Source organism: Pteronotus mesoamericanus, unplaced genomic scaffold (genome assembly GCF_021234165.1).
Source record: "Pteronotus mesoamericanus isolate MK-2021 breed Mesoamerican mustached bat unplaced genomic scaffold, CSHL_Meso_final contig_35, whole genome shotgun sequence".
Lineage (NCBI taxonomy): Eukaryota > Metazoa > Chordata > Mammalia > Chiroptera > Mormoopidae > Pteronotus > Pteronotus mesoamericanus.
The window spans coordinates 161,176-233,264 of NW_026555139.1; the positions used below are offsets into that span (position 1 = coordinate 161,176).

The 72,089-nt window shown below is 38.5% G+C and overlaps 1 protein-coding gene across 5 annotated transcripts; it reads left to right on the forward strand.

The window, feature by feature from the left end:
- Positions 1 to 4,235: 4,235 nt before the first annotated feature.
- Positions 4,236 to 53,621, forward strand: ZNF248 (zinc finger protein 248). Of its 5 annotated transcripts, none has more exons than XM_054576852.1 (7): positions 4,988 to 5,067; positions 5,777 to 5,875; positions 5,971 to 6,009; positions 26,353 to 26,468; positions 26,962 to 27,088; positions 27,375 to 27,470; positions 49,346 to 53,621. In XM_054576852.1, exons 5-7 carry the CDS (start codon positions 27,052 to 27,054, stop codon positions 50,833 to 50,835), a joined length of 1,623 nt encoding a protein of 540 aa, XP_054432827.1. In that variant the 5' UTR covers positions 4,988 to 5,067; positions 5,777 to 5,875; positions 5,971 to 6,009; positions 26,353 to 26,468; positions 26,962 to 27,051; the 3' UTR covers positions 50,836 to 53,621. The 5 variants fall into 5 exon arrangements, with proteins under 5 accessions (XP_054432825.1, XP_054432824.1, XP_054432827.1 ...); XM_054576853.1 differs by having other exon boundaries at positions 27,004 to 27,088; XM_054576850.1 differs by lacking the exons at positions 5,777 to 5,875; positions 26,353 to 26,468 and adding an exon at positions 4,236 to 4,318 and having other exon boundaries at positions 5,005 to 5,067.
- Positions 53,622 to 72,089: the final 18,468 nt, after the last annotated feature.

The following is a 72,089-nucleotide window of genomic DNA, read 5'->3' on the forward strand; positions in this document are numbered from 1 at the left end:
ACTTGGTGGTTCCCTACCCACACCTTGCTCAGGCTTGCAGCAGTGCAGGAGTCATCTGTGAATCAGGTCTGATGGTTGCCCAGGAAATCAGGCCTAAAAGTAATTTCTTTAAAATGTGCTTTGTTCTTTCCTCAGATCTCTGGCCAACTCATGCTGCAAAGAACATTCACATTATTTACACCCCTTACCTGGTATCGTTAAGACATTCACTCTACACCTTTTACCCTATATCTTTTAGGCGCCTTTAAGTCTACTTTCCCCTTACCTATAGTCTCTATTGTTGATTCTAGTCTCCTCTTGGACCCATGTAAATCAGTGTACTCCTGTCACTTGTCTTGTTAAAAGCATCATATATTCACTGTGAAACTTACCATACCGATATAAGGAGATAACGTATGCATTCCTGTTACATACCCCACTGATAAGATTTTCAGTAAAAGCCTTGGAAAAAAGGGCAACGGGGCCCTCCCGACTAGAGTGATGTGCCACAGCCTTCTCCGGTAAGAGGGGAGTGCCCCGTTTGTTCTGCTGGCAAACAGAGAAGTGTTTGCGACGTTTTGTGTTTGTCCCCCTTATCCGTGACAACCCCGGCTCTGTCTGTGGGTTTCAGAGACCTTGCTCCCACCTCAGTTGGCCCCAGCTGGTTTCCCTCAGGTTCAGGGGGCACTGCGCTCTCTGCGGCGCTCTCCTGCAGCAGCATGCCTCCTATAGCTCCTGTGCAGTGCCACATTACCTTATTTCTGTAAGATTAGTTTTCAAACTAAAACAACATAAGACACAAAATATAATATTTGGAAGAATAGCAGACTTCTGCCTCAGAGCCTATCCGCTCTAGAACACTCAAAGAAAAATAACCCTTCCAACCTCTCCCAGGCCAGACCAATCCTACGCTGTGCCCAGAGTTCCTTCCCCCTTTGAAAATACTGTCTTTGTGGTAATGCAGGTGGCTACAGCACAATCAGCCAGCCAACATCGAGGAAGAGAAAAAGCCAGTCTCTGCCTGCCTTCTGTTTTAAATCATCCAGCCTACAACTCTTTGCATACGTGAGGTGTTCAGCTTCTCAGCCAGTCCTATCCCAAACTATTTACCATTGCCTTGGACAACCTCCTCTTATGGCCCCTATTCCCCCCCAGTAATCTGATCAGATCTCTTCGTATAAGTATGTGTCTATCCATTTTATTTTTCATTCCCTCTCAGAGATTCCCTGACTTTGCTTTCTCCTACCTCCCTAATCACCAGTGAATTTCACTCCCTATGTCTTCCCCTTTGATTCTGATGTATAAAATAAATGGTAAAATTGCCACTTTTTTTTTAGCACTTTCCCAATTTGTTGAGATTTTGCTTCCAGGCAATTGCCATCAGTTTGGCTAAAATAAAGTCATAGAAATTCTCTGCTGGTTTGGGTATTTCTTACATGGACACAGGCAAGATCCACTAATAAATACTAAAATTAGTGGTCTAGTGTCTTGGCTGGTGTGGCTCAGGTGCATCATTTTACAAAGTGAAATGTTGCCATTTGATTCCTGGTCAGGGAACATGCCTGAGCCTCAGGTTCAGTTCCCAGTCAGGGTATGTACCAGAGGCAATGTTTCTCTGCCTCACTTTCTACCCCCCGCCTTCCCTCCTCTCTAAAAATAAATAATGAAATAAAATCTTAAAAAATAATAAAATTAGCAGCAATAATTTTAAATATACAGTACATTTGCATAGTCTCAAAATTTCTCTCCCAGTTTCTCTGTAATTTACTAATACACAGTGGTTTTAAAATATGACCACAAATTTAAGATGGAACTTATTTCCTCTTCCCCTGAATGCGCACTTGACTTAGTAATCAACTTTGAGATGTAGACTGGAAAGGAAAAATCCTAACTGTATAGTGGTGAAACTTTTCAGACACCACCTTATGCAAGTAACCAAGATTGATAACTCATGTTGATATCATATGTTCCCATGTTATCATAGGAGGGAGAGCAAGAGAACATTCTCTCTGAGGTATTCTTCCTAAAATTTATAATTTCAGAACAATCAGGAGAAAACATCAGACAAATTCAGATTCAGGGACATTTTCAAAATATCTGATCACTATTCTTCAAACATCAAAAGGTCATTAAAGACAAGGAAAGAACAAACAGTTACAGGTTGTGATATTCTGCACTGAATCTTGAATCAGTAAAAGGATATTGGTGAAAAAAAATGATGAAATCTCAATAAACTCTGAAATTTAATTATGTCAGTAGGAATGGGCACCAGACCTTACCAGACCTCACCTCAGTGGTCTTGGTAATTGGGTTCTCGCTAAGAAAGAATTCAGAGTCAAGACTCAAATACAAGCAGTCATTTATTTAGAAAGTCATTGAGGTATGAGAAGTGAGCTGTGGAAGAAGTGAGCCATCTGGGCTGCATGGGCTCAGAAAACAAGTTACAGAGGCAAAAACCAAAACCCAAACACCCCTTGGAGCTTAGGAAAAAGAAAGTCAGGGAGAACATGCCTGGAGGAGGGAGAGTGGAAAGGTGCAGAAATGTTCCAGAGAGAGAAGAGTGCTGAGTCCTTCGTCTTGAGGGTTTTTATCTGCTTCCAAAGGCAGGTACATACGGGTAGTTCCAGAGAAAGGGCACAACAGAATGTTCATCAGCATTCCAGGTATGTCCTTTCAGGGTTGTAGTCTCCACTGATTGGTTGGTGCCAGGGCAGGGGGGTATTAGTCATTGCACTAGTCCTGATGTCAGCCATGGAGTTACCCAACCTGGCCTTGCCCCACCTGACCATGCTGCTTTTCTAGTACTGGAGCTAAACCACAGCTGAGGCCTGGATGTTGTCTCAATGGCTTAGTGTTTAAGGGATTGGTCATGCAAGACTCATATGGGAGTCACACGAGGCTATTCTTCAGCCCCTTGTTCCTCCCTTAAGGGGAACCTACCACATGTCTAGCACTGCCAAGGGAGGGAAGGTGAGGAGAAGGTCCAAACCACTTGACCCATGATATGCTAGGGAAGGAAAGCTTACCCTAGGGGTGAGGTCCTTGCTTCCCAGTTTTGCCTGTTGTTATGCACTTTCTGCCCTAGTGACCTCTTCCTGACCTATCCTCTTTGCTCTGTTCATGCCTAACTGCCTTCTACAGTTATAATAATTGTACCTGGATTACTTTCTTAGTTTTGATAAATGTGCCATGGTTAGGTAAAATGTTAACATTAGGAGAAGCTGGGTAAAGAGTATGTGGAAATTAGCTTTGTAACTTTTCTGTAAATCTCAAGTTATTAAAAAATAAAAAGTAAAAAAAAAAAAAAAAAGACATTGACCAGAAACAGTTCACTACATTTTGTTTCATAGAAAGCTCATCATAAAATGTGCCCCCCACCACAGAAAAATAAAACCCTCATAGACACACACACACACACACACACACACACACATACACACACTATAGTGATTACCAGAATGAAAAGGGGGGTGGGGGAAGTAGAAGAGGGTAGAAGTAGAAGATTAATGTCACCTCAATAAATTCAATAAAAATTAAATAATAAATATAGTAGTAATATGCTCTTATGATCATACTGTGCTAAAAATGTCAGGAGGATGTGCACATAAAAGAATGTATATTTGGTGTCAGGTAAATTTTGGTTGGTTTCAGGAAACGGTGTGTGTCCTCTTTATACGAAGTTTCTTACATATGGGCAATTTTTATTAATTGTAAGATACCAAACTGTTAGTTTGCTTTTCCCTCATTTCAGAGAGTAAGGATGGTCACAAATATTAGTTTAGATAAATTTATTTTCTAACTGCTAAAAATCTTATCTAAAGTATAACGACAACTGTTCACGTTCAGACACAAAATTCTCGCACACGTTTCCCTTCTCTTTGAGAATCCTGCATCCCGACAACAGGAGTCTCTCATACAACCATCACTCAACTCAGTAAACAAGGCAGAAAACTTGGTGATTTCTAAAAGAGCAGGCGTGGTGTACACACCGAAAAAGGTAATCTTGAAAACGTATTTAACAATTTACGTGCCAGACACTGTTCTAAGTGCTTTCATAATGTAAACACCTTTAGTAGTCATAAAAACCTTGTTAGCTAGATACCACTATTAGCGTGCTTTCACAACTTAGGAGCAAGGTATCACTTCACAAGGTACAGCCACTTTTCCAGTCCAAAATGTCAGGAGAGAGGCTCCCCCCGCTCCTCCACCCTTTGCGCCCTGTCCTCCCTCTGCGCATGTGCAACCCCGCCTCCTCCGGCCAGTTCGTCCTTCCGAGCCTCCAGCCCTCGGAGGGGAAACAATCCCAGGCCTCCAGCTCCTTGCGGCAAGGGAGCTGCGGGTGAGCCTCGGAGGGTGGAAACGGTTCAAGGGTGAGGCGGTGCCCAGTTATAGGGAGGTGTCCCACGAACCCCAGCGGGAATCCAGGCGTCTGTGACACCGCTGAAGGGACGGCGGTCGGGGGCTTCCCTATCCAAAGAGGCCTGCGTCTTGGGACGCGGGCTCTCGGGCTGGCGGGGTCCGCGAGTATCTAGCCCCTGTGCTAAACGGGCAGCGCCCTCGTGTGGCCGCCGACGGGGAGTGCGCGTGCGTGACGTGTGCGCTGCGGAAGTATGCGTGCGCGACTTCTGCGCACGCTTGACTTTGCGGCGTGCGTCCGTGCGTGCGTGCGTGCCCGCCCGCGTACCCGCGTGCCCGCGTGCGCGAGCGCGCGGACCCAGTAGCCCGCGAGAGGCTCGGGTTTTTTATCTGTAAAATTCGGGTATTAGGAATACTTGCTGCGTTATGTTCTGAGCCCCTATATTTTGTTAGCCGCTTTATATTTTTTTGGTATATTATACGTGCAACTGGAGCTTGAACAAGTCTTTAGGGCCTCCATCTTTCAGTGAACTCATTAGGGAAATGGAATAGGGAAAGGGCTGGACTAGCTAGCCACAAGGCCCCTTCTTGGCTCTAACATTCTCCGGATCCCAAATTATTATTTATTTTGTTTTCATTTGTTATTTGTTATGTATAATCATGACACAGTATCCTGAAGCCATGGAAGGCTGTGTGGAGCGGAAGGTCTGGGACAAATTTCAGAAGACAGAGGTGAGGTGGAGTTGAGGGGTGGGCGCATAAGCTGTATTGTAACTGTCACCCCTTTGGAGAGTTTGTGACCTTATAGTCAGGGAAGAAACTATGGAAATTCTGTCATAATTCTTCCCTAGATACCTCCTGCTCCCCTCATGCTTGGTTTACTCCGTTAATTCTTTCCAGAGGTGAGGTGCCCTCGGTGTCCCATTGATTGTTAATGGTATCTGGAGAGATGCTTGAGGTTCCCTCTCTCCTGGTCTTACATACACACACAGGGTGGTAGTGCAGGCAGGTTCTTTTTGGATTATCTGGTTTGACCTTATTTGAAAAATTTTTGAAAAATGAGTATGCTCGGATCATGCAATTTGTTAAGTGGTGGAACCAAGATTGAAAGCTAGGTCTGCGGATTCCTGAGCTACTGCCCGTTTTTCTCAGGTCAAAGTTAGTTTCTTATTAAAGGATCCTTTTGAAATTTTAAGCAGCTTAGAACAAATATAAAAAAATTTTCCGTGTCTTAAACATCCCCATCCCTTTTTTCAGAGGTTTCTTGGATTATTTGACCTCAAGGGATCAATGGTGTTAGCAGGTAAATAGATAAACAGTATGGCTTGAGGCCTTTTTTTTCTCTACAACACCAGTTTTAACAAATCCATAGTGCTTCCTTCATTAGATTACTGTTCTATGTTAAACTCATCTTTTTATGTTTTTAATTTTTGTGTCACAGAACCTAAATTGATAATAAATCAATAAGAAACAAATGTTTACATTCACTCAGTGAAAAATATGTCTAAGCTCAACATATATCGGAGCTACACATGGACATGTAAGTATCTTATGTGTGGAACTCTGTAGGCAGGTGAATGCAGGAACTGCAAAGCAGGGCAACTTCTCCTGACTTACTTCTTCCTTTTCCCTCAGCACTGCTTCCTCCATGAACAGAAAATGAACAAATCCCAGGTGAGGTTTTTTTGTTGGTTTATTTGTTTATTAATACCCACTTGTTTAAAATGTGTTTCCTAAAATTTGTAAGTTTTAATGTTTTTCTAATGAAAAAGTAGAAACAGGCATAATTTTACATTAAGGGAAATGTGGGAAGAGTAGAAAATCCAAAGTGGAACAGTTGGTAAAATTAGATGCAGGATATTTAATTTTACAGTTATCCAAGTTATTGTTAAATTTCTTTGATCTTTCTAAATACAGCACTGGAAAAAATGCATTATGTTGCCTGTAGTCATTGCTTGGTGGAAACAGCAACAGTGATAAGGCAGAACTCAGAGCATGTAGTTTTCAGATTTGAGTTGACCTCTCTCTCCTGGTCCTGCCTGATCCAGGAATAAAATCATGTAGATTTGGTTGAACGGAGGTACTTTATGTCCCCAAAATAATGTCCCATAAATGTTGTCAGCTCGTTTGTATTTCTAGCTTGAGTAGTAGACACCTCTTACTTTCATTTCCGCATTTGTCATTTACATTTCAACCTAATGAATGCAGTCTTGGTCCTTCACCATTGCTAACTTGAATCAGTTCTGGAAAAGGTCACCAAATTGTAGTAAAATCCAATTTTTGTCTTTGCCCTACTTGACCCCTCTGCAGTATTTGACACTCTTAGCTATAGTCTGTTTTGAAAGTCTCCTCTGTGTTGTCTATAACACTTTTCTCATAGCTGTCTTTTCCTAACTCTGATGGAATTTCTTTCTACACCCCCACCCCTCCCCATGAAGTGTCTTTTCCTTTTGCTCCAGACATTCTTTATCCTTGGGTTATTCCTTATCCATTGCTTATCTATTCTTGGTCCATTACTCTCCTCGGTTATCTTCTTTTAAATGAAAATTTTTAATTGGTAATATATTAACATGGTTTAAAAAGTGATATAGAAGATGGTAAGTAAAAACTCATACTTCATTCACTCTGTACCTCATGTTCCCTCTAAGTACAGTGACATTTATCATAAAAACTGAAACATTTTTCACTAAGAATGAAAGAGATTCTACAAACAATTTTGCTGGGACAACTGGTATATATTGGAACAGTCCCAGAAAACTGGAGTATATGGCCACCTTACTATTAGTATCCATTATTAATAGTTTCTTGTTTACCTTCCCAGTGTTTCTTTATTCAATTAATAGAAAATATGTTTGCATATTCTTGTATGCCCTCTCTCCACTTAAACAGAAATCCATTATCTTTAAATGCTTCTCAAATTTTGATGCAGCTGCACATCACTGGCATTTTGTTAAAATGCTGATTTTAATGTAGTAGAGCTTGGTGGGGCCATGGATTCTCTATCTCTAATAAACTTCCAAATGAAGATGATTCTGCTGTTAAAGGAACCACGCTTTGGATAGCAAGTCCGTACACTGTTTTCCTTTTCTGTTAGTGGTTGTGGTGTTTTTTTCCACTTCGTTTTTCATCCTGTCTCAGAGATCTCTTTGTAGCAGAACATGGATTGCTGCTTCATTTTATGTTATAACTGTATAGTAATTCAGTTATGGATGTTCCATAGTTTATTCAACTAGTTACTAACTTACTTCCAACCTTTTTCTATTACAAGCCATGTTTTAATGAATAACCTTGTGCATATAGATTTATTCTGTCAGATAAATTACCAGAAGTAGAATTGCCAGATCAAAGGGTGAATACCTTTTGTTTATCAAGTTGATAAACTTGATCAGTTTGGTGGGATTGTAATATCATTTTGTATTCCCTTTACACTACATGAGAGTGCTTATTTCTCCATAGCTATTCGTTATATATCATGTGGCTCAACTTTTGGCCACTGATAGGTAAAAAAGTGATATTTTATGTACTTTGCATCTGCAATATCCTAACTATGAGTGAGGCTGAATATTTTTTGTATCTAAAAGTTGTCTTGTATTTATGTTTCAGTGAACTATATCTGTTCATACCTTTTGCCTATTTTGCTCCTAGGTTTTGGCTTTTATCTATTGATTTTTCAGTGTTTAGTTAGCTCTTTATATACACATATTAGGGATACTAATGCTTGTTTATTATATGAGTTATAATTTTCTGGTATATCATTTGCCTTTTGATAATTGCTCATGGTATTTTCCCTCCGTGCAGATACTCTGTTTCAGAAGACCACGTTTCACTTAACTCATCAGGTTTCCCTAGACTCCAGTTGGTGTGACAGTTTCTCAGACTATCCTTGTTTTTGATGACCTTGACAGTTTTAAGGAGTACAAGTCAGGTGTTTTGTAGAATGTCCCTCAGTTAGGAGTTGTCTGCTCTTTTTCTCATGGTAGACTGGGATTATGGGTTTCTTAAAGGGAGACCACACAGGTAAAGTGTCATTTGGTCATGTCCAGTCAACGGTAAAAGCTCTAACATGACTTCCAAGTTGATGTATCATTGCTGATCACCCGGCTGAGGTCTTGTGGTCAAGTTTCTCCACTGTAAATTTACTCTTATTTCCTTTATTTCCATACTGTATTCTTTGGTAGGAATTTGGGAGTGTTAAAAATAAAAGGGCCTTTTCTTATTGATTTTAGAGAAAAAGAGAATCACTGATTTGTTGTTCCACTTATTTATGCATTGATTGGTTTGATTTTTGTGTATGCTCTGACATGGGATTGAACCTGAAACCTTGGGGTATTGGGATGACACTCTAACCACCTGAGCTACCCAGTCAGGGCAAAAAGGCCTTTTAAAGTGAGAGGCAGAAGGTATTTATTGAGATCAGTAAGAATAACTACTTTGAGAATCATTATTTCAGGCCAAAGTCCAAATAATGTTCCAATTAGGAGACAAAGGCAATGGGTATTTATTTATAAGAAAGGGAAGGGAACGATTACATCAATAGAAGGAGGGCATTTCTGTTGGTGCAGATTAACATAATAATGCTAATTCTACATAATGTTTTTAATTTTTCAGTCCAGTAGTCATAGTACTTTCTTGTAATCTTTGCAGACAATTCTTTGGGAAACAAGATTGCTTAGACCCAGTCTAAAGGTTATTTTGCCCTGTTTTAACAGTCTAAAGGTTTGAGACGTAAGCCATGCTAGCCATTTTCTCTTAGGTGATGGCTCTAGCTCCGTTTCAAAGTGGCTCTATTTATATTATTGTTTACGTGTCCCCCCTTTTGATCAAGATCTTTTGAAAGCATCACTGATTGGTTATTAAAAGCACCATTGGCCCTTCATTTGTCAGGTGGCTCATTTTGAGTATGACATGCCATTTTTGGTCCCGCACCTCAAGGAACGCTCAGTTCCAGTGTGTCTTATACCGCATAGGAAAGTTGTTTGTTTGTTTTTTTTTACTTCGGAGACTTAGTCCACATTTGAGCAACAAAAATGACAGAGCAGAAAAAGGCTTTATGTATGTAGTTACTTGAAGTTTCTCATGTGAATTCTCCACTGGCCTTAGTGGTCATCTCAAAACATTGAGCAACCATTGTCAGCATGGCGTCTTTATAACATTGAGCTATGTAAAACAAAGTTCTGTAACAGCAAAAATTTCTGTAATAACAAACAAGATGTTAATTTCAGTTTGAAGAATAGTTCTGAACCAGGAGGTGCAATCAGCTGAAGATAATTAAAGAACTGTGTGGAGTTAGTGGTTGCTGTATTTAATTACTTGTTTTGTGGCCAGATTTTGTCCTAGTTTTATTCTTTATTTTGCCAGAAGTGTCTTATCCAAGTACAAGATATGGTCAAGAGCAATTCTGTTGTGTGATATAACTTATGTAAGGGCATTTAAAGATTTTTCTGGTAGGCTGTTGCTGTGGTAGTTACTGCAGTATCTGCCCAAGGAAAAAGTTTTTTTTTTTTTTTAATTTGGTAACTTTATTGGGCATGACATCCCCAGGCATTAATCATCCTTAATTATGTGTGTAATCAATTGTACATTTTGCCCTGTAGAGTACGTTCAAAGATGATGCCCAATGTTGAGTTGTCTTCACATACAGAAATTAAAGGGAAAAAGGAAACGATAACTATAGTAGTGCTTGGCTGTTCATATTTTCTTGCAGGATAGGAAGTAATTAAAGTATGAAAAAATGAAAAAAGGTAAATAATGAAGGCATAGATTATATAGGCTTGGTCCAGAATTTTGGGTTAGTTTTCCGTAACAGATGTCATCTGCTTCATGTCCTAGTAATTTAAAAATTTCACATCCTCCATTGGTTGAGATGTCCAGTTAGGTGTAAGAGGTTTTTGTAAATTGGGAAACAAATCCAAGAGTCAGTGCCTTTAAGTTTTATCATACACGGATTAGTTAGGAGTACCTGAAACTTTGTATTATAGAGTGTCAGTCTTCTCCGTGAATTTCTCTGAAGATGAAAGATCTTTGTAAAAATATTTTTTGTAAAAGCATCAGAGTAAAAAAATAGTTATTTGTAAATGACAAAAGACTAAAAATGGGCATGGTTAAAGATCTGGTAAGAGTTCTCTCTCTCTCTCTCTCTCTCTCTCTGGTTAAAGATCTGGTAAGAGTTCTCTCTCTCTCTCTCTCTCTCTCTCTCTCTCTCTCTCTCACACACACACACACACGCGCGCGCGCGCAGTCATGTAAATAATGCAGTTGACTTAGTTATGCATTCCAACCTTAGTTTGACCATATATGAAACTCTTTTCTCAAGATTCTTCCTTCAGGAACCTTCTGCAACATACATAAAAATCTTCTACAACTTATATTTTTCAGTTTTTGTCCTATCTTTTCTTCATTTGAAACAGTAATTTTACTTTGCAGCAAAATTACTTTCTTTTTTCCCCACCCCTAGAAACCAAAAACCATGTCCTTTACATATATCCTTTTCCAAAAAGCTCATTCTGTTTTCCTTTTCCTGAAAAGAAGTGCTTTATGTCATATATCTTTCTCCACCAAAAATACACATGCTATTTTTTATATACAGGAATTTAGTCTCATCCTTATTATTTCCTAGTAATGTTGTAAAAATGTTAGCTCTTTCACAAATTAATATGAGCAAGGGAACTTATACAGCAGTTTGTATTTTTAAAATGCCACTTTTGACTTTTTTTTTTTTTTTTTTGCTTTAGTCTCTGTGGGCAATGTTTTGGGTCCTGAGTGCTTACATTTATTTCAAAGACATTGTGAGAATCACAACTTTAAGAGACAGGGAAATACTGTAAGATTTTTTTGGCATTATTATTTGGCAGTGTTTTCCATGTAATTTAACATACCAAGTAGGCCTAATTATTTTAATGTCGTCCTTTTGTAAAGAGGGAAAAAAATCTTAGAGGTGTTTCAGGGATACTTCTGAAAAGTTTCAAAACATTTGGTCAAATAGAATCACAGGCCATTGTGATTCTACTTAAGATATTTACTTAATCATGGTGCCAAAGACTTTTCAGGCAAATACAGAAAATTAAATAGTTGTAAGCAAAATTTTAGCTTTTCCAATATTAAGAAGACTCAGTGTACTTCCACAATAAAAGATCTGATGATATAAAGCACAGAAAATTATATAAATAAAATCTTTGTTTTCCTTTTGTAATCTTATTAAAAGCTTACCAGTAATACATGAAAATTTTGGTTTTTTTATCAGAGGAATAAAATTTAAGTTGTCACTTTACACAAGTATATCATTGATAGTAAAACTTAATTTTTAAAACACCTTTAGCCAGCTTAATATGTAAGGTAAAATTATTTTTTCTCTTCCTATTCTGAAATAACCAGGAAATAATTATTTTTGTTTTTTGTAATGAAAACATATCTCCATACCTTATACCATTTTTTATTGAAAATACATATCAGTTTTTTTCATATTAGAATTTTTAACCCTTAGAAACCTTAATTTATTGACAAGGAGAAGTAAACATTTAGTATTTTTTAGATTGGCAAATTTACAAACATTTCATATTCTCTGGTGTGTTGTGAGCTTTCAAGGCCTGACAGGTTTACAAGATTCAGGCAAACAGAAGAATATTTATGGAGCCATTGGGATGTTTGACATGCCTTTATTCAAGGGTAGAGGATCCACGCACACTGCCAGCTGCATGTCACATTACATGTCATCTGTTCCCCCGTCGTGGCACCCAGTGGGGATTACCTATCCCCTTAAATACAAGAAACAAGCAAAGCTGGCAGGGTGCCAACAGATTTTACACAACAGAGCTTCATACTACACATGCAGGCCCACTCAAGGCTATGGGAACAGTTTATCCGACCCAGGCTCAAGGCTATGAGAACACTACTTTTTCAGCCCTGTTCCAGATTGTGAGAAACTGCTTCCCTTAGTTACCCAGACACCTTGGTGAGGAAAGCAGACTGCCTCTGTTTACCTTACATCTAGAATATTTTATAATTTCCAGAAACAATTTCATACTATAGCATAGGCATTTTTATTGAGACCCAAGCGTCTTCAGTTTCCCTGTATTAAGAAGCCAATAGTAGATACACCATTCATTTAGAAATTAGTATTTCAGGGATACTGGGGGAAAGAAGGGGGAGTTTCTTCAAGGAACATGTGCAAAGAACACCGATAAAGGGATGAGTGGGAAGGGGGAGTTGGGTGGGGGTGGGGTGGGGAATGGAGACAAGTGTAGCTAAACACAAGTAAAAAAATGCATGTACAGGGGAAAAAAAATAACTTTTTAGAATTTCATTTCATTGTAACAGATAACATGAACTTAGGTTTTTTACACCCAGCTAAAATAATAATTATAGTAAATGTTAAGAAATTTAAAGAAATATCTTTTAATTAAACCAAAAAACTTACATCAGTATTAATATTAAATAATTTCTCAGATCATGTGATAGTAGAAAGCATTTGGGTTAGTTTCTGTTATATTTCTTAATTTATATAAGTAATAAATTTCTTTAAGCTAATTACAAAGAGCTCTTTTTATAAACCAATTTTAATAATTTCCTCCAGAGGTAGGCAAACATATACATACATGGACAGATACAACTAGAGACCTAAAAGTTTTATTTTAAAATTTTAGCTGTGAGACAGGTACTCACACACATACAACCTAAACATTAACTTGTAGCAGTTGGAATAAGTTAAGTGCATTGATTTAGGTGGCTGAGATTTCTATTATTTTTATTTGGCCTTGATAAACATTTTTTTATGGAGACCCGGCCCAGAATATGCTTAAGCAAAGGAAACTTTTCAGCCACCTGTGCCTTTCAAAAAGGGTTTTTCCATTTTTTCCCCTTTGGTTTAGTCTTAGGCAGTGTGGGCAGTGTTTACATTTCTGATAATCTGTAGGAATCCTAGGAAGTTACTGAGTTAGAAAACTGCTATTACACTTCTAATTTTCCAAATTTCTGAAATAGTTAATAGATTCTTTGAAATAAACTCTCAGGTTTTAGCTAGGACAAACAGAAATTTTAAAGCACCTAGCTGTATGGCCATTTTAGGATTCATTTAGAAATTATTTCATCCTTTAGAAACTTCTGTTTACCAATTATGCATTCTGTAGGAGGCAATTAAATGAGTATTTACCCATCTGGAAACAGCCTTCCATGGCTCCTGTGGGTGCATGCAGGGAAAAACCCCTCCCAATCTCAAATGCATTTTGACCTCTACCAGACAAGAACGGAGGTCTGTGAACCTAAGAGAGCTTTACAGTGAAGGAGACTTCAGCCCATGGAAGACATGAACATGAAAGAGGCTCTTTTTGGTACCATACCTAGTTCCAGGGTACACTGAACAATGAGGGTGAGGCCACGTTAGTTCTCTTAGTAGTCTCCAGTATGTTAACCCAGAAATAATATGGGCTTCCAGAGTGAGAAGTAGTCAAGCCTCTCATTTTGATATTAATAAGTTGAGATCAGTAAGAATAGCTCTTTAGGTATCATTAATTCAGGCAGAAGCCTAAATGTTCCAGTTAGGAGACAAATTCAGTGTGTATTAGTGAGAAAGGGAAGGGGGATAATTAACATCAATAGAAGGAAGGCATTTCTATTGTGCAGATACCATAGTGATACTTATTCTAAACAGGTTTTAAAAATTTTCATTCTGGTAGTCATCGGCCTAGTAGTCATACCTGCTTTTGTTGCTGTTGTTTCTGCAACCAGTTCTTTGGGGAAAAAAGTTGCTTAGATTCAGTCCAAAGATTATTTTGTTCTGTTTTAAACATTCCAAAGATTTTGCAGCATTGATGTGGAAGGCAGTTCCTTTGGCGTGGTTCTGGCCTCATTTTAAAGTGATTCTGTGTATAATGCTGTTTACAGGACTTACGCTACACCTCCCTCATGATTGAGTGTCCACATAAATTATTAGAAATTTTATACATAAGTGTTGTCTATTTTCTCTCGTTCATTTATTTATTTAGTTTGTACTCACAACTAGATATTTACTCTTTAGTTTTATACTACTACCTTGTTAATTTTGTTGCTCACATCATTAAGACCACTTTCAATTAGTTTCTTTGCCTTTTTAATATACCTCATTATTGTGTTTTTATATTGTACTTTCTTACTTACAATATTAGAAGATATTCCAGTGTCATTTTACATACTCCTTGCTCTAGAATTAGCCTTTTCTTCCCTGAGGAGCTCTGGTTTCTTTTATTGGAACATGATACTAGAAACCAAGATTGGGCAGCTAGGTGTGCTTATTGCTACTGGTGTGTCATTGCTCGTAGACTCTCAGATGACTGAACAAGGAAGTAGATGTGTATACTAACTCATGTACATATACGCAATCTGTAAATATTTTAGTATACTATCATCTGTATCTATATTATTAATTCATACTGATGTTTCCTGCTATAATCATTGCTACATGCAACATTCAATCTAGTTTTTTCCTCTCGCTTGTGTGTAATCTCCCACTCTAACGATGAGAATCTGGCTATTACCACACACATTTCATTTACGTAACTGTTCAGTTTCAGCATACATGTATAAGTGATTTCAGAGTAGTTAACCCATGAGCTTTTGCTTCTTTTCGGTTTTTGGCCATGGGTGAATTAAGCTTCTAGAAATATACACATGTGGATTTTGGCATGTATGTAAATTTTCAAACACCTAGGGTTTAAAGTGCTGGATCATGCGTTAATACTGTTTATGAGAAACTGCCCAACTGTTTTACAAAGGTGCCAAATCCCTTGGCATTTCTACCAACTATGAATCAGAATTCCTGTTGTTCTGCATTTGGAACTGAAATTGATAATTGTCATTGTTTTGGATTTAACCATTCTAACAAATGTGTCATGGTATCTCATTTTTGCATTTCCCTAATGACAGATCATGTTGAGCATCTGTTCATATATTTATTTGCTATCCATATATCTTTGGTGACATGATTGTTTAGATCTTTTGCCCATTTTTCAATTAGGTCAATTGTTTTTCTTATTGAGTCTTAAGATTTCTTTTGTATATTTTGGATGCAACTCCTTTATTAGACATATGTGTTGCAAGTATTTTCTCCTATTCTGTGGCTTGATTTCTTTTTTTCAGTTTCTTAGAAGTATCTTTTGCAGAGCAGATTTTTTTTTTTAATAAAATCCAACCCATGTGTTTTTTTTCATGTGAGGTGTTTTTTCTGTTGTATCTAAAAACTCAGCACCAAATCCAAGATCACATAGATTTTTTTTGTCCTGTTATGTTTTATGTTATATATTTTCTTCTAAAAGTTTTATAGGTTTCCATTTTATATTTAGGTCTGTGATTCACTTTTTATATTTGTGTAAGTTATAAGGTCTTTGTCTAGGTTCATTTTTTTGTTTCCAGTTGATCAGATACCGTTTGTTGACAGGCTTATTTTTTTCTTCATTTAATTGCCTTTGTGCCTTTGTCAAAAATCAGTTGGCTCTATTTTGATGTATCTGTTCCTGAACCCACTATTCTGTTTCATTGATCTATGTGCTTTTTTCACTAGGAGCACACTGTCTTGGTTACTTGTAGCTTTATATAGTAAGTCTTGAAATCAGGTAATGTGAATCCTCTTTTTTCCTCCTTCCACAATGTGTTGGCTATTCTAGGTCTTTTACCTTTCTGTACGAACTTTAGAATCGTTTTGTGAATATCTACAAAATACTGTTTTATTTTTTATTTCAACAGCATTGAAGTTACAGATTAAGCTGGAAAGAGTTGACATCATAGCAATATTGAGTCTTCCAATTGATGAATATGGAATATCTCTACATTTATTTACATCTTTGATTTCTTCCATTAGTTTTGTTTTCCTTCAAATTCATGAATATATATTGTTAGATTTATACTTGAGTACTTTCTGTTTGTGTGATACTATAATTTTTTTTTCATTTGAAAACTTGAAGTTCCGATTCTTTATGCTGATAAACCAAGGCATGTCCAGAAAAAGTATAATTTTTCAGCCATTGTTAATGTAACAAGAAAGGTTTGCATGAGATTGATGTAACCTGGCAGCCAAGGAGAGTGGACTGGAATGTGCATGAGTGAATGGTGATGACTTCACTGTACTAGTCAGTGGGGCAGTAGACACCGTTGAAATAGCATGTGTACTCTGTGACCATCACATTCAAAATGATTGAGTAGAGCAATGAATCTGCATCAATTATTGCATTAAGCCTGAATAATCCTCCACAATAACTATTCGAATAATTCAGAAGGCCGCAGCTATGGGCAACTGGTGATTGGCAGTTTCATCACAACAATACACCTGCTCATGCATCACATCTCGTGCAGTGTTTTGGTGAAACATCAAATCACTCAGGTGACTCAGCCCCCCTCCAGCCCAGATTTGGTGGCCTGAGACTCCCGGCTTTTCCCAAAACTAAAATCAGATTTGAAAGGGAAGAGATTTCAGACCAGCAGTGAGATTCAGGAAAACATGACAGGGCAGCTGATGGCGATTGTGAGAACTATGTGAGGTCCTACTCTGAAGGGGACTGAGACGATATTGTCCTAGATACAGTGTTTCTTGTATTTGTATGTTTTTCTTTAATTTTTTTTTTATTTATTTTAGAGAGAGGGGAAGGGAGGGAAAAAGAGAGGGAAAGAAAAATCAATGTGTGGTTGCTTCTCACATGCCCCATACTGAGGACCTGACCTGCAACCCAGGCATGTGCCCTGGCAATCAAACCGGCAACTCTTTAATTCGCAGGCCAGCACTCAAACCACTGAGCCACACCGGCCAGGGTAATCTTCAATAAATGTCTCCGTTTTTCATATTACATGGTTGGATACGTTCTAGACAGATCTCATAGGTAAATAGTTGACTTTTTTTATTGTACATTGACATTTTACCCTATAAAATGTTGCTATATATGCTTATAACTTCTTGGGGGGTTTTTGTGTTTAGTTTAGTGTGTTGTTTTGGGTTTTTTTTTTTTTTTTTTTTGAGTCTTTGGGATTTTCTATATAGGTGATCTGTTGACTTCAGATCAAGAGAGTTTTATCTTTCCTTTCGACGTGTATACATTTTATCTGTTTGTTTTTTATCTTATTGTAGCCAGGATTTTCAGTACAAAGTTGAATAGGAGTACTGAGACAGACATCCTTGCCCTGTTCCTTTGCTTAGGGGAAAAGTGTCCAGTCCATTAACATTAAATGTAATATTTTTGTAAGATGGTGTTTATCAAGCTGAAAATGTTCCTCTTTTTTCATAGTTTGCTGAGAGTTTTTATTATGAGTGGATGTAGGATTTTGCCAAATGCTTTTTCTTCATCAGTTGATGTGATTGTGTGATTTTTCTTCTTTGGCCTGCTGATATGCTGGATTATATTGATTGATTTTTTTTTTTTTTAGAAAATATTGACCCAGCTTTCCATAAATGGAATAAATTCCACTTGGTGGTGGTTTCTAATCTTTTTATACATTGTGAAGTTTGATACGCCAGTACTTGAATATTTTTGCAGCTATGTTAATGAGAGATATTGGTCTTTAGTTTTCTTATAATGTCTTTATCTGGTTTTCTTATCAAGGTAATGTTGGTCTCATATAATGAGTACAGAAGTGTTATTTACTAGAGGAGATTGTGGGTACTTGGTAATATTTTTTCCTTAAATAGTAGAATTTAATAGTGATACCATCTGGACTGGTGCTTTCTACTTTGGAAGTATTTTAATTATTGATTCAATTTTTTAACAGGTATAGTTCTATTTAGGTTTTCTATTTCTTCTTTGTTAGCTGTGTCTTTTAAGGAATATGTCCATTTCATCTAAGTTATCAATTTTTCAGAAATAGAATTGTTTGCAGTATTCTCCTACTATTCTTTTAATGCCCTTTAGGGTCAGTAATGTCTTCCTATTTTTCTGAGATTTGTAATTTGTTTTCTCTTTTTCTTGGTGAGATTGTATGGATGTTTATTAATTTTTGACCTTTTCAATGACGCTGCTTTGGTTTCATTGATTTTTATGTATTTTTTTCATGTTTTTAATTTCATAGAGAAGCTGATATTTATTATTTCCTTTATTTTGCTTCCTTTAGGCTTAATTTGAATTTTTCTCTGATTTATTGAGATGGAAGTTTAAGTTACCATTTTTTTAAATTTATTTTAAAATTATAGTTGACATACAATACATTAGTTGTAGGTGGACAACAGAATTCTTACACATTTATATATCTTACAAAGTGATTACCACAATACTCTTGTACCCATCTAGCACCATACATAATTATTACAGTATTATTGACTATATTCCCTATCATGTTCATTACAACTTGTGGCTAATTTTATAACTGGTAGTTAGTACTTTTTATTTTATTCTATTTTATTTTACTTTATTTTTTAAATTAATGGGGGTGTCATTGGTTAATAAGCTAATACAAGTTTCAAGTGTACATTTCTGTGATACATGATCATGTGGTACTGCATTGTGTGCCCACTGCTTAAAGTCAAATCATCTTATGTCACCATATATCAATATTTGGCCCCCTTTACCCTTTAGCTCACCCACCTCCCTTCCCGCTGACAACCACCAAACTGTTGTCTGTGTGTGTGACATTTGGTTTTATTTCTCACATATGAGTGAAATCATATGGTTCTTAACTTATTCTGACTGACTTACTTTGCTTAGCATAGTATTCTCAAGGTCCATCCATGTTGTCGCAAATGGTAGTAATTCATGTTTTCTTATGGCTGAGTAGTATTACATTGTATGTATGGTACTACATCTTCTTTCTCCAATCCTCTATCAAAAGACACTCCAGTCGTTTCCATGGTCAGGCCACTGTGAATGATACAGCGAACATAGGGGTACATATATTTTATAAATAAACTTAAAAATTTTGGGGATAGTTATCCAGAAGAGGGATTGCTGGATCATATTGTAACTTTATTATTAATATTTTGAGGAAGCTCCATACTGTTTTCCGTAGTGGCTTTTCCAGTGTACATGTCCTACACAATCTCTTCAACACTTGTTATTACCTGTCTTTATGATAAAAGCCATTCTAACGGGTGTGAGGTGGTAATCATTGTAGTTTTGATTTGCATTTCTTTAAAAGCTAGTGAAGTTGAGCATTTCTTCATGTGTCTTTTGGCCATTTGTATGTCTTCTTGGGAAAAGTGTTGAGTCCTCTGCCCATTTTTTAATTGGATTGCTTGCTTGTTTGGTGTTGTGTGGTATCAGTTCTTTATATATTCTGCATATTAAACCCTTTTTGGAGCTGTTGCTTGCAAATGTTTTCTCCCATTCAGTTAGTTGCCTCTTTGTTTTGTTGGTGGTTTCTTTGCTGTGCAAAAGCTTTTTGGTTTGATATGGTCCCATTTATTTTTGCCTTTACTTCCCTTGGTTTTTAGGATCAAATTCTTAAAATATTCTCTGTGACCACAGTCCATAAGATTAATAACCTGTGTTTTGTTCTATGTAAGTTGCTGTTTCAGATCTTATATGTAGGTCTTTGATCCATTTTTGAATTAATTTTCCTACATGGGGACAAACTGTAGTCTAGTTTCATTCTTTTGCATGCGGCTTTTCCAATTTTCCCAGCACCATTTATTGAAGACGGTTTTTTTTCCTCCATTACGTTCTTTTGTCTTTGTCAAAAAATTATTTGCCTGTTTAAATGTGGTTTTAATTCTGGCTTCTTGGTTCTGTTTCATTGTTCTGTGTCTTTTTCTGCCAATGCCATGCTGTTTTGATCATTTCTCTGTACTTAATTTATGTCAGGTAGTGTGATACTTCTGGCTTCATTCTTATTTCTGAGGATCGCTTTGGCTATTCAGGTTTCTTTTGTAGTTCTGTACAAATCTGATGATTTTTTGTTGTTCTGTATCATTAAAAAATGTCATTTGGATTTTGAAAGGGACTGCACTGAATCTGTCTATTGCTTTGAATAATAAGGACATTTTTCCCAATTCATGAACACGGACTATCTTTCCGTTTCATTTTGTCTTTTTCAGTCTCTTTTAATAATGCTTTGTACTTTTCACTATGTAGGTCTTTTACATTTTTTGCTAAGTTTATCCCTAGGTATTTTATTCTTTTGGTTACAATTGCAAAAGGAATTTTTAAAATTTCTTCATCTGAAATTTTATTGTTAGTATTTAGGAATGTACATTGACTTTGTATCCTGTAACTTAACCGTATTTGTTTATTGTTTCTAATAGTTTTTGGTGGAGTCTTTAGGGTTTTCTATATAAAGAATCATGTCATCTGCAAAAATGTGACATTTTTACTTCTTCCTTCCCAAATTGTGATGCCTTTTATTTCTTACTTTGCCTGATTGGTCTGGCTAGGACTTCCAGTACTATGTTGAATAAGAGTGGTAAGAGTAGTCATCATTTTGTTCCTGATTTCAGAGGGAAAGCTTTTCACTATTGAGTATAATATTAGCCGAGACTCTGCCATATATGGCCTTTATTATCTTGAGATGCTTTACTTTTATACCTATTTTATTGAGGTTTTTAATCATAAATGGGTGTCATATCTTACCAATTGCTTTTTGTGCATCTATTGATAAGATCATATGATCTTTATCCTTTGTTTTGTTAATGTTGTACCTCACATTGATCGATTTGCTTATGTTGAACCATCCTGTGCCCATGGAGTGACCCACTTGATCATGATGTATTATTTTTTAATGTATTGTTATATTTGACTTGCTAGTATTTTGTTTAGAATTTTTGCATTTGTATTCATCAGAGAAATTGGTCTGTAGTTCCCTTTTTGTGTTATCCTTGCCAGGTTTTGGTATCAGGGTTATGTTGGCCTCATAAAATGTGGGAGGAAATACTGCCTCTTCTTCAGTTTTTTGGAAGTTTGAAAAGGCTAGGTATCATATCTTCTTTGAATGTTTGGTAGAATTCACTAATGAAGCCATCTAGTCCTGGATTTTTATTTTGGGGAGGTTTTTGATGGTTGTTTCCATATCCTCACTGTTGATCAGTCTGTTTAGATTTTCCAGTTTTCATGATTCATTCTAATAAGGTTATATATTTCTAGGAGCTTGTCCATTTCTTCTAGGTTATTGAATTTGCTGGGATATAGTTTTTCATGGTATTCTAGTGTGATCCTTTGTATTTCGGTGATATCTGTGGTGACTTCTCTTTCATTTCTAATTTTGCATTTTATATGAATCTTTTCTGTTTTTTCTTAGTGAGTCTAGCCATGGCTTTGTCAATTTTATCTTTGTTGAATTAATTTTTTTTATAGTTTTTTTGTTCTCTATTTCATTTGATTCTGCTCTAATTTTTATTATTTCTTTTCTTCTGCCTACTTTGGGTCACTTTTGTCCTTCTTTTTCTAGTTCTTTGAGATGTAATGTTAGTTTATTTACTTGCTGTTTTTCTTGTTTTTTGAGATAGGCCTGTAATAATATAAACTTTCATCTTATTACTGCTTTTGCTGCACCCCAGAAGTTTTGCTATGTCCTATTGTCATTCTCACTCATCTATATATCTTTGGTCTCACCTTTGTTTCTTCTTTGACCCAGTCATTTTTAGTAATATGTTACTTAATCTCCACATACCTGGATTTATTTCCATTTTGCAGTTGATTTCTAATATCAAGGCATTGTGGTCAGAGAATATGCTCAGTATGATTTCAGTCTTTTCACATTTGTTGAGACTAGTTTTGTGTCCCAACTTGTGGTCTATTCTTGAGAAAGTTCCATGTGTACAGAAGACTGTATAGACTGATATTTTGATATGAAAGGCTCTGTAAATATCAATTATGTCCATTTGGTCTCATGTGTCTTTGAAGACAGATATTTATTGATTTTCTGTTTGGATGGTCAGTCTTCAGCCATCAACAGTCTATTTAGGTCCCTTACTATAGTTGTGTTTTTGTCAATTGCCCTTTTTAGTTATCTTAGGAGTTGCTTCATGTATTTTGGTGCTCCCTGATTTGTTGCACGTATATTGAGAAGTGTTAGGTTTATTGATGTAATAATGTTCCATTTATCATTATAAATTATGTCTGTCTCTTGCTTCCTTTATTATGTTGAAATCTCTTTTGTCAAGATACAAGTATGGCTACATCTGCTTTTCTGAGGATGCTATTTGCTTAGTAAATCATTTTCTGTGACTCTGTCTTTGACTCTGCAGTTTAGGTGTGTCTCCGGAAGGCAGCATATTTTTTTTAAACAGTCTGCTACCCTGTGCCTTTTATTGATGAATTAAATCCATTTACATTTAGGGTATTGATGTATGAGAATTTCCTATAGCCATTTTATCTTTTGTTTTCTGGTATCTCTGCCTTCATTAGTTTTTTTCCTTTGTGTTTCTATTGTTTTTGTTTGGTGGTATTCCATACTTCTTTCCTCTGTTTTCTTTTTTTTAAGGTATATTTCTCAGTTTGGGGTTTGTTGTGTGTGTGGTTACCTTTAGGTTTATGAAAAAGAAAGTTTCATGTATACAGTATATTTTTTTTCTTTTGAATGCATCTGATCTCCGTCCCCCTTTGCGAATTCACGTTTGCCCCTTCCAGTTTTATGTTTTTGTTGTCACAGATTATCCCTATTTATGCTGTAAGTTTGTTGGTGGTCTTACTTGTAGTTTGTGGCCTTTCTTTTTTTGTTTCAGGTAGAATAATCCCCACAACTATTTCCTGCAGTGGACGTCTTGTGGTGATAAATTCCCTGAGCTTCTGTATGTCTAGAAAAGTCTTTATTTCTCCTTCGTATCTAAAGGATAAAGTAGCCTGATACATTATTGGTAGCTGGTAATTTCTCTCTTTCGGTAGTTTGAGTATTTGGTTCCACTCTCTTCTGTCTTGTAGACTTCTTCTGAGAAGTCTGATGACAACCTAATAGGCTTTTCTTTGTAGGTTACTCTCTTCTTTTCCCTGACTTCCTTGAGAATGCTTTGTCATTAATTTTTGACCATTTTAATACAATGTGCCTTGGTGAAGGCCTTTTTGATTGAGGTAATTAGGTATTCTGTTTGCTTTTTGGATTTGAGAAGCCAGCTCTTTCCATAGATTTGGGAAGTTATTTTCAACTATTTGTTTAAGTAGGTTCAGTTCCTTCTCCCTCTCTCCCTCTTCTGGTATCATTATTATTCTTATATTGGTTTTTTTTTATGGAATCACATAGTTCTTGCAGAGTTCTTTCATGCTCTTTTTTTTTTAATACTTAAGTCTGTCTCTTTTTCCCTCCAGGTTATTTCTAGATTTTTTGTCTTCAATATCATAAATTCTTTCTTTCATTTGGTCAGCCCTATTTGCTATGCTCATTAGTTCTTTCTTGGTTTCTTTTATTGAGCTCTTCATCTCCAGAATGGTTCTCCTTTAAAGTTTTAATCTCTTTGATAAAGTACGTTTTTTGTTTGTTGATATGGTTTCTGAGTTCATTAAACTGCCTTATTGTAATTTTTTTTTACATCTCATTGAGTTTTTTCAGGCATGCTATCTTAAATTCTCTGTCATTTAACTCACATATTTGTATGTCTTTAAGTTTATTTTCTGGAGATTTTTAAAACATTTTCTTTCCAAGCTACCTTGTTACTTTGGTTATTTGTGGCATTTGATGGAATTCTTCTCTGTCTAGTCATCTATACATGAGTGGCACTTCTCTAGTAGATTGATAAAAAGGTCTTTCTGTTGTACGAACAGAAAGTAGGTGGCGCTGACTCAAAAGGTTTTTTTAGCTCTCTTATACTTCTCTGTCTTTTCAGATTTCTGAGGGTGTTGAAAAATGGCTTTTGTTCCCTGGGATGGTAGGCTTATTCTGCATTTTCAGGTTCCCTCAGTCTCCCTCTGAGGCAATGTGGTGGGCGATGGAGCTCCAAATCCTTGAGATCCCAGTGCTATTCCCCCACAACCAGATTCTGCTGCAGTTCAGCCTCAATGTGTGGGGTGAGCTGAAGGAACCCATCTGCTTTTTTGGTTTGCCCCCCCGCCCCCGGCTGTAGACTCAATTTGACCTCCTTGTCATCCTTCCTGTGCCTCCACCTGACCCTGGGATTACTCACAGAGCGTACCCTTTCTGTAGTAACAGTTTTCAGGTTTGCAGATAATGTGCTCTGCAAACTGACACCAAAGAGTGAGGATAAGAGCTTCTGAGAGGTTAAGGGTAGGCTGCCAGGTTCCTGGGCTTTGTTTGAATGCTGATTGCCAGACGACTGTGGCCACATGTCTGTCTGTCTCTGAGCAGGTCACTGGGATCAGCTGCAGCTTATGCTGCCCACAGCTGAAGTAATGCTCACTAAATTTCTTTATTCTTTTTGGTTGAAGGGAGTGCCAGCCACAACCTGATTTCTCCCCTCCTCCTGGCTAGTTCCTGCAGTGACCTCCAGGCCGCAGGACTGTGTCCCTAACTCCTTTGAGCTCTTCTCCCTTCTTGCCTCCCTGGTTCATTCCCACTCGCCCACTTTCAGATATTTAGATGCTCAGATCTGTCAGATGTATTTATGTGTTGAAAAGGGAATTCTTTGTTGAATTATAGCTGTTCAGGTTGAAACTTCAAGGGGAGAGACCTAGGGAGATCTCTCATACTGCCATTTCTCTGACATTACAGGTTACTGATTGTAAAGCTTTTATTTCTAACATACTCATTGGATGGTATAAATTTCCCTTTATGCACTCCTTTTACTGCATTCCATACATTTTGATAAATGGCATTTTCATTTTAATTTTATTTAAAATATATTAAAATTTCTTTTGTGATTTCTTGGACCTGTAAATTATTTATTAATCTGTTCTTAATTTCGAGTGTTTGGGGAATTTTCCAGATGTCACTTGCTTAGTAATTTCTGTTTAATTCCATTGTGGCCTGAGAATATATTTTATTATTATAAATAATTTATAAAATTATTGTATTTATTAATATAAATATTAATTATTAACTTGTTTTAAATTTGTTAAGTTGTGGTTTGTGGTGTATGTTCCATCTTGGTGAATGTTCCATGTGAGCTAGAATAGAAAGATAGAATATGTATTTTACTGTTCGGGATGTCAGTTAGATCATGTTGATTAATAGTGCTGCTTAGTTCATCTATATACTTACTGATTTTCTGCCTGCCTGATCTCTCAGTGCTGAGAGAGGAGTGTTGAGGTCTCCAACTATGATTATAGATTTGTCTGTTTCTCCTTTCAGTTCTATGTTTTTGTTGTATGTATTTTGATACTCTTTTAAAGTTAGATACATACATGTTTCAGAATGTTTCTCCTTTCCATAGTATGATTTTGAACTCATCTGATGAGTTCTTAATTTCAGATACTGTATTTTGCATCTATAGAATGCCATTTAATATATCTGTGAATGTATGTGTCACATGTGTGTATGTATACGCTTGTATCAGAGGAAACCCAAGAGCATTCCCAGGTTTAGTGATTCTAAACTGGGATAACTCTGCATGTAGTTGTACTTACGGTTATGATTTATTAAAATGAAAGGTCACAAAGCAGAATTAACAGAGGGAAAACGAATATGGGGTCCAGATGACACCAGGCACAAGCTTCTAAGAGTCTTCTCCAAGGACACACTTAGTCCTCTAGCAATGTCCTCTATGACAACAAACGAAATGTCTGCCAGGGAAGTTCAATAGACACCCAGTGCTCAGAGTTTTTATCAGGGCCTAGTCACATAGGTACTCTCTGTTTAGCACACAAAATCCCAGACTTCAGAAGGAATGCATGTGTACAACATAAGCCATATTGTTTACACAAATAGTTTAGGTTCAGTGAACCATTCTTATCAGAGGATGGTGAGAACCCTCCTGAAATACAAGTTCGCAGATGCCAGCCAAAGGACCCCCCTTGTGGCAGATCTTTCAAGGGCTAACAGTGTCAGGCCTGCTATATTAATTCTTTTCTGCACAACACACATGCCATATATCTGTTGAACTCGCATTTTTTCATTTATTTTGCTCATATTTTCATCTGTCTTATTGAACATATTCATCATTTATTTTGAAGATTTTGCTTTTCAATTTAAATATCTGGATCCCCTGTGAATCTGCTTCTATTGTCTATTTTTTTCTTGGTCCTTGTCTCTTTACAGAACATGAAATATTTTATTGGATGCCAAACATTATCTTTAACAACAAAAAATGATAGAGGCTCCAGAAAAACTATCTCTTGTAGCAGAGAGGATTCATCTTTTTCTCAGATGGGCAGGTAAAATGCAGGGCTGGTCACCTTAATTAATCATGGGTTGAACTTGGTCAGGGCCTGCACCATATTCATTTCAATACCCACTATTCATTTTAACAACTGACAGTTTTATTTCCTCAGTGGAAGTTAATGTAGTATAAAAAACTTAATTAGAAACAACTAACTTTTCCTTGGTAACCCCAATCTACTTTGTGCATATTGCTAGCTCCTGCAATGTCTAATTTAATAAATGATAATGTATAGGTTTCTTTATGAGGTCATAAGCACTTTGAGAACAGAAACTGTGTTTCTTTTTAATCAGTAGTATTTGCAGTAGTTAGGACAGTTCCAAGCCCTTAGTGGAAATTGTACATAGTTTATCCTACATAGTATAGCACAGAAGAAGGCATCCTGTATGACAATTTTTAGTAAACTCTAAAGAGATTAGTTCTTTCACATTTTTCCCTCATAATATAGTTCTGACAGCTTCATATAGAAAAAGAATATACCGTTACAGGAACCAGTGTCATTCAAAGATGTATGTGTGGACTTCACCCAGGAAGAATGGTTTCTGTTGGATCATGCTCAGAAGATACTGTACAGAGATATGATGCTTGAAAATTATAGCCACCTTGTCTCAGTAGGTAAGAATTTTTCCATGTGACTACACGTAGCAGGCATCTCTTAGTTGATGAAATGTATGAACTTCCTGTAGAATTTTCTGATTTGAAGTTTGAGATATAAGGCTCTGAGATGAACAGTCCATTTTGACCACCATAAAGAATTCTGTCTTCTTACCCCCTCAGGGATTGGTTCATCTGGGTACCTTTCTGAATAGCTCCTTAAGGTTTAACTTTCTTCCCCATCATTTTTCAGAGTCCCTAAAACCAGGCTGTTTAGCAATAGTGCTGTATTATTTTTTGTTAACAGGGTATTGCATTACTAAGCCAGAAGTGATCATCAAGATAGAGCAAGGAGAAGAACCCTGGATATTAAAGCAAGGATTCTCAAGCCAGTGTCACCCAGGTGAGTTCATGAGTACAAGCAGATGAAAGCTATAGTAAATGAGATCTTAAGCCATTGGTTTATGGTTTATCACCTTTCAAATATTTTTCAGAAATTTCTTTTTGTTGCCCCAGACCTTCGGAAGTGACTAAGGACACTTAGCTCATATTCCTCCATTACAATAATCACATTTCTCCATATGTCACTTTCACTCCTGAATGTTTTCCTCTGTTCTTTGACATTTTAATAGTGATTTACCTATACCCGTAATTAAAATCAGTTGACTTCATCTTAGATAATTTTTCTTGGTTAGTTTATCTTTTAGAATTGCTCTTCTTCCCTGTGATGTCTTTGAATACCTTTTGTTAGCTGGTGTGTTTTCATGCAGTACTTCTTTATATTCATTTAACAAATATATGATGAGCATTTACTATGATCCAGTTATATTTTTAGGTAATTAAAAGAGCAATGTGCCTGCTATCATGTGGTATATATTACAGGGAGGGACACAAAGTATACGTGTGTGTGTGTGTATTTTTATCCTCACATGTGGATATGTTTATTTTTTATTTATATTTAGAGAGAGAGGAAGGGGGTGGGGGGAGAGAGAAATATCAGTGTAAGAGAGACAGATCTGTCTGTTGCCCATGATACATGCCACAACCGGAGATTGAACCCACAACCTACGTATGTGCCCTGACCTGGAATCAAGCCCACAACCTTTTTGTTGTATGGGACAGTGTTCCAACCAACTGAGCCACTTGGCCAAGGGCACGCGGGCGTGTGTGTGTAGATATATGTGTTTTCTGGTGTTAGGTACTGTAAAGAGAGTTAACACAGTGGAAAGGGGGTGGAGAATGATGGGATGTATTGTACTATTTGGCAAGAAAGTCAGAGAAAACCTTTTTTGATGAGGTCAACAAAGATGAGACTCTAATATAGTGAAAATATGAGCTAGGTGGATTCTGAGTATTCTAGGAAGAGGGAGCATCAGGTGCTGAACTTCTCGGACAGATGTATTCTTAGAGTGAAGAATAGCAAGGGGGCCAACATAGCTGGAGTCCAGTGGACATGGGGAAGATTGAAGATGGAAGAGATGATGTCATAAGAGGTAGCATGGACTAGGTAGATACGTTAATTTTATTTTGAGTGAAGTGAGAAATTTTGGGGGTTGGTTTTGGGGTTTTCTTTTTTCTGTTTGTTTTGTAAATGGAAACAGATTGATTCATCAAATCTGATTTACAGTTTCAGAGTCTCTCTGACTTCTAAGCAATGAATAAACTTTGGTGAGTGGGTGGTACTTAGACATGAGCAAGAAAGGCATACCACTTGGGACGCTATTACGTACTTTCAAGGGGAGAAGATAGTGGCTAAGGCTGTGTTGGAAACACTCAGACGTGGGAGATTTGTGCAGATATATTGAAGGTGAGACTAAGAGGATTTACTCTTGGATTGTATAATAGCACATGAGAGAAAGAAGACTCAAGCATAACTCCAAAGATTTGTCTCAAGCAACTGGATAAAGTACAGTATCATTTACTGAGATAGAGGAAATTACAGAGGAGAGATTATAGAAGTTATTACAAATTGAATTTTGGACTCAAGAAGCTTGAGATAACTGTTAAAATCTAGTCTGTGTTGAATAGGAGATTAGATGAAAACAAGTATGGAATATAAAAGAAGTATCCATTTGAAAGGCATCAGTTTCGGGTGATGTTAAAGGCTTGGGGCTTCAGGAGCTCTTCTAGAACAAATGTCAGCAAAGTTTTTTATAAAAGACCAGATGGTAAATATTTTAGGCCATGTCCAAATGTGTTCTCAGCTGTTGCTGCTGCTGTTGCTCCTCTTCCTCCTCCTCGTGTTCTTTTTACCTTTTTCTCTTCTTATTTATTCTTCTCTTCTTTTTCCTTCTCTCTTCTTCATCCTTGCTTCTTCCTACTAACTCTTATACTTTTTCCCTCTCAGAAGGTAAAAAACATTCTTAGCTCAAGGACCATTGCCTTGCAGTCATAGTTTGCTCATTCCTTTTCTAGAGAGTGATTGTCTCACAGAAGTAGTCTTGGGGCAGTACACTCTTACAAAGCTTGTAAACCCATTAAATCTCATCATTACAGGAGATTGAGAAGGAACAGTCTGAGTGAAATGAAAACCAGAGAGGCTGGTTTCCCAGGAGTCAAATAAGGGACATTTTACCATCCTTTTACTGTTTTAAGTGGCCCACACAGGTCACTCTACTAAACCTGCTATTTCCTAGTACTAGCCTATTCAGACTCCTATTGTTTTCCTTTCAAAACCATCTACTACATCTTTTTACTTTCTCACTTTACACTGATACTACATAAAACCAGAAATGTGTCTGTGTTTTTTCTTTGCTGGCATGAGCCAACTCCTAAATGACTTTTATTTTTTAACCTAAAGCATCCAGTGTATCATTTACTAGCCTGACAAAGTTGCCCCTTATTAATACATGAAATTAAAGTTTCCTTTCATGACTATTACAATGTGGTTCTGTTCTACATATCTCAGTTTCTTTCTTTCTGCTCTCCAGAATTTATACTAAATACAATACTATCTTATATCTTAAACTTTACTTATAAATGCTTTCTCACTCTTTTTTGACTTTAAAAATGTTTTATGTTTCAATTACAGTTGACATACAGTATTGTATTAGTGGTGGTATACAATCCAATGATTAGACATTATATAACTTACTAAGTGATCACCCTGGTAAATCTAGTACCCATCTGGCACCATACATAGTTATTACAATATTATTGACTATATTCCCTACGCTTTATTTTACATTCCCATAACTGTGCTGTAACTACAAATCTGTACTACTTAATCCTTCATCTTTTTTACTCATCTTTCCAATGGCCCTCCCATCTGACAACCATCAAAATGTTCTCTGTACCTATGAGTCTGTTTCTGTGCTGCTTGTTTGTTTATTTTGTTTTTTAGATCTGTTTTGACTGGTATAAGTATTGCTAACCAGGCTTTTTGTTTTTCCCATTTTCATGAAATATCTTTTTCTATCCCTTTACTTTCAGTCTCTGTGTCTTTCCATCTGAAGTGAGTCTCTGGTAGACAGCATATGTAAGAGTCTGTTTTTGTTATCAATTCAGCTTCCATACGTCTTTTGATTGAAACATTTAATCCATTACATTTAAAGTAATTGTCAACAGATATGTATTTATTGCAATTTTATTATTCATATTTTTCATCTTTTTTTCCTTCTTAAAGAAGACTCTAACATTTCTTGTAATACGAGTTTAATAGTGATGAACTACTTTATCTTTTTCTTTTCTGGGAAGCTCTTTACCTGTCCTTTGATTCTAAATGATAGCTTTACTTGGAAGAGTTATCTTAGTTATAGTTTCTTGCTTTTCATCACAGTGAATATTTTGTGTCAGTACCTTCTGGCCTGAAATGTTCCTCTTGAGAAGTCACCTGACAGTCTAATAGAAGCTCCCATCTAGGTTAATTAACTGCTTTTCTTTTGCTGCTCTTAATATTCTCTTTGTCTTTAACCTTTGGCATTTTAATTGTGATATGTGTTGGTGTGGGCCTCTTGGGGTTCATCTGGTTTGGGACATTTTCTGCTTCCTGGATCCTATACCCATTTCCTTAACCAGAATGGGGAAGTTTTCTGTTATTATTTTCTCTAACAGGTTTTCAGTTCCTTGCTCTCTATCTCCTCTTTCTGGTACCCACATTATGTGATTATTGGTATGTTTGAAGTTGTCCCAGAGGCGCCTTATATCACATTTATATTTTTCTTTATCCTTTTTGCTGTTCTGATCCAGTATTTTCTTCTTCCTTATCTTCCAAGTTTCTGACTTGATCCTTTGCTTTATCTACTTCATTCTTGATTCCCAGAAATGTATTCTTCATTTCAGTTAGTGTTTTCTTTCTTTCTCTTTCTTTTTTTTATTGTTGTGCAGTTATAGTTCTCTCCATTATCCCCCTATTACTCTCACCCACTCTATCCACCCTGACCTCCCACAATTGATCCTCCCTCTATACCTGTTGTCTATGTCCATGGGTCCTTTCTACATGTTCCTCGATGACCCTTCCTCTTCTTTGCCTTGTTATACCCCTCAACGCTTCCCCCTCTGGTTATGGTCAGTTACTACTTTATTTCTATGTCTCTGGTTCTATTTTGCTGTCTTGTTTGTTTTGTTGATTAGATTCCACTTATAGGAGAGATCACAGGGTATTTGCCTTTTACCACCTAGCTTATTTCACTTAGCATAATGCTCTCCAGACCCATCCATGCTCTCTCAAAGGGTAGGAGTCCCTTCCTTTCTGCTGCATAGTATTCCATTGTGTAAATGAACCACAGTTTTTTGATCCATTCATTTACTGATGGACCCTTAGTCTGTTTCCTGCACTTGGCTATTGTAAATAATGCTGCTATGAACATTGGGTGCATAGGTTCTTTTCAGTTGGTGTTTCAGGGTTCATAGGGTATAATCCCAGCAGTGGAATTGGCGGGTCAAAAGGCAGTTCCAGTTTTAGTTTTATGAGGAAATTCCATACTGTTTTCTGTGGTGGCTCAAGCACTCTACATTCTCGCCAAGAGTGTACTAAGGTTCCCTTATCTCCACAGCCTCACCAGCACTTGTTTCTTGATTTCTTTATGATGGCCATTCTGACCAATGTGAAGTGGTATCTCATTGTGGTTTTAATTTGCATCTCCTTGATGGCTAGTGATGCTGAGCATCCTTTCATATGTCTCTGGACCCTGTCTATGTCCTCCTAGAGAGGTGTCCGTTCAGGTCCTTTGCTCATTTTCTAATTGGATTGTTTGTGTTCCTGGTGTGCAATCATGTAAGCTCTTTATGTATTTTGGAGATCAAACTCTAGTCTTAGGTATCACTGGCAAATATGTTTCCATATGGTTGGTTCCCCTTTCATTTTGCTGATGTTTTCTTTACCCATGCAAAAGCTTTTTAATCTGATATAGCCCTATTTCTTTATTCTTTCTTTTATATCTCTTGCTTGAGGGGAAATATCGGTGAAAAGATTGCTGCATAGGAATATCTGAGATTTTCCTGCCTATGTTCTTCTTCAAGGACTTTTATGGTGTCATGACTTATATTTAAGTCTTTTAGCCAACTTGAGATTATTTTTGTGCATGGTGTAAAATCATGGTCAAGTTTTCAATTTTTTGCATGTAGCTGCCCAAATCTACCAAAACCATTTGGTGTTCCGACACCCTTTGTCGAATATGAGTTGGCCATAGAGATTTGGGTTTATTTCTGGGCTCTCTGTTCTCTTCCAATGATCTATGTGTCTTTTCTTATGCCAGTACCAGACTGTTTTGATTACAGTAGCCTTCTAATGTAGTTTGATATCAGGTATTGGGATCCCTCCTACTTTGTTCTTCTGTCTCAAAACTACTGCAGCTATTCAGGTCATTTATAGTTCCATATAAATTTTCAAAATGTTTATTCTGTACCTGTGAAATATGTCATTGGTATTTTCATAGGGATGTGTTGAATCTATAAATTGCTTTGGGTAGTATGGACATTCTGATGATATTAAATCTCCAATCCATGAACACAGTATGCGCTTCCATTTATTTGTATTTTCCCTAATTTCTTTTCTTCAGTGTTTCGTAGTTAGTTCTGAGTATAGGTCTTTTACCTCTGTGATTAGGTTTATTCCTACATACTTTATTTTTCTTGTTGCTATAGCAAATGGGATTTTTTTCCTGATTTCTGATCCTGATATTTCATTGTTAGTGTCCAAAAATGCCTTCAGTTTCTGAATGTTGACTTTGTATCCCAGTGTTTTGCCAAATTCATGTATTAGGCAGAGTAGTTTTTTGATGGAGTGTACAGGGTTTTCTATGCACAGTGTCATGTCATCTGCAAAATGTGACAGCTTTGCTTCCTCCATTCCAATTTGGATGCCTTTTCTTTCTCTTCCTTGTGTGACTGCTGTGGCTAGAACTTCCAATACTATGTTGAATAGAAATGGTGAAAGCTGACACCCATGTCTTGTTCCGATCTTGGAAGGAAAGCTTTTAGCTTTTGCCCATTGAGAATGAGGTTGGCTGTAGGTTTTTCATATATAGCCTTTATTATGTTTAGGTATGCCCCCTTTATTTCCACTCTGCAGAGTGTTTTTATCATAAACGGGTGCGGTACCTTATCAAATGCTTTTTCTGCATCTCTTGAGATGATCATGTGGTTTTTGTCTTCCCTTTTGTTTATGTGATATATTATGTTTATTGATTTGCGAATATTGAACCACCCTTGCACCCTTGAATCCCACTTGATCACGGTCGATGATCTTTTTAATGTATTGCTGGATGCAGTTTACCAATATGTTGTTGAGGATTTTAGCATCTGTGTTAATCAGCGATATTAGCCTGTAGTTTTCTTTGTTGTTGTGTCTTTATCTGGTTTTAGAATTAGGATAATTCTGGCCTCATAACAAGAGTTTGGAAGTCTTCCCTCTTCTTGGGTTTTTTGGAATAGTCTGAGGACAGGGGTTAGCTCTTCCTTCAATGTTTTGTAAAATTCTTCTGTGAAACCATCCAGTCCAGGGCTTTTGTGTGCCGGGAGTTTTTTGATTACTGCTTCAATTTCCCCAGCTGTTATCAGTCTGTTCAGGCTTTCTGCTTCTTCAGTCCATGTTGGAAGGTTATATTTTTCTAGAATTTTTTTCATTTCACCCACGTTTTCAAATTTCTTGGCATATAATTGTTCATAGTAATTCCTTACAGTCCTTTGTATTTCTGTGGTATCAATTGTTATTTCTCTTCTTTCATTTCTGATATTATTTATTTGGGTCCTCTCCCTTTTTTTCTTGATGAGTCTACTTAAAAGGTTGTCGATTTTGTTTATCTTTTTGAAGAACCAGCTCCTGGATTGGTTGATCCTTTGAATTGTTCTTTTCATCTCTGTGTCATTCAGGTCTGCTCTGATCTTGATTATTTCCTTTCTTGTACTTGCTTTGGGCTTTGTTTGTAGTTCTTTCTCCAGTTCTTGGATCTGTACGGTTAGGTCATTTATTTGAAATGTTTCTGTCTTTTTGAGGTAGGCCTGTATTGCCATGAACTTGCCTCTCAGGACTGCCTCACTGTGTCCCATAGGTTTTTGGCTGTTGTGTGTTCATTTTCATTTGTTTCCAGAAACTTTTTGATTTATTCTTTGATCTCATTATTGACCCTTTCATTATTTAATAACATGCTATTCAGTCTCCTTGAGTTCGAATGTTTTTGAGTTTTTTCCTTGAAGTTGGTTTCTAGTTTCAAGCCCTTGTGGTCCAAGAAAATGCTTGTTATGATTTCGATTTTCCTGAATTTGTTGAGGCTTGTTTTGTGTCCTATCATGTGGTCTGTCTTTGAAAATGTTCCATGTACATTTGAAAAGAGCATGTATTTTTCTTCTTTGGGATGAAAGGTACTGTACATGTCAGTTAAGTCCATTTGATCTAATGTGTTGTTCAGTTCCACATTATCCTTGTTGATGTTTTGTTTGGAAGATCTACCCTTTTTTGACAGTGGAGTGTTAAATCCCCTACTATTAGTGTGTTACTGTCTATATCTCTCTTGAAGTCCGCCATGATTTTCCTTATATATTGGGGTGCTCCTATGTTGGGTGCATATATGTTTACAATGTTTATGTCTTCTTGACGGAGTCTTTGAGTATTATAAAGTGTCCTTCTGTGTCTCTTTTCATGGCTTTTGTTTTGAAATCTATTTTGTCAGATACAAGTATTGCTACCCCTGCTTTTTTTTCCTGTCCATTTGCTTGAAATATTTTTTTCCATCCCTTGACTTTCAGTCTCTGTAGGTCCTTTGTTCTGAGGTGGGTCTCTTGTAGGCAGCATATGTGTGGCTCACGTTTTCTTATCCTATGTCTTTTGTTTGGGGCATTTAATCCATTTACATTTAAAGTTATTATCGATAGGTACTTACTCAGTGTTTCATTTTTCATTTTGTATCCGTGTTCCTCTCTTTCTCTTTCTCTTCATTTTCTTAAGGCAGTCCCTTTAGCATATCCTGAGTGCTGGTTTGGTGGAGGTGTATTCTTTTGGCCACCTTTTGTCTGGGAAACTCCTTATTTTGCCTTCCATTTTAATTGAGAGCTATGCTGGGTACAGTAGTCTTGGCTGCAGGCCCTTTCTTTTCATTCCTTGGAATATTTCTTGCCATTTCCTTCTGGCTTGTTCTGTTTCTGTTGAGAAGTCAGCTGCTAGCTGTATTGGGGCTTCCTTATATGTTATTACCTCTTTCTCCCTTGGTGCCTCTGGGATTCTCTGTCTTTGATATTTGCCATTTTAATGATGATGTGTCTTGGAGTGGGCCTCATTGGGTTCCTCTTGAATGGGACCCTTTGTGCTTCCTGGACTTGTGTGACTTTTTCTCTCCTCCAAATAGGGAAGTTTTCCATCATGACTTTTTGAAACAGGCTCTCTATCCCTTGTTCCTCTTCCCCAGAATTCTAGTATCCCTATTATACGGATATTACTACGTTTCAGGTTGTCCTGCATTTCCCTGAACGCCTCTTCATTCTTTTGGATTGTTTGTTCATTTTCTTGCTCTTTCTGGGAGCTTTTTTTCTACCTTGTCCTCCAGCTCACTGATTCAGTCCTCTACATCATCAAGCCCAGTTTTGATTCTTTTTAGTGTGCTCTTCAATTCAGAAATTGTATTCTTCATTTCCTCTTGTCTCTTATTGATAGTTTCTATTTCTTTTTTCATGCTGATATAGTTTGCAATAAGTTCCTCATAGTTTCCTTGTAGCTTTTGGTAATTCTCTTTTAGCTCACTGAGCTCAGTCACCTTCCTTAGAACTATTTGATTTAAACTCAATATCTGACCCTTTACTTGCCTCTATTTCATTTAGTTCTCTTTCTGAGAATTCCTCCTTTCCTTTCGATTGTGGATTGTTTGTCTTCCCATTATGTGTGAGACTTCTTTTTTCTTCTGCTTCGTAAATTGATCTGTCTTGACTTCCTGACTTTGTGGTGTGAACATCTATGGTAGGAAACAGCTTTTTTTTCCCTTTCTTTCTAGATCTGCCTCTGATGATGTCAGCTGTTGACCCCATCTGACCTTAGGCTGTCTTTAAGAGACTTCCAGGAATCTACAGTCTGTGTATATCTCCCCCAATTGTTATTCTATTTAGTCTGCTCTCAGCAGTCAGGGCCAGGCAGAGTCACTCCTGTGGGTAGAGTTATTGGGTCTTGTCATGCTGCTGCCACTCAAGGGTGTAGTCTGCCTGAGCAAGGTGACTGCTGCCGTATGGGGGAGGAGTCAACGCTGGGATCTCCCCTGGCTACTCCTTCAGTTCTCTCCTCAGCGCCTCCATCTCCAGACTTTCCTTAAATGTCTCTAGACCACCCCGTGTCCCCTTTAGCCAGGGATCTACCGTCTGTGACTGCCACTCAATATTCAGCAGTCAGGCTTGCTGATCAATGGGCCGGGACCAATCCTCCTTGTGGCGTGGCTCTTGTGTCTTTTCATGCTGCTGCTGCTCAGAGGAGTGGTTTGCCTGAGCAAGATGGCTACTGACATGTCGGGGAGGAGTTGGCATCGGGATCCTCCCCAACTACTTCCTCAGTTCCCTCCCCAACACCGCTGTATCCAGACTCCCTCAAGTGTCTCTAAACCACTCTGTATCCCTCTTAGCCAGGGATCCTACTATCTATGACTGCCGTTCTGTTCTCAGCACCTGGGCCTGTGCAACACCTGGCCAGGGAAGAGCCTCCTTGGGGGCGTGGCTATTGTGTCCTTTCATGCTGTTGCCACTCAGGGGAGTGTTCTGCCTGAGGAATATGGCTGTGGCCCTGTTTTGGGGGAGGAGTTAGCACTGGGATCGTCCCTGCTGCTCCCTCAATTCTCTCACCAATGCCTCTGTCTCCAGTTTCTCCTCAAGCAACTTTTAGACTATTCTGCATCCCTTTTAGCCAGGGATCTACTATCTGTGTCTTCCGCTCTCTACTCAGCACACAGGCCTGTGCAGTGCCGGGCTGGGGCATAGCCTCCTTGGGACAGGGCTTTGTGTCCTTTCACGCTGCTGCAGTTCAGGGGAATGGTCTGCCTAAGCAATATGGCAACTGCAGCATGAGAGGTGAGTCAGCACTGGGACCCCGCCAGCCACTTTCTCAGTCCTCTCCCCAGTGCCTCCTTCCCCAATCTCTCCTCAAGTGGCTCCTGCCTCCCCTGGAACTCAGGGTAAGTAGCTGCCACTACAAATTTTTGCTTTGGCCCTTTAAATGGCTCTTTGTGTCTCTAGCCACTTATCCCTGGCAGAGAGCACCCTATGCTTTTTGTAGCTGACTGTTGTCTGTGTGTTCTTTGGGCTCTGGTGCTGTAGGCTGGAGATCCCCACTTATGGTTTAGACCCCGCTCTTCTCACGGGGGTCCAACTGGCCATTTCAGTATCCCTCTGGCACTGCCACCCATGGGTGTCTAGCCCCTTTTCTCGAGACTCTGCCACGTCTTCACCAATTAGGATGTGCTACAGCTGATTCCTCTCTCTCTCTGAGGTTTGAAGGCCCTTCTCTCACTATTGTTCAGTTGTGTTCCCGGTGATTTCTCCACAATTTAGTTGTAATTCCAGATTCGTCCTGGGAGGAGGTCTGTGTGACTTGCACTCACTCCTCCACCATCTTGAATCTCCCCATCCTTCATTATCTTAAAGCAGTCGCCTTAGCTTTTTTGTTGGAGGTATATTCTTTTAGCCTTCTTTTCTTTGAGAATCTCCTTATTGCCCCTTCCATTTTAAACTACTCTTGTGGGCAGAGCAGTCTTGGTTGCAGGTGTTTGTTTTTCATTACTTGGCATAAATCTTGCTGTTACCTTCTGGCTTGTAGTGTTACTGTTGAGAAGTCAGTTGCAAGCCTTTATGGAGCTCCCAGTATGTTACTATCTGTTTCTCCCTTTAAGATTCTCTCTTTGTCTTTAAATTTCACATTGTAATTATGATGTGTCTTGAAGTAGGCTTCTTTCATTTCATCTTGATTGGGACCCTCTGTCCTTCCTAAACTTGCATTGCTTTTCCCCTCTCCAGGTCAGGGCAGATTTCTCCCATTTTTTCATATAGGTTCTCTATCCCTTGCTCCTTTTCTTCTCCTTCTGGCATTCCTATGATTCGAATGTTGTCATGTGTCATATTGTCCTGCTGTTCCCTCAAGCAGTCTTCATATTTTTGAAGCCTTTTAATATTGCTCCTCAACCTGGGTATTTCTTTCTACGTTGACTCCTGCTCACTAATTTGCTTCTGTGCTTCATGCAGCCTGCTTGTAATTCCTTCAAGTGTATTTTTTTATTTCAGTTATTGTATTCTTCATTTCTTTCTGGTTCTTGTTTATAGTTTCTTTTTCCTTTTTCATGCTGTTGTAGTTTCCACTCAGTTCCTTGTAGTTGTCACTGAGTTCCTTAAGCATCCTTATAACCATCTTTTTGAATTCTATGTCTGATTGTTTGTTTGTCTCCATTTCATTTAGCTTTTTGTAGGGCATCTTCCATTTCTTTCAATTGTGAGTTCTTTATTTGTCTACCCATTTTACATGACTCTTTGTTTCTGCAATTCCAGAGGCTCTGCTTTGCCCTCTGTCTTTGTGTGTGACTTGTGGTAGGGGTAGTGTGGGACTCAGTGGTATGGTCTCTTTGATCTCCTTGTCTCGGTGTCCTAGGGTTGCCCTTTCTTCTGTTTTTTGGACTCTCCTGTTGTACTTGAGTTTTACCTGGTGGCTTCTTTTTTTGGTGGGTTCTCTCATCCAGTGGGCTTAGTGGTAGTCACTACTCCCACCTTGTCTTGTATGCTGTTGTACAAGTGTTTGTTAACAAAGCAGTATTACAAAACAACCAAACCTATGCCAGCAGAAAGAACCCCCGTACCACATCAGCAGCCTCCACAGCAATTGAACTAAGATCGATAGAGGTGAAGAGAGACTGCAGATATTATGATATGTTAAAAGGAATATGAGATGACTATAAGAGGGGGAAATGTTACTGCCTGGTAAGAGGAAGGAGAACTGATGAGGTGGGATAGAACCGAGGGAAAGGGAGAGAGCCAAATTTAAAATGTAAGTAAAACATGAAAGGGCCATGGCCACAATGGGATAAGAAAACGGTAAAGTATACTATGAGGTTTGCAGTAAAAGTTAAAAGGTACAGGAGCAAAATTGCAGAAGAATTACAGCAGGGTCGATAGCAACAACAGCCGAATGAAGTTTAGTAAAGGAGAGATGGGAATAAGAATATTATAGAAACATGAAGAGTGAATATATGATGCCTACAGTAAAGAAAAATGTTTCTGAGAAGATAAAACAACCTAATAATATTAAGGAGTAAAGCCCAAGTTTAGAGAGGGTGAAAAAAAAAAAAAGAAAGAAAAGAAAGACGAGAGAAAACAATGAAATAGAATTCCTCACTCAGTGAATCGGGGGCAGAGGGTAGGCAAAATGGTGTAAGCAAGAGAGTATTCCATGAGATTTAAAGTACAAATGAATAGTGAACAAATTGGAGTTCCTTTGCCAAGATACAGCAATTACCATGGTATTCCACCCAACTAGCCACTTTTTAGAAAAGGTGTAAAAGAAATAAGACTCTTGATAGAGGGGAGAAAGATTGTGAGCTGACTTAAGAAAGAAGAGTGCTTATGCCAGGTTAGATGGAAGAGAAATAGAGTAAGAGATAGAAAGTTGGCATAGTGTCAGAAAAAATAAAGTTTACAACAACAGTAGTAAAGCTCAGGAAGATGGTGAGATAGATTAAGACAAGGGAAGGGTGCTGTGTGGTGTTTGGAATAACAATTGTATGATAAAAACATACATAATCTCAATAAAAAGAATAAAAGGTAAAAGACCAAGAGTAGTGAGTTATTTGGAATACAAATGAAGTGGAAGAAGAAAAATTAAAATGCTGTATGAAAGGGAGAATAAAAAAACATAACAATAAAAACAAACAAAAACTAAATAAACAGAAGAAAGAGAAATTAAAAAGAAATGAAAGTTCTACTGAAGAGCGAAGTAAAATTTGTCTCAGCTGTTGGTGTTTGCCCTCTGACTTCCTTCTGGATCTGTCTCTGGTTTTCTCTCAGTTTCAGGTCTTATATCTTACTCTTGACTAGGAGGGGGGGAAAAAAAAAGCCTGACCAGCTAGTTTTTCAGATCTTCCAGGTTCCTGTAGGCAGAGGAGGACTGGGCTCTGTTTTTTCCTTTCCTGTGGTTCAGCAAGGATCGGGGCTCAGTCTGGGGTACAATAATCACGGGTACCTAGTTTCTAGCCCACACCCTCAGAGCACGTCTGCACTCTCCACTCTGCTCATTTGGCGCCCAGCCAGTGCTGATAAGCCACCTCACCTTTCACCCCTTTGATCAGTCCATGAAGTGCACGGAGTGGAAGAAAATCATGCCCACGTTTCCTCTTTCTGGCCTGGCCACTGCACCTATTCTTTGTTTCTGACTGGGTCATATTTATGTTTTCTAATTTCATTTTTATTTTTCCTATCTCTTTGTTAAAAGTTCTCACTAACTTCATCTACTCTTCCCCTAAGTCATTGAGCATCCTGATAACTATTCTTTTAACTCTGCATCTAGTACAATGCGCTTGTCTCGATTTTATTTAGTTCTTTTTCTGAAGTTTTGCTGTTACTTCATTTGGTACGTGTTTCTTTGTCTCACTATTTTGGCCATATCCATGTGTTTGTTTTTTTCTTTCTATGTATTGGGTAGAGCTGCTATGTCTCCTGAGTTTATGGATTGGTCTTATGTACTAGGTGTCTTGTAGGGTCCAGTAGCACAGCCTCCTTGATTAACCAGAGCTGGGCACTCCAGGTGCGCCTCCCACCTTGTGTAGGCTGTGTATACTCTGCTATTATAGTTGAGCCATGATTGCTATTGGCACCTTAGTGGGATAGATTTACCCCAGGCCAAATGGCTTCAAGGACTAGCTCCCGCCACCATGGAGGATCAGCTGTGCAGGGGCCAACCCCACAGCAAAGAACTTAGTGAGCCTGCTGAGTCCATCCCATGCATGTGTTCCTTGTGGAAGAGGTTGAGTGGGACTTCATTGTGGTCTGAAGCTGTACACTGGGTGCACTGGCTCCTGGGGCCTTTCAGGTAGTGCAGGCCGAAGTTGACTGCCACTTGTGCCCTGCCTGAGGTTACCTAGCATGGCCTATAAAGTGATCTACAAATTGCTGCTACTTGTACTGGGCTTGGAGTTGCCCAGGAAAGGCCAAGCTCCGAAGCCAGAAGCTGCTGCTTTAAAGAGATTTTAGGAAAGTCTGGAGCATGAGCCAAGAGAAGCCATTTGTATGGAAAGGCCACTGGAAATAGCCTGGGTTGCTCCTAAAAGTCAGGTGGGACAGGGTTTCAGGGAATCACTTGGGCAGGGCCACCAGTATTTGCTAGATTGAAGGAGACTCATATGGTGCCTGCCTACAGGCTGTGGGGAAGATCTCAGGAAAGGAGCAGTGTCCTATGCCAGCCCTTCTGTTTGGGAGAAAGTTTCCCCTCTAGCTCTTGCCCAATGCCAGACAACTTAGTTCTTTCCCATATGTCCCCAGTGCCCAACTCCTGGAACTTAGAGTGAGTCCAAGTAAGTTTGGGCACAGACCCTTTAAGAGGAACACCTGGGACTTCTGAAGCCCTCCATCTCACTCAGCCACAATACAAGCTGTGTCTTGCTACCAGAATTTATGGGAACCTCTCTTCCTTGCATGGATTTGTGGGCAGGGGGGTGCACTGTAGGTTTGGGTCCCCTCGCTCCTCAAGGGAGACCTCTACAGCTGAGATAACCCTCCTGTTTTATTTTTTCTTTTCGTTTTTATTATTTTTCAATTACAGTTGTTTCCATTTTCCCCATTACTCTCCCCTGCCCTACCCCCTCAACCTACCCCAACCTCCCACTTGAATCCTCCCCCACCACTGTCTTTGTCCATGAGTCTTTTTACATGGTCCTTGAGAACCCTTCCCCTTCTTTGCCTTGTTATCCCCCTCACCCCTTCCCTCTGGTTACTGTCAGTTTATTCTTTATATCCATGTGTCTGGTTTTCTTTTGCTCACTTGTTAGTTTTGTTGTTTAGAGTCTACTTATAGGTGAGATCATATGGTATTTGTCTTTCACCTCCTGGCTTATTTCCCTTAGCATAATGCTCTTCAGTTCCATCCATGCTGTCGTGAAGGGTAGGAGTTCCTTCTTCCTTTCGGCTACATAGTATTCCATTGTGTAAATGTACCATAGTTTTTTGATCCACTCATTTAGTGATGGGCACTTCGGATATTTCCAGCACTGGCTATTGTAAATAATGCTGCTATGAACATTGGGCCGCGTAGGTTTTTGAATTGGTGTTTCAGGATTCCTAGGGTATAACCCCAACAGTGGAATTGCTGGGTCAAAAGGCAGTTCCAGTTTTAATTTTTTGAGGAGGTTCCATACTGTTTTCCACAGTGGTTGCACTAATCTGTATTCCCTCCAACTGTACTAGGGTTCCCTCTCCTCCACAACCTCACCTGCACTTGTTTGTTTATGATGGCCATTCTGACAGGTGTGAAGTGGTATCTCATTTTGTTCTAATTTTCCTGGGCTAGTGATGGTGAGCATCCTTTGTTATGTCTCTGGGCCCTCTGTGTGTCCTCCTTGGAGAAGTATCTGTTCAGGTCCTTTGCCCATTTTTTAATTGAATTGTTTGTCTACCTGGGGTGCAGGTGTGTGTTTTTTATATAGTTTGGAGATCAAGCCCTTGTACAAGGTATTGATTAATATATTTTCCATATCGTTGGTTCCCTTTTCATTTTGCTGATGTTTACTTTAGCTGTGCAGAAGCTTTTTATTTTTATGCAGTCCTATTTGTTTATTCTTTCCTTTATGTCCCTTGCTCTATATCCCTCCTCATTTTTATCTGCCACACATGGGTGTGAGACCTGCCCATTTTACTTCTCCACCCCTCTATGAGTCTCAATATGGCTTCTTTATATCTTTAGTTGTAGGACTTTTGTTCAGCTAGATTTCAGGTGGTTCTGAATGATAGTTCTGTAGTTTAGCTGTAATTTTGAACTGATTGTGGGAGGATTTGAGTATCTCATTTTCCTATGATGCCATCTTGACCAGAACCCCTTAAATGCTTTCTCTTTTATCAGTAACTTTTATTCTTATTCACTTGCCTTTTCAGACACTTTAATTAATTAATATTGTACATATAAAGTGCTTAGATATCTCATGGTACATAGTAATGGTTATTATTATTATTTCACTTATTTTAAGTTACAGCTTAATTTTTTTGATGTAACTAATAGTCCATATTTGATGACCCTAACCCACTAGCGGCTTATCCCCCAACACTCCAACCTGATTGTATGTCTTTTGCTAAGGGTTTTTTTCCTATTTCCTAAACAGAAGGCTCTTTCTTACTTTCTTAATTCTATTATTTTAATAATTACTATGTTGTTTAATTCTGGAGTCAAGTTTGGAAGAGGCCCTTCTTTATCTATTCAGAAAGCATTCAGTAGTCTTTTTTTTAAATGCACATCCCATATTTCTTTTTTCTGTATTACAGCTCATCAGGTACAAGTTGGAAATACTTCATATTCACATTGTTTTTTAATAATTATTAAGATACAGTCTTCTCAATGAAGTCAGAGGACATAGGATTTTGTAACATGTGCCAAGATCCAGACTGTGGTCATGACAAAGGACACAGCATTGAACAAGAGATTTATTTTACACTTAAGTGATTTATGCAGACAGTAACTTCTAAAGGCAGCAAATGGAGGCTGAAAATGGTAGGGATGTTATAGAGTTTTTTGATTTTGTTCTTTTATTTTATTTTTGTGGTTTGTTTTTTCAGATTAAAAAAGGTAGCATTTCCTGAAGGATGTCCAGGTTCCAGGGAGAGCCAGGCAGGAGTGCCCCTAATTAAGCCAAAGATGCATTGCTGGAAATGAGCAATGTATAAGAGACCCAGTTACAGCCACAGAGAGAGATTCTTAATGGACTTGTGGAATGGTGGCTTGAGTACTAAATGAGAATCCAGTGGGAATTAAGTTAGTTTGTTCTCATTTTGATTTGTTTTTGCCAGGATAATAACTGTCATCTATTGGTCCTTGGAGCTGAGCTCAGGACAGTTATGGATTTGGTTTTTTTTTGGTTTTTTTCTTAATGTTTTTTAATGTTAATATGAGTAATTTTATTTTTTTTTTAATTTATAAATCATGTTTATTCTATTACAGTTGTCTCAATTTTTACCCCTTTACCCCCCCCCCCCCCAAGCGTATCCCCACCCCACCCCCCACTCCCACAGTCAGTTCCCACTCTGTTGTCCATGTCCATGGGTCATTCGTACATGTTCTTTGTCTAGTCCCTTCCCCTTCTTTCCACCATTATCCTCTTTCCCCATCCCCTCTGGTCACTTTCAGTCTGCTCCATGTTTCCATGCCTGTGGTTTATTTTGTTCGTTAGTTTATTTTCTTGAATAGAGTCCACTTATAGGTGAGATCGTATGGTATTTTTCTTTAATCAACTGGCTTATTTCACTTAGCTTAACATTCTCTAGTTCCATCCATGTTGTCACAAAAGGTAGGGCTTCCATTTCTTCCTTCCTTCCTTCCTTCCTTCCTTCCTTCCTTCCTTCCTTCCTTCCTTTCTTCAATGCAGATTGACTTCATTTATTCTTTAAATGTCTAAGTTAATTATATTAAAAAATTTAAAACCGTTATAAAGTCTTGGCAATTAAACGAGCATGACACCAGCACAGAAATAATCAAGTAGATCAATGAAATATAATGAGCATTCTAGAGACAAATGTATATATCTGTCTAACAATGTAATATATGCTTAAGTTGATAATTCAAATCAGTGGTTAAAATAAGGCTTATTCAACAAATAAGGTGCATGGACCACTATTACTTGAAATAAAACAAATATAGAGCCCTATTTCACACATTATACAAGAAATATTCAGGTGAATTAAAAATCAATATGTAGAATCTAAGGAGTTTTAGGAGAAATACAAAATAATATTTTTCATGACCTAAAGTAAAATATTCAAACACAGAAGCTATAAAATAAAATATTGACAATATGCCTATATTAAACATTTAAGACTGTACAGTAATATACGTATAAAAAAAGTTAAAGGACACGTAATAGAGTAGGAAAGTATTTGCAACACATCTAAAAAAGGGTTAATGGTTTGTTTTGTTTTTTTAGGGAAAAAAATTCTATAAATATTTAATCAAAAAATGGATAAAAAATACCCAAAAGTCATTTACAGCTTTTTAAAAAATAATAGAAATAGGCAAGAAATACACAAAAACAGATTTAGTTTCAACAAATAAAGGAATAATTAAAATAACACATCATTGTCACAATCAGATTAAAAACGTATTAAAAAATGTTGATAATACCAAGTATTGGCAACTGTGAAAGGCACTGGATATTCATAGACTCTTTTTCTTCATTTTCTTCAAGCAGTCCCTTTAGCATATTTTGCAGTGCTGGTTTGGTGGAGGTGTATTCTTTAGCCTTCTTTTATCTAGGAAACTCCTTATTTCACCTTCCATTTTAATTGAAAGCCTTGCTGGGTAGGGCAGTCTTGGTTGCAGGCATTTGCTTTTCATGACTTGGAATATTTGTTGCCATTCCCTTCTGGCTTGCAATGTTTCCGTTGAGAAGTCAGCTGCTAGCCATATTGGGGCTCCCTTATATGTTATTACCTCTTTCTCCCTTGCTTTAGGATTCTCTGTTTGTCTTTGATATTTGCCATGGTGATGTGTCTTGGAGTGGGCCTGATTGAGTTACTCTCGAATGGGACCCTCTGTGCCTCCTGGACTTGTGTGACTTTTTCTCTTCTCCAGTTAGGGGAGTTTTCCATCATTACTTTTTCAAACAGGTTCTTTATCCCTTCCTCATCCTCTTCTCCTTCAGGTATCCCTATTATATGGGTATTATTATGTTTCAAGTTGTCCTGCATTTCCTTAAATGTCTCTTCATTCTTTTTTGAGTCTTTGTTCATTTTCTTGCTCCTTCTGGGAGCTTTTTTTCCTACCTTGTCTTCCAGTTTGCTTATTCGTTCCTCTGCTTCATCTAACCTGATTTTGATTCCTTCTACTGTGTTCTTCAATTCAGAAATTGTACTGTTCATTTCCTCTTGTCTTTTATTGATAGGTTCTATGTCCTTTTTCATGCTGATATAGTTTGCAGTAGGTTCCTTGTAGTTTCCCTGTAGTTTTTGGTAATTCTTTCTGAGCTCACTGAGCTCATTGAGCTTCCTTAGAACCGTTGTTTGGAACTCAGTATCTGATGGTTAACTAGCCTCTATTTCATTTAGTTCTCTTTCTGGGGATTCCTCCTTTCCCTTCGAGTGGGGGGTATTTCTTTGTCTTCCCATTATTTGTGAGACTCTTCTCTTTTGCTTCTGATTATAAGTTGATCTGTCTTTATTCCCTGACTTTGTGGTGTGAACTTCTATGGTTGGAGACTGCTGTTTTTACATTCTGGATCTGCCTCTGATGATGTCACATGTCGTCCATATCTGATCTTAGGCAGTCTGTTCGAGACTTCCAGTAATCTGCTGTTTGTGGTTGTCTCCTTCGGCTGTTAATCTAGTCACTCTGCACTCAGCAGGCTGGCTTAGACAGCTCAAGGCGGAACAGAGTCCCTCCTGGGGGTGGGGTTATTGGGTCCTCTCTAGTTGCAGCTGTATGGGGGAGGAGTCAGCACTGGGATCCCAGTGGCAACTCTCTCCGATTTCTCCCCAAAGCCTCCATCCCCGGTCTCTCCTCGAGTGTCTCCAGACCTCTTTGTGCCCGCTTTATCCAGGAATCTTCTATCTGTGGCTACCACTTTGCACCAGCAAGCAGCTTAGATAGCACAGGGCGGGGTGGAATCCCACCTGGAGGTGGGGCTATTGGGTCCTCAACTGTTAGTAACGCTCAGGGGAAGTGGTCTCTGCCTGAGCAAGATGGCTGCTGCTGCATGGTGGATGAGTCAGCACCGAGATTCAGTGGCTACTCTCTCAGTTCTTGCCCCAAAGCCTCCTTCCCCAGTCTCTCTTCAGGTGTATCTAGGCCACTCTGCCCCTCCCTTTGCCAGAGACCAGGGTAAGTGGCTGCAAATAAAAATGTATGCGTTGGCCCTTTAGAAGGCTTTTGCGTCTCCAGCCGCCTGTCTCTGGCAGAGAGCAATCCTGCTGCTTTTCGTACCTGGCTTTTTTCTGTGTACCTTTTGGGCTCTGGTGCTATAGGCTATAAATCCCCACTTATTGTTTAGACCACGCTCTTCTGAGTGGGATCCAACTGGCCGTTTCAATATCCTTCTGGCGCTGCTCCGTTGGTACCCCGCCTGCCTTCTCGAGTCTGTACTGCACTCCTTACCAGTTAGATTGCGCTAAAGCTGATTCTACTGTCTCCGAGGTTACAAGGCTTCTCTCGCACTATTGTTTAGTTGTTTGTTTTAGGTCATTTCTCGACAATTTAGTTGTTATTCACAGTTGTGCCTGGGAGGAGGTTAGTGTAACTTCCACTCCTGCCATCTTGATTCCCTCTTCTGGTGTTTTTATCATTGCTCCATTAGGTAGCAACAGTGAAGTATAGCCAGAAATTTTTATGATAATGTCTACACTAAGATCTCAAAACTATATAGAGAAATGTGATCTTTATGGATCTTACAAGTGAGTAAAATCCGTAGATGAGGCTAGGTATACAAGCCGTAAACTGAAACTGAATAAAACCTAGAAATAAAAGCAGATTTAAAGAAGCAAAATTATTTTGGGAAGAAGTAAGCTATTAGATTGAAGTGAGAAATGTATGTCTTGATGGTTAAGACAATTTTATTAAGAGCTGTGACGAAACAAAATGAAGCTGGGCCATGACCAGAGGTGGTCTGATACTCATCTGCGTTGTATTTTGTGTGAAACATTTGTGTTCTGGTGAATCACAGCTAGATAGAGGGTTGGAATCTGGTGTAAACCAGTGCTCCTTAAAACATAAGGAAATAGATGCTTTCAGAAATTTATATTGATTTTGTTATATCAAATGGGGAGAAAATGGAATGGCAACATGAATATTAATGAGGATCTTACCATAGTAATCAGGCTGTGAGAAGATAAGGACATAAACCATGATCTGCCTCTGCCAAACCAAATATTCCTCAAACTTGTTTTTCAGTCTCTTTTCCTTAAAAAACAAAAACAAAAAAATAACTTCCCTTGTTGAACTCATCCAATTTTCTGAGTTTCTTGCTTCCTAAATAGACAATGCTCAGAAAACCTCTATTGTGTGTTCACCATGTCTTGAGTTTATTTCACCTTTTCAAACTTGCCTCATGTAGCATTTTTTTTTTTAATAATTATTTTTTGTGAATTAAATTAAAGGAAAATCTAGGTCCTAGGTTTTAGGACTATTTTTTTGAACCTGAGTAAGTTGTGTTTTCAGAGCTCTAGTTTGGTATTGGTGTCTAGAGTAGAGGCATGTATTCTAGTAAAAATCCTAACTCAGTAAGCTGTGTATGATGGAATTAGGACTAAACTGTTCTCCTTTACCGAACGTAATTCATCCTCTTAAGGTCCTTGTCCACTAATCTTCACTGTCACTTTATTCAGTGTTTAATGTCTCTTTTGGGTTCACCCCATTCTCTTTGAGTTTCTGTGTTTCTGAATCAGCCACTCCTCAGTTCCCTGTGCTTTGTATCCAGTTTTGAAGTTTTATATGTGTTAAATGCCATTGACAGTTTCCTTTCACTGTTGCCACTGCAGCATTTTCCACTGAAACCAGAAGGGTAAAAATGTATACTTGGATTTAGTTCATACCGGGAAACTGGACCTAAAACAAAAAAATTGACTATATAATAAGACATTTATTTAAAAGTCCAGTTCCATTAGAAATATACTGACATTCATACATGTGGTTATTTTTCTCATTTCTAGAAAACTGGGAAGTTGATTACCTAATAGAGAGCAGCCAGGAAAATCAAGATGAACATTTTTGGCAGTTTGCGCTCACCACCAACAAAACATTAAGTGGTGATAGAGTAAGGAAAACTTTCGGTCTGGGTACAGACTGTGTTCCTTCAAGAAATGTTTCAAATGAGATATGTGACACTTGTGAAATGAATTTAAAGAATATTTCAGGCTTAATTATTAGTAGAAAGAACTATTCTGGAACAAAGCCTGGTAAGTTTAATTTATATGAGAAATTGCTTTTTGATATTAGGCATGATAAAATTCCTACTGGAGGGAAATCTTTTAACTATAATCAAGAAAGGAATATGCTCAGTCATGTCCAGGATCTTACTCAGCCAATTATTGACAAGACTTTCGAGTATACTGAAAATGGACAAGGCTTCCAAGAGGAGGCAGTGTTTTTCTCAAACAGGAAAGCTCAGATAGGAGAGACACTCTGTAAATATAAAGAATGTCAAAGAGCCGTCATCCAAAGTTTGAAACTCAATTTATCTCAGAGAACTCATTTGAAAAGGGAACAATATGAATGTAGTATTTGTGGGAATTCCATCTGTATGGATTTAAGATTGGGACATCAAAGCGCTCTTACAGGGGAGAATCCTTACGAATATAATGAATATGGGCAAATTTTCTGTGATAATTCAGCTTTCATTATCCATCAGAGAACTTATGCAGGAAATATTCCCCATGAATATAACGTAAGCCACAAAACAGAGAGGAAATCAGCTCTCTTTAAACATCAGATAGTACATATGCGGGGGAAGCCTTATGAGCACAAAGAAAATGGAAATAACTACAACAAGAAGTCACATCACACCCAACCTCGGAGAGCTCACTCAGGAGAAAAAAACTTTGAATGTGCTGAATGTGGGAAAACATTCTGGGAGAAGTCAAACCTCACTCAGCATCAGAGGACACACACAGGAGAGAAACCCTATGAATGTGTTGAATGTGGGAAGTCCTTTTGTCAGAAACCACACCTTACCAACCATCAGCGAACACACACAGGAGAAAAACCTTATGAATGTAAGCAGTGTGGGAAAACATTCTGTGTGAAGTCAAACCTCACTGAACATCACAGAACACATACAGGAGAGAAACCCTATGAATGTAATGCATGTGGAAAATCCTTCTGCCACAGGTCAGCACTAACTGTACATCAGAGAACACACACAGGAGAGAAACCCTTCATATGCAATGAATGTGGGAAATCTTTCTGTGTGAAGTCAAACCTCATTGTACATCAAAGAACTCACACAGGGGAAAAACCCTATAAATGTAATGAGTGTGGAAAAACCTTCTGTGAGAAATCAGCTCTTACTAAACATCATAGAACTCACACAGGGGAGAAACCCTATGAGTGTAATGGATGTGGGAAGACCTTCAGTCAGAGGTCAGTGCTAACTAAACATCAGAGAATTCACACAAGGATGAAAGCTCTTTCAACACCCTAAATATTTAGAAACCTTCATCCACCCCTTCAAATTCATTATTTAGTTTTTAAAAATGAGATTAATGAAACCCAAAGATCATTGCAGATTACTCAAAAGCTATTGTACTTTAGATAATACTTGAATAAAACCTTATTAATGTTTTAAATATGTGGAAGCTTTTAAGAAAAAAGTTTTTCTCAAAAAGATAATACTGGGAAAATTTATTCATTTAAGTAATATGGAAAAAATCTTCATACAGAATTTATGTTGTCTGTCATATTCCGGATGTGATACCAAAATTTTATTGTAAATATAATGTGTGATATTCACTTATATTGGTATTCACAGTGTAATTTGAAGCTTAAAAAATGTTAAATGGCTGTAACGTTATACATTTATGTGAAGAGTCCTTAATGTGTGCAAACCTTATATAAGTATTTTAATATAACAGAAATTTGATGTATGCTTAATTTGTACATTAGAGCCCAACATACTTGTGAAGAGAAAGTAAGAACACTTAGTTAAACACTTATTGTGGTCTATATTAATATTTCCCATACAAAAATACCACCAATATCTTCATAGGTTTACATAATTACACTATGTACATGTAAATATATTTATACACACATCTAGTGGTGTGCTAGAGTGAGATCATACTGGCTTGGAAGTATTGCTGATTGTCAAATTTTCAGGAATTTTGTGAGCCAGGTAAACACAGTCATTGAAAAATTAAATTTATATAAAGTTACAATTAAGTTATATTAAAAACAAAGGTAATAAATACTCAACACTCGTTACTTCCTAATTATTTAATAAAATTGTACTATTCTTTAAGTTACTTAAATTATTGAATCTGCATGTAGAAAATACTGTATAATGGTGTGCTACTGCACAATCTCTTTCCAGCTGTACATTCAGTGCCATCATGTTGGTAGCTTGACTTTAGTGGAAGTATTTACACCATGGAAATTTAGTGGAAATTGTCAATGTCTACAAATTAGGGTTATTTTCTCATAGAACCTGTTGTCAAATATTTACCAGCACACCACTGTGGATATGAGTGTATATTTGGAAAATATAAAGTACAAGCCTCATACCCTTTCTCTTCCTGACATAAATAAATATATGGCTATGGCCATTATTGCTGAACTGCCTCTTCAATGAATAAGGCAAAAATATGTTTTTGTGTCATTTTTAACTACTACTGCATCATTTCTACTCTTAATACTACCTGCATCTTTTTTTAGAGTGTGGCCAGTATGTGTTAATTCACAACCTACCTTCTGACTTTTTTTGGCATATATGAATGAGTACAGCCATTATTACTGAACTACTACTTCCGTTAAAAAGCTAAACTTTTTTCCTGAGGTTTTTATGCTGCCTCTTGGTCAGTCAGGGCTGTAATTGCTGTTAATAATAATGATACTTCCATATATTTCACACAGATTAGCAGTGGTTACGAACAGTAATACTGCACTGTATAAACAAACAATAGTGACATGTAATGAAATACCTCTTATGCTCTTGGTATTTCATAGCTGTATCTATTTAGGCATGATATGTGTAACCCGAGTTTAATGTAATCCAGGGCCTATGTATTTGTTTTTCATATAATAGAATATTATATACTTTCTCCGTTGCCTTTGTCCTTCTGTTCCCTATGTTTCCTTGCAACTTGTTGATAAGCAGTTCCAAGACACTGTACGTCTTAATTGCTGGGCTCTGTTTTGTCCTTGCTTCCTTTTCCCAGATGATACAAGGGTAAATCCAGATTAGTCGGAGTTAATCATGGATATGCTAAGATTGTGTTGGGTGGTCATGTTAGTGATGAGATATTTGGAAAATATGCTGCAGTGCTTCTGGGAAAGATCTCAGCAATAAAATATTGTTATGACATGAGAAGACATGCCTCTATTCTACTGGGCTTTTTCGTATCTATATGTTGTATCAAATTACAGTTTGTGGCCCCAAAGGGCAGTAGCCTGAAGATAACAGTACACAGGATGGGAAAACCCTGGCTTGGAGGTGACATCCACCAAGATGCACAACTCTATCTGGACATTCTCTCTATGTGGACCTTATGATAATATGATAATAATGGTTTCTTATTTATTCTTAGGGCTGTTACTTAGAGCTGAAGGCATTCCCCTCAACAGAGGTGAATTCTAAGTGTTAATGTTCTATACAGTGATTTTTGGAAAGAATTATTTCTTTTGATAATTGTGTCAGCCATGGTTCTGGGGGAAAATAAAATTCTAGATTTTAATAGCAGGCTTGCAGTGGGTGGACTGCACAAGTTCCAGACACAGGAAGCCATTACAATTCTAAATTCTAAAGGGGGCAAAGGATGGAAACAAGTGTTACCAGATCCTAACAAAACTTGGTCTCATGAAGGAGGGGCCACTGTATAGTAGATATTGTCACTACCAGAAATGTGACACCAAATTGCTGGTGCCCCCTTTGGAGAACTCAAGCAGATGCCACCTGCAGGTAAGCCCAAGTGGGCACAGAGAAGATCTGGGTGGAGCCAGTGGAGAATAAGCAGCACAGTATTTTTAATTCCTGTAAATTCCTTTGTAAAGGCTCTGTATTAGAAATCTGTTCTACTAGCTGTGTTTTTGCTTTGTATTGCTCTGGTGTCATAAGTAAATTCCTTTTGGAACTGAGCATTGTGGCAGATATGTCTCTCCTTTAACATGCGTGAAACGTGTATTTTTGCATTATTCAGTGTCCATTTATGGTGTTTTTTGTTACATGTGATGTGAGGGAAACAGCTCTGTATTCCAAATAAATAGCCATTTGTCCCCGCACTGCTGATTTTTTTCACCCTTTTTCTTGCTGGCTTGATAAGGCATTTTTTAAATCACATCCTTACATTTGGTCTTGTCTAAAACATTGACTGAGATATTTGGTCCATACCAAAAGTCCTTGATATTTGGTCTTATCCAAATGTCCATGGAGATACTTGGTTCACACCAAAATGTCTTTGGTATTTGATCCTGTGCAAAACATCCATGGAGGCATTTGGTCCTGTTGAAAATGTCCACTGAGACATTTGGTCCATGGTTCATTAAATAATACACTTAACTGTTAAAATTTTATTCGCTATTACTATAACTTACGATGAATTTTGGATTTCACATTTATTCTTCTTTTTCTTTGTCATGAAGTTTGGCAGGGATACTCTTAAAACTCAATGAGCAATTGACTTAACCTGATTTTTGGCTTTATATTTATTATATCTGTTAACAATTTTAGTTATACAAATTTGATTTTGTCAATATCACTGTGAAGTTGGTGACTGTATTTGCTGTGACCACTAAGTACTTGTGTGATAACTTTATTGCTTTGCTGTTTATCTTTTGACATTTCAGTAAATCTCCAAATTGAAGGAGAATACTCTACCATCAGTTTTGAAATTTGTTATGCCCCTGTTCCACTGTGTTGTCTGTCCTGTGATCAGCCTTCCATACTGATCTGTATGTTCCAAATTTCTGGTGGAAGTCTTGAAAGATTCTGGTCTGCTGCCTGTGCCACACCTCCAAGGACATACCCTCCCTCAACATAATCTGTTAGGTCATGTGAGTTTTCTTCTGCATTCTCCATAATGTACTTCAGTTTTACTTACATCTTCCAAAGGTACAAATTGAAGTCCAAAGAACACGCATGCACTTAACAGGAGTTACTTCTTATTGTCATTTACTTGCGTGTTAGATCCCCCCAAAATTGTTGTTCACCACAGTGGTTGTGGAATGACTCCTTTTACTTGCACATTTGCATTTAGTAGTAGTCAGATCACATTTATATTTGCAATATCAAAATCTATCATGCACAATGAAGGGATAATGTGATTTCTTTCCTGTGCAAATATCTGTAGATGGCTTCTCATCTTTTATTGTTTGGGCATTAATCAATGGCATAGTATAACCCAATACTACACTATGTATAGTAAATAACTGAACTCTGTTGGTGCTCTCTTGAGGGTGTCATCATTCAATAATGTAGTACTGGCACTTAAATATTGAATATTGTCCAGAATTGTGTAAATAAGAATTATTTCATCTCAACAACCAGAATTGTGCATAAGAAGTGGTTATTCATGTCTGGTCACTTCTCTGTAACTTCAGCTTCATGAAATGAAGTTGAGTTTGGTGGTCAATATCTGTTTTTTAATCTTTACATGCCTCTTTAATAAGTTTTCTTTCTGGTAGCATTAACAGGATCTTTTTATCACAAATATGGAGAACTCTTCGAAGTACCCGTGATGGTGTTACATTTGGCTCTTCCACATGTTTTAACTTATTCAGGGTTTTCCTTACTCCCCTTTTAGTACCATCTTTCTGCTGATGTTTTCCATTCTGTCTTGAATTTTATTCAAATCCAGACTAGTTATGTATCAGGAATTACAGATTCTCCTACTTTACAGCATGAATACCTTTTAGTACTATCTTTGTAAAAGGAATGGAAATAGCAGGAAAAACTTGTAATGTAGCACTGGCTTTTCTTTATGTGAGTATACTATTTCTGCCATATTGTGTGGGGAATTTTCAAATGAGGATATCATATTGCTAAGGAACGGAAGGTGTTTTTTTTTTTTCCTTTTCTAGATGACCAATGATTGCTAGTTTACTAGTAGGAATAATTCTTACTAATGTCATACGGATTTGACACCTGGTTGGGCCACCCTGGATCAGCCAGTAGGTAGGCACCAGGCAAGGGCATAGTGGTCCATGCTGTCAGGTAAGTATGGGTGTTACACCTACTAAAACCTCTACAAATAGCAGCAGACTCTTGCAGTCTACTGCAATCATGCCTTTGTAGGACATTGATTCAAGAGACACATTAGACATTAACCCTGAACAATGGGATAGCTTTATTGGGGTTTTGGATATCTGGTATTCCCCACATGACAGCTGTTACACCTGACTGCTAGGTGGTAGGAGAGTGACACCCATTCTCACTCCTGAAAAGCCAGATGCTCTTTTTGAATAATTTTTTTCCTTTTATACTTTATGGTTATTGAAAACAGCCATACCCAACCAAATGCCCAGTGATGCATTAACTGCACAATTGGATCTTGTATTACACGATTCAGTACATGGTTTGTCGTCATCTGTGAATTTCTCTAACTGTGAATTCCTCAGTACACATAGCTAACTCCAGTCCCACTCTTAATGCACAACTCGAAGTCTGACTCATCTGCCTAATCCCATGTACCTTTTCCAGCTTGTATACTGAGGCAAGAAGGATGATTGTGAATATAGCCAAAACACAATTACTGACCAATGAAACATGATAGTATTTTTGTGTATTAATCCTGTAAACCAAAAGTATAAGTAAATATTATAGGCTAAATTTCGAGGACCATTTGGCCTGGACCAAATACACTGATGGAAGCCCTGGCTGGTGTGGCTCAGTGGATTGAGTGCCACCTGGCAAAGCACAGGGTTGCCAGTTCGATCCCCAGTCAGGGCACATGACTGGGTTGCAGGCCAGGTCCCCAGTAGGGGGCGTGCAAGAGGCAACCACAGATTGATGTTTCCCTCTTGCCCTCTCTTCCGCTCTGTCTAAAAATAAAGAATAATTAAAACAACTCTGGAAAAAATAACAAACTGATGGAATGTTTTTTATATGACAAATTTCAAGACATTTTTGCTGTGGACTAAATGTCTCTATGGACATTAGGGACAGGACCAAATTTCAAAAAACTTTTGGCATGGACCAAAAGTCTCCATGGACATCTTTAACAGAACTAAATATCCATTAATTTGATCATGTACTTAAATATTATGTAGTGGCTATTTTGGCTGCTCAATGCAACATTTTTATGTTCTAGTAATATGTCCAGTCCTTCAGAGCAAATCCTGGCTCCACATTTGTATTAATCTAGGAATGATCTTTTTTACAAACTAAACCTATGGGAACCCATCCTAGGATTTTTTTTTTTTTTTTTTTTTTTTTTTTTATTGAGAAGTCTAACTACATACTTTTGAGTCCTTATTGCTACCAGCAACTGTATCAGGAAAATAACATTTGTAGGGGAGAAGTATTATAAAGAAAAATAAAAATCGAAACAGTCACGTAAAGGACAGTTTGATTTTAAAGAGCATGGAGAGGGAAAGACCTCACTGGGAAGGCTGCAGTGGAGAGAGTGAGCTATTTGGATAGCTGGAGGAAGTACGTGTGCACACAACATTTATACAGTCAGATGTCAGTTCTCAACTGTCTAGGTTCTCCAGCAATACTGTTCTCAACCAACTTGTTCAGGGAAAAATGTCTTGGTTGTTGAACAAAACTTTGGTTCTCTATCCTTGACCCAACAACCTTTTCATGCTGATACCTGTATAATTAGTCATGTGTCACTAAGGTGACAAAGGAGATTTGGTTTTCAAACAAAAGTCTTCTTAAACAGTTTTTTGGAATGAATTAAGTTTGAGAACTGAGGTTCCATTGTACATCTATAACCAACAATTTTATGTATCTGTGATTTTTGTTTCATGAAACAACACCCAGATTCACACAGAGAGAGACTGCTGTGGGACTGTTGGGCAAGGGCCATTTTTTCCTGCATCTGAGCAGTGCTACCTTTCTGGTGTTGGACTGGCCCCCACCATCCCAGGCATCAGCCTGGGGAGTGGCACAGCTCCTCCCTGCCAACACCCTGAGGCCCTTCCCTGCCAGGATTGCTCTGGGTGGACATGTCATTTTTACTCTTCCATCCCGAGTTCAAAGTACCGACTTTATTAAGAAGCTCTCGAGGAAGTTTGGGCAAGCTTGCAGAGTGCCAAAGACACTGGCAGAAGTTGAGTTGTGTGACTTTCAGAAGACAAGACATTTTTTCCCTGTGTGCCTGAATGGCACAACTGTTCCTGTGTTGGACCCAACCCAATTCCCCAAAATATCAGCTTGGAGAGAGGCACTGGCCCCACCACCAGAGTTCAGAATGCCTGTGCAGGTAGAGCAACCGGCCTGGGTATACTCTGAAACATTTGCTGAGTGACCTCAGAATTAGCACAGGTGCTAAGTTAGAATCTGTATACACCAAGTGAGTATCATTTCCCCTACATGGTGACACTGAAAATGTGCCTTACACAACTCACAAATTGCCTGAAACTCTTTCAGAGGCTAAGCCTAATGGGCAGCCAGCAAATAGTGATGGGTCTCAGGGTTCCTTGGTACTTTCACTGACCTGCCCAGTACTAAGTATGGGTGAGAGCAAGTCTTGGTGTATGGCTTGACCTTTTCCATAAGAACTCAGTACCACCACAGGCAACTACCACCCAGGGGTGGCCTTGTGGCTACCATTTTAGCCCAAAGCTGGTCACAGTCAGCGTCTGCCATTGATGTCTACCAGAGTTCCTCCCAAGAGGCCCCAGAACCAACATACCCACTAGCTGGCTTCAAATCACATCAGAACACAAATTGATTAGCTCCACAAGTGGCATATCCAAAGGGACATCTAGACAAGCGAGGTGGCTTAGCACCAGCCCAGCACAAGTGTGCAGTTGGAGAGTGTGGGCTGACAGTGCTCTGAGGGCATGGGCTGGAAACTGGGGATCTGTGATTATTGTAGCCCAGACTTGGCCCACTTCCTTGCCATACCACTGCAAAGGAAAAATGGAGCCCAACCCCCCACTGCCTTCAGGAGCCAGGGAGATCTGCAAAACTGGCTGGGCAGGCCTAAGAATCCCAAGCAGGGGGCCTTTTTTTCTTTTGTTAAAATTTTACCAAGAGTAAGACAGTAAGACCTGGGGCTGAGAAAAAAACATCCAGAAAGAAGTCATAAGGCAAAACACCAACAGATGAAACAAATTTGACCTTGCTCTTCATCAGAACTTAGCATGTTTTTTTATTTTCTCTTCTTTTCATGTTTTTAGGGTTTTTGTTTTGTTTTTCTCCTTTTCATACTGCATTTTAATTGTTCTTCTTTTACTTTACTTGTATTCCAAATAACTATTTGGTCTCTTTATTAATTTTATTCAAATTTTATACACACATATAATACATATTATGTATTATATAATACTATATATTCTTTTATATATGTTTTTTTAAATCATATTGTTCTTCCAACACCTTCCCTGGTGTTAAACCATTTCCCCAGCTTCCTGGGCTTAATTACTGTTCTGGTAAACTTTACTTTCTTTCACACTATGCCATGTTCCTATCCTTTATTCAAGCTATTTCTCTTCTGTCTAGCCTCACATAAGCGCTCCTCAGTCAGCTCACATTATTCTTCCCCCAAGAGTCTTAACTTCTTTTCCAACTTTTATAAACAGTGGCTAGTTAGGTGAGATACCATGGCCATTCCTAAACTTCTTCAACAGAAGTCCTATCTGTTCAATACTTGTACTTTAAATCCCACAGAATACTGCCCCTCTTCTTACTCCATTTCGCCTTCCCCTCCTCCCCTGATCAGGAGTGTGGGGAATCACTCATTTTTTTCCACCTCTCTCAACCTGGGATTTAGTTTGCTTGCTACATCCTCTATCATTTATCTTTATGGTAGACATCTCATATTCACTTTTCACTTTTGTACAATTTTCTTATTCACATACCACCTTTATTTAACTTCACTTAGCTGTTGTTGCTATCAACCCTGCTGTGGTTCTACAATTTTGTTCCTGTTGGTCCAATACCTTTTCAATTTTACTTCAAAGCTCATAGATTACTGCTCCCTTTTTTTTTTACCTCATTGTTACCATCACCCTTCCATGATTTACTACATTTTAAATTTTGTTCTCTCCCTTTCTCCGCCTTGGTTCTATCCCTACTCTTATCAATTCTCCTACCTTTTACCACTCAAAAACATTTCCTCCCCTTTAAGTCATCTCTAATCTCCTTTGTCATATCTTAATAATATTCGTACTTTCTCATCACCTTTATTAATCTGCTCAAAGGTGGTTCAGATTGCTGATGTGGTAGGGGCATTCTCTTTTGCTGGCATAGGTTTTATTGTCTGGTAATAGAGCTTTGTTAACCAACACTTCTACAGTAGCATATAAGACAGGGTGGAAACTGTGACTACCACTAAGCCTGCAAGATGGGCAAACCCACCTACAAAGAAGCCACCAAGTAAAACTCAAGTACAACAGGGGAGCCCAAAAACAGGAGAAAGGGCAACCTAGAGCATCCAAACAAGGAGATCAAAGAGACTGCACCCCTGAGTCCCACAGAACCCCTATCACAGAAGATCGCCCCATGAAGACAGCTAGCAAAACAGAACATCCGGAATCCCAGAAACAAACAGAAAGAGTGACCTAAAATGGGGACACAAAAAAAGAACCTGCAGTCAAAAAGAATGGAAGAACCTACAGTAAAAGCGAAGTGAAATGGAGGCAAGCAAACTATCAGACACAGAATTCAAAAGAATTGTTATAAGGATGCTCAAGAAACCTAGTGACAACTACAAGGAACTGAGCGGAAACTACTATGGCATGAAAAAAAAAAAAAGAAACTGTAAACAAGAACCAGGAAGAAATGAGGAATACAATATCGGAAATAAAAAAATACACTTGAAGGAATTACAGGCAGGCTGCATGAAACAGAGGTTGGCTAGTAAGCTGTAAGACAAGGCAAAAAGAAATACCTGAGTAGAGCAACAGCATGAAAAAAGACTAAAAAGTATGAGGATAGCTTGAGGGGATTGCAGGACATTTGAATCATAGGAATACCAGAAGGAGAAGAAAAGGAGCAAGGGATAGGAAACCTGTTTGAAGAAATGACAGAAAACTCCCCTAACCTGGAGAGGAGGAAAGCCATGCAAGTTCAGGAAGCACAGGGGATCACAATCAAGGTGAACCCAAAGAGGCTCACCCAAGACACATCATAATTAAAATACCAAATTTTAAAGAGAGAGAGACAATCGTAAAAGCAGCAAAGGAGAAATAGATAATAACATACAAGGGAGCTCCAATAAGGTTAGCAGCTGACTTCCCAACAGAAACACTGAAAGCTAGAAGGGAATGGCAAGAAATATTCCAAGTAATGAAAAGCAAAGGTGTGAAACCAAGACTACTCTACCCAGCAAGACTTCCATTTAAAATGGAGGGTGAAATAAGGAGTTTCCCAAATGAAAGAAGGCTAAAAGAATACACCTCCACCAGACCAGCATTGCAAGATATGCTAAAGGGACTGCTTTAGGAAGATTAAAGTACAGAGCTAGAGAGAGAGGCACACAGGTACAAAGGGGGAAAAGGGAAACGAATAAGTACCTATCAATAATAACCTTAAATGTGAATGGATTACTTTCCAATCAAGATATATGTAGCTGAATAGATAAGAATACATGACCTGCACATATGCTGCCTCCAAGAGACCCACCTCAGAACAAAAGACCTACACAGACTGAAAGAGAAGGGTTGAAAAAAAAGATTCCAAGAAAATGGGTAGGGAAAAAGAGCTGGGGCAGTGATACTTATAGCAGACAAATTTGACTCCAAAACAAAGGTCATAAAAAGAGAAACAGAAGGGCACTTAATAATACTGAAGAAGAATCCATCAAGAAGATAGAAACATTGAAAACATAGGAGTACCCAAATATATAAGGAAAATTTTGGAGGACTTCAAGAAAGATATAGACAGCAACACAGAGTAGAGGATTTCATTGCCCCATTGTCAATGGATAGATCTTCCAAAGAATATATCAAAAAGGATATTGTGGAACTGAAGGATGCACTAGGTCAAATGGACTTAACTGATACTCATAGAATCTTTCATCACAAAGAAGCAAAATACACATTCTTTTCAAATGCACATGGAGCATTTTCAAAGATAGACCACATGATAGGACACAAAACAAAGCTCAACAAATTCAAGAAAATTTAAATTATATCAAGCATTTTATCTGACCACAAGGGCTTGAAACTAGAAACCAACTCCAAGGAAAAAACTCAAAAACACTCAAATTCATGGAGACTGAATAGCATGCTATTAAACAATGGATGGGTTAGTAATGAGATCAAGGAAGAAATCAAAAAGTTTCTGAAACAAAATGAATGCACAACAGCAAAAACTATGGGACACAGCGAAGGAAGTCCTGAGAGAGAAGTTCATAGCAATACAGGCCTACCTACAAAAGATAGAAACATTTCAAATAAACAGCCTAACTCCACATCTAAAAGAAATGGAGGGACAAATAACAAAGCCCAGAGTGAGTAGAAAGAAGGAAACAACCAAGATCAGAGCAGAATTAAGTGACAGACTAGAAGAACAGTTCGAAGGATGGATAAATCCTGGAGCTGTTTCTTTGAAATATAAGCAAAATCAACAAGCCTTTAACCAGGCTCATCAAGAAAAGGAAGAGAGGATTCAACTAAATAAAATCACCAGGAAGACAAACAATCCAATTAAAAATGGGCAAAGGATCTGAACAGACACCTCTCTACGGAGGACATACAGGGGGCACAGAGACATATGAAAGGATGCTGAGCATTGCTAACCGTCAGAGAGATGCAAATTAAAGCCACAATGATATACCACTTCACACCACTAAGATTGGCCACCATAAACATGTCAACAAACAAATGATGATGGGGCTGTAGAGAAAAGGGAATCCTAGTACACTGTTGGTGGGAATGCAGACTGGTGCAACCCCTTGGAAAACTATGGGATTTCCTCAAAAAACTAAAAATGGAACTGGCCTTTGACCCTGGAATTCCACTCCCCGGATTATACCCTAAGAATCCTGAAACACCAATTCAAAAGAACTTATGCACCCACAATGTTCATAGTGCAATTTACAATAGCCAAGTGCTGAAACAGCCTCAGTGACCATCAGTAAATGAGAGAATAAAGAAACTGGTACATTTATACAATGGAATATTACACAGCAGAAAGAAAGAAGGAACTCCTACCCTTTATGACAGCATGGGTGGAACCGGAAAGTATCATGCTAAGTGTAATAAGTTAGGCAATGAAAGACAAATACCATATGATCTCGCCTATAGTAATACCTAATCAACAACAACAACAAAAAACCAACAGAGCAAAATATAACCAGAGACATGGAAATAAGGAACAAATTGACATTGACCAGAGGACAGGGAGAGGGCATAACGGGATAATGGAGGGGAAGAGTCATCAAGGAACATATAAAGAGGACCCGTGGACAAAGACATAGAAGGAGGGGAGGATTGAAGTTGGGAGTTAGGTTTGGGTAGGTCATGGAATAGTAATGGAGGAAACTGGGAGCAAATGTAACTGAACAACAATAAAAAAGTAAAAATAATTAAACAAAATATCACTTTATAATGATATATGAAGCAACTCAATGAGAAGATCTAACCAGACTTCAGTATGCATTCAATAACAGAGCTGCAACATTCATGAGAAAACTTGATAAGAATGCAAGGAAATTTAGACATGGCCACAGTATAGTTGGAAGTTTTAGTATCATTTTCTCAATAATTCATAGGACAAATAGGCAGGAAATCAGCAATGTTATAGAAGACTTGAACAACGCTATCAAACAACAAGACTTTATTGACATTTGTAGCGCACACCCACAGCCACAGGGAACATATTCTCCTTAGGTGTACATAAAACATTTTCAAGAATAGCCCTAATTCTTTAGCCATAGAACAAGTCTCAATAAATGTATTAATTTTTACAGATTTTATTCATGTATCTTCAGAGAAACAGGGAGGGAGGAAGAGAGAGAGGGAAACATCATCATAGAAGAACTATCAATCAGCTGCCTCCAGTACGCACTCTAACCAGGCACCTTGCAACCCAGGTATGTGCCCCGACTGAGAATCAAACAGGCAACGTTTGGCTTTGAGCAACAATGCCCAAGAAACTGATCCAAACCAGTCAGGGAAAGTCTCAACAAATAGATTCAATTTATACATAATATGAATTGATTCTTGCAGCAACTGGCATGAAACATAATGTGTCCTATTGAATTACAGTGGCAATTCAGTACTGTGCTCACTGGTTAGGCTTAGGCCATGCAAAGAACCAACGAACGATCCATTGAAAGAAAGCCAGAAACCTTCAGTGAACCCAAGAGGGGTTCTTTCTCTTAAAAATTGAGTTTACTTAATCTACATTACATCCACAGCTCTCCAGGGTTCTTTATAATAAAAATTTTATAATTTATCAAGTTTAAAAAATTAGTTTTTTTCTTATAGTTGATGAAGAGGAAACATTGTACTACTGAAACCTACCAACTACATCCTTTTAAAGAGTGGAATTCTTTATGCACATAATTTGAAATAATATGACTTATTAAAATCAATTTGTAATGAACCAGAAGTTCTAGGCTGATGTACAAAATTAATTATAATGTTTTGTTATTATACAATGGTTGTAATTCCTAAGCAACTATAGAAGAGTTAGCTCCACACCTTAGTATCTGTGATTGAACTACACTCTTATTTATGAACTTGAAAATATTGAGAATAAGTTAGTAAACTGTCATGTCATTTAAAGCTTCACTGTTATTATAATTTGAAATACTTTTAAAATATGTAACAGTTTTATATCTAATAATTAACTTTCAATGTTAGTTATTGAGCTGAAAATCATTCCTGAAAGTATATCACTTAGAAACCAAAGCTTGATGTAATAAGATTTATATTAAAACTACCATCACCATGGAATGAACGGTGAATTTAAAATATCCAATTAGGAGAGAGAGAATATGGCGGAGGAGTGAATGAGAGTCACGCTGACCTCCTCCCAAAATCAAACTGGAATTGCAACTAAATAATGGAGTAATCACCTGGAAAGCAGTGGAGCGATAGTGGGAGAGGAGCGATAGTGGGAGAGGAGCCTTGGTGCCGCGGACAGTGGATTCTACTCTCACACATCCCAACAGGTGAGAATTGTGGTGGAGGCACGAGAGGGTGGGCTGGGTGCCCACGGCCACTGGCACCAGAGGGACATTGAAACAGCCAGTTAGCTTCCCCCGAGAAGAACGGGGTCTGAATCATAAACAGAGACCCCCTAAACTACAGCAGCTAAAGCCAAGAAAATACAGACAAAACGCAACCCCAAAAAGCTTAGGGGTGCTCTCTGCCAGAGACAGGTGGGGGGGGATGCAAAAAGACATTTAAAGGGCAAACGCAAAAGTTGCAGTGGCAGCCACCCTCCTTGATCGCTGGGTACAGGCGGCAGCAGGGTGGGCTGGTGCCTGGGAAAAGACTGGTGAGGAAAACTGTGAAGAGAACTGACACAGCGGCAGGTGGAGCCCCGGTGATAATGCACCTCCCACTCTGCAGCTACCATCTCGCTCAGGCAAAAGGGAAACAATTAACCTGACTTTTGTGCGCTCCACACACACAGCTTGTGTGCGTGTGAGCTGGGGGGCTGAGTGCAGACTGGCTGGGAGAGCCTTGAGGAGAGACTGGAGAAGGAGGCGTTGGGGAAAGAAGGGGAGGAGGAACCGGGGAGTCCCGACTCCTTCCCCGTCCTGTACTCTCCATTGTGGGCTGGAAAGGCGCGACCCCAAAGAGGCAGAAGCGGGGCGCGCATGAACCAGACTGCCTGCGATTGAAACGCAGTCTTCACAGGGGGTGGATCCTTGGCCGAAGGGGTCACAGAACTGCCCAGAGGCCCCTGAGGGGAAACTAGAAACGGAGGCATTGGGGAAAGAACGGGAGGAGGAACCGGGGAGTCCCGACTCCTTCTCCTTGCCGAAGTCTCCATTGCGCGGGAAGAGGCCACACCCCCAAAGAGCCAAAAGCCAAAAAGCACACATAGACACCCCCAAAACACCCAGAGCAGGCAAACACACTTGCGCCGAGTGACCGGCGACGGTTGGCGAGCGTGTGTGACCCACGCGGGCTGGCAAACGCTTGCACCGGCCGGCAAGGCCTTCCACAGATTGGCACCCATACGGCCTGCGAGGGAGTGCGCAGAGCAGCAAGGGCAGGCATAAATTGACCTGCCCGCCCGCGATTGTGGAGCAGCCCACAAAATTAGTAGAGCTGCCCAGAGTCCCTGGAGGAGAGACCAGAAACGGGGTAACCGGAGAGTCCCAGAGCTGACTTCCTCCCATTTCCGTAGTCCCCATTTGGCAAGGACAAGCAACGCACCCAAAGAGCCAAAAGCGGGGAAAATACACAATGGAAGACCCTAAACTGACCAGTGCCGCGGAGCTTGTGGGCCAGGGGGGCCAGATGAGTATGTGAGGTCGTGAATAAGCCCCCTGGTCTGGGGCAAGCACATGCAAGCCCAGGCAGGTGGGGGACCCTGCCGTGCTGGGAACGCGCTCAAGGAGCCCGCGTGAGAGGACAGAGAGATCCCAAAAAATAGCCCAGCCCTGACCGAAGGGGTCACAGAGCTGCTCCAGGCAGGAGTCAGACACACGCATTAGACTCTTGGAAGGCTCAAACAAACAACCCAAGGCCCTATAGGGTCAACAACTGACATCATCAGACGCAAGCCCAGAAAGAAAAGTAAACAAAAATACTTAACAGACTCTCACAAAAATGGGAAGAAAAAGAAGTTCCCCCCAAATGAGTGGAAAAGGGGACTCCCCACAGAGAGAGCTAAATGAAATAGAGGCAAAGGAATTACCAGATATGGAATTCAAAACAATGGTTCTAAGGAAGCTCAATGAGCTCAGCCAGCTCAAAGAGAACTACGAGAAACTGCAGAGAAACCATCAGGATCTTACAGCAAACTATATCAGCCTGGAAAAGGACATAAAAACTATCAAGAAGACACAAGAGGATATGAAGAACACCATTTCTGAATTGAAGAACACAGTAGCAGGAATCCAAAGCAGGCTGGAATGAAGCCGAGGATCGAATCAGTGAGATGGAGGACAAGGTAGAAAGAAGCTCCCAGAAAGAACAAGAAATGGAAAAATGGCTCAAAAAGAATGAAGAGGCATTTAGAGAAATGCAGGACAACCTGAAACGCAATAATATCCGTATAATAGGGATACCAGAAGGAGAAGAAGAGGAGCAAGGAATAGAGAACCTCCTCGAAAAAGTAATGGTGGAAAATTTCCCTAATTTGAGGAGAGAAAGGCTCTCATGGAACCAGGAGGCACAGAGGACCCCACTGAAGAGGAACTCAAGGAGGTCCACTCCAAGACACATCATCATTAAAGTGGCAAATGTCAAAGACAAAGAGAGAATCCTCAAGGCAGCAAGGGAGAAGGAGAAAGTCACATACAGGGGGCCCCAATACGCCTAGGAGCTGACTTCTCAACAGAAACACTACAAGCTAGAAGGGAATGGCAACAAATATTCCAAGCCATGAAAAGCAAGGGCCTACAGCCAAGGCTGCTCTACCCAGCTAGGCTCTCCATTAAAATAGAAGGAGAAATACACAGTTTCCCAGACAAAAGAAGGCTAAAAGAATACGTCTCTACCAAACCAGCATTCCAAGATATGCTAAGGGGACTGGGTTAAGCAGATGAAGGAAAAGAATGACAGAGAGAGGAACACAGGTACAAAGAGAAAAGATGAGTAAGTTTCTATCAGTAATATCTCTCAATGTGAATGGACTAAATGCCCCAATCAAAAGACACAGGGTAGCTGACTGGATAAGAAAACATGACCCACACATATGCTGCCTACAAGAGACCCACCTCAGAGCAAGAGACCTACACAGATTGAATGTAAAGGGATGGAAAATAACATCCCAAGCAAATGGACATGAGAAAAAGGCTGGCGTTGCCATACTTGTATCAGACAAAGTAGATTTCAAAACAAAGGCCATAAAGAGAGACCCAGAGGGGCACGTTATCATATTGAAAGGAAGAATCTATCAAGAAGACATCAACATTGTAAACTTATATGCTCCCAATATAGGAGCCCCCAAGTTTATCAGGAAATTGTTGGATGACTTCAAAAAAGATATAGACAGCAACACACTGATCGTAGGGGATTTCAACACCCCACTGTCAAAATGGACAGATCTTCCAAACAAAACATTAATAAACATATCGTGGCGCTGAATGACACACTGAATCAAAGAGACTTAACTGACATATATAGAACCTTACATCCCAAAGAAGAAAAATACACATTCTTTTCAAATGCTCATGGAAGTTTTTCAAAGATAGACCACATGATAGGACACAAAGCAAACCTAAGCAAATTGAGGAAAATTGAAATAATACCAAACTTTTTCTCAGACTACAAGGGATTGAAAGTGGAATTCAACCTCAAAGAGAAACTTTAAAAACTTGCAAACTCATGGAGAGAGAACAGTAGACTATTAAACAATGAATGGGTCAATAATGAGATAAGAGAAGAAATCAAAAAATTTCTGGAAACAAATGAAAATGAACAGACAACAGTCCAAAACCTATGGGACACAGCAAGGGCGGTCCTGGGAGGGAAGTTCATAGCATTACAGGCTTACCTAAAAAAGATAGAAACATTTCAAACAAAAGACCTAACGCTACAACTTGAAGAACTGGAGAAACAACTACAAATAAATCCCAGAGCAAGTAGAAGGAAGGAAATAGTCAAGATTAGAGCAGAACTGAATGACCTAGAGACAAAAAGAACAATTCAGAGGATCAACCAATCCAGAAGCTGGTTCTTTGAAAAGATAAATAAAATTGACAAGCCTTTAAGCAGACTCATCAAGAAAAAAGGGAGAGGACCCAAATTAATAATATCAGAAATGAAAGAGGAGAAATAACAACTGATACCACAGAAATACAAATGATCATCAGAAACTATTATGGACAATTATATGCCAAGAAATTTGAAAATCTTGATGAAATGGACAAATTTTTAGAAAAGTATAATCTTCCAACACTGAAGGAGGAAGAAACAGAAAGCTTGAACAGACCGATAACAGCTGGGGAAATTGAAGCAGTAATCAAGAAACTCCCAGCACACAAAAGCCCAGGGCCAGACGGTTTCCCAGGAGAATTTTACAAAACATTTAAGGAAGAGCTAACCCCTGTCCTCAGACTATTCCAAAAAATCCAAGAGGAGGGAAGACTCCCAGACCCTTTCTATGAGGCCAGCATCACCCTGATCCCAAAACCAGATAAAGACCCTACAAAGAAAGAAAACTACAGGCCAATTTCATTGATGAACATAGATGCTAAAATCCTCAACAAAATATTGGCAAACCACATCCAGAAATACACTAAAAAGATCATCCACCATGATCAAGTGGAATTCATCCCAGGCATGCAGGGATGGTTCAATATACGCAAATCAGTAAACATGATACATCACATAAATAAAAGAAAAGACAAAAACCACATGATCATCTCAATAGATGCAGAAAAAGCATTCGATAAGGTACAGCACCCATTTATGATCAAAACCCTCAGCAAAATGGAAATAAATGGGGCATTCCTCAATGTAATAAAGGCCATATATGAAAAACCTACAGCCAAGATCATACTCAATGGGCAAAAACTGAAAGCTTTCCCACTAAGATCGGGAACACAACAAGGATGTCCGCTTTCACCTCTTCAACATCGTATTGGAAGTCCTAGCCACAGCGGTCAGACAAGAGAAAGAGATAAAAGGCATCCTAATAGGAAAGGAGGAAGTAAAATTATCATTGTTTGCAGATGACATGATAGTGTACATAGAGAACCCTATAGACTCTACCAAAAAACTCCTCAACCTAATAACTGAATTTGGCAAAACAGCAGGATACAAGGTCAACATTCAGAAATCAAAGGCATTTTTGTACACCAACAATGAAATAGAAGACGAAGAAATCAGAGAAAAAATACCATTCGATATAGCAAGAAAAAAAATAAAGTACCTAGGCATAAATTTAACCAAAGACATAAAAGACCTGTCCACAGAAAACTATACAGCATTGAAAAAAGAAATTAAGGAAGACACAAATAAATGGAAGCATATACTGTGCTCATGGATTGGAAGAATTAATATCATCAAAATGTCCATACTACCCAAAGTAATTTATAGATTCAATGGAATCCCTATTAAGATACCAATGATGTATTTCGGAGAAATAGAACAGACATTTCAAAAATTTATATGGAACCATAAACGACCCCGAATAGCCGCAGCAATTTTGAGAAAGAAACACAAAGTAGGAGGGATCACAATACCGGACATCAAACTCTACTACAAAGCCACCATACAGAAAACAAGCTGGTACTGGCACAAGAACAAACCCATAGACCAGTGGAACAGCAGAGAAAGCCCAGAAATAAGCCGAGGTCTATATGGGCATCTAATATTTGACAAAGGAGGCAGAAGCATAAAATGGAGCAATAACAGCCTCTTCAACAAATGGTGTTGGGAGAGCTGGACACCTACATGCAAAAAATTGAAATTGAATCATCAGCTGACACCATACACAAAAATAAACTCAAGATGGATAAAAGACTTAAATATAAGTCGCAACACCATCAGAGTCCTAGAGGAGAACATTGGCAGGAAACTCTCAGATATCCCACGCAGCAGTTTTTTCACTGATATGTCTCCTAAAGCAAGGGACATAAAGGAAAGAATAAACAAGTGGGACCTCATTAAAATAAGAAGCTTCTGCACGGCAAACAAAACATCAGCAAAATGAAAATAGAGCCAACCATATGGGAAAATATATTTGCTAATGATACATCAGATAGAGGTTTGATCTCCAAGATATATAAAGAACTCACTCGACTCCACTCCAAGAAGACAAAGGATCCAATCAAAAAATGGGCAAAGGACCTGGGCAGACGCTTTTCCAAGGAGGAGATACAGAGGGCCCAGAGGCATTTGAAAGGATGCTCAGCATCAGTAGCCATCAGAGAAATGCAGATCAAAACCACCATGAGGTACCACCTCACACCGGTCAGAATGGCCATCATAAACAGATCCACAAACAACAGGTGCTGGCGAGGCTGTGGAGAAAAGGGAACCCTAGTCCACTGTTGGTGGGAATGCAGACTGGTGCAGCCACTGTGGAAAGCAGTGTGGAATTTCCTCAAAAAGGTGAAACTGGAACTGCCTTTTGATCCAGGGATTCCCCTGCTGGGACTATACCCTAAGAACACCAAAACGCCAATACAAAAGAACCTATGCACCCCAATGTTCATAGCAGCACAATTTACAATAGCCAAGTGTTGGAAGCAACCTAAATGCCCATCAGTAGATGATTGGATCAAAAAGTCATGGTACACATACACAATGGAATACTACGCAGCAGAAAGAAAAAAAGAACTACTCAACTTCGCGACAGCATGGATGGAACTGGAGAGCATCATGCTAAGCGAAATAAGCCAGGGGTCGAAAGACAAATACCATATGATTTCACCTATAAGCAGAACCTAACCAACAATGCAAAGATGCAAGGCAAATATGACCAGCAACACTGAAAGGAAAAGAAATCAACAGAGACAAGAGGGAAGGGGGGGCGGTTACTGAAAGGGAAGGGAAGGGGAAAGTCAAGGAACATATAGCAAGGACTCATGGACAAAACCAAAGGGGAAGGGTTGAGGGCGGGGGCAAGGGAAAGTGGTCGGGGGAAGGCAGAGACAAATGTATTTGAAAAGTAAATAAATTTTAAAAAAAAGAAAAAAGAAAAAAAATATCCAACTAATGCCAAAAGCAAAACAAGAAAACAAACAAAAAAAAAATCAGCATCAACAAGTGTGCTACAATGGTTGTAAATGTGTAAGTCCATAGTTCCTATGAGGAAAAACTAGTCTTAAACTATGTGGGTATATATAAACATATACTGGTTGTAGATAGAGCTTAGTTGTTTTTTTTTTAATATTAGGAAAACCTGCAAACATATAACACACTAATAGAAAAATGAATATTTATATTTATTGCCTAGATAAAACACTGTAGATTTTGTTATGTTTGCTTTTTATAACTTTCACACAATGTTTTAAGTACTTCAGTACTCCATTTCTAAAAATTAAGTACATTTTTTATAGAACCACATTGCATATACCATTATCCCACCTAATAAAAATAATAATTCCTTAATATCATTAAAATAGCTTTATTTTGTTTAGTAAAAGTTACCCTAGTTGTTTCAAAAATGTCTTTTGTGACTGATTTGTTTAAGCCAGACCCAATCAATAACTGTGTGCTGCGAGGTTCCAAGGTGGTTGAAGAGTTGGTGGGACCTACACTCACCTCCACCTTGTGCCAATCCAGATATACAGCTAAAGTATAGAGCAATCAACCAGAATAACAGAGAGGATAGCTGAGCCAGAAGTATTATAACCAAGGATTTACAGAAGAAACCACATGGAGACTGGTAAGAATTGAGGAGCCATGGAAAGGGCTGGCCCCCAGCACCCATCTGAGGTGGTTGAGAACTCGGAGGGATGTATCGGCTCCAAATCCCCCCTGAGAAGT

Excerpts from the sequence above, each read along its gene's own strand:
- ZNF248 (XM_054576849.1), top strand. The coding sequence starts at position 4,996 with ATGACACAGTATCCTGAAGCCATGGAAGGCTGTGTGGAGCGGAAGGTC. Across the intron at positions 5,068-5,970 it reads ACAAATTTCAGAAGACAGAG|CACTGCTTCCTCCATGAACA; the intron begins GTGAGGTGGAGT and ends CTTTTCCCTCAG. Across the intron at positions 27,471-49,345 it reads CTCAAGCCAGTGTCACCCAG|AAAACTGGGAAGTTGATTAC; the intron begins GTGAGTTCATGA and ends TCTCATTTCTAG.